Source organism: Panthera leo, chromosome A1 (assembly GCF_018350215.1).
Source record: "Panthera leo isolate Ple1 chromosome A1, P.leo_Ple1_pat1.1, whole genome shotgun sequence".
Taxonomy (NCBI): Eukaryota; Metazoa; Chordata; class Mammalia; order Carnivora; family Felidae; genus Panthera; species Panthera leo.
In genome coordinates this window covers 8,107,431-8,179,519 of record NC_056679.1, presented here as the reverse complement: position 1 = coordinate 8,179,519, position 72,089 = coordinate 8,107,431, and the positions used below count along the sequence as shown (strand labels likewise).

Sequence of the window (72,089 nt, the reverse complement as noted above, 5' to 3'; positions counted from 1 at the left end):
AAACGAGTGTTACTTTAAGCTGCTGAGTCTGTGGTAATTTGTTACACAGCATAGAAAACTAATATGTGCCTGATGGGACGAGATTTCCATTTTCTGGTAGAGGAGACGGGGAGCAGGTGATACCCATATGACTCCATGCTAGGAATGTTCATTGGAAATTCAGGAATCACGCTGAGCCTGAGAGGAGAAAGGGGAAAGAGAAATATAATGCAACTCGCTACCACCCCCGAAGTATGTTTTCCTCTCAAGGTGCGATGGGGTAAATAACAACTAGTATCGTGTAATTTGAGGAACACGAACAAGCGATTCGTCCAAAAATATTTGCCCCCCACCGACCTGTCCTGACATCTAAGATGTCCATCTGCAAGGGGAGGGGATCTTTATGTAATAAGAAGCTTTTGGAATCCTGGTTTAAAATGCACAAGGCTGAGCCCCAGCCCACCTCTAAATCTCTAAGTCTACATTTTTACCAAGAACATCATCCGACAGGACCTCTGGGAACTATCCTTTGAGGACACTGCTTTACACACCTTGAGGAGACACATCCTGGAATGATGCGGTCAGTCTCCTGGACACGTAATTTGCCTGAACAGTCTTGAGGAGAAAGCCACCCTCCCTCCTCTGTCTCAGGGCCCGTCCAGGAGCTGCATTTGGTTCTACGTCCCCTATCGGGACTTGTTCCCAGGTTTTCAGGCTGCTGCCCAGCCCGGGCACAGTGGACATGCTGCGTCCACCCGGAACTATTCTCAGCCATGGTCTTGGTCTCCGCACTGGACTCCTTATGCCTGGGAGCGCCCCGCCTGACACACACAGATCAGTCCCTCCAGCTCCAGGAGCAGAAGCTTTGAGCGACAGGCTGCAGTTCTCGGGGTTCTAGAACCAGAGACATTGCCCCAGAGAAGGCCTGGGTGTCTGAGCCAGTAAGGAGAGTCCGTGAATGCCAGGAACTGGGAAAAACTCTCTGACTGGTCAGTTTGCCTCGATAGGCCTGGCCCCCCACTGACCTGCTTTTATCACAGCCCCTCCTAGTGACTTACAATAACACACCCCCCGGGAGGTCCCATGCAGCTGGTGCTGCCCTGAGGGGACAACCCAGGATGCCGAGGACATCAGAGGAGTGTTAGTGACTTATCCCACCCAGACTCACCTCCTTCGTCCTCACCTTCCCTGTTGTACCTGTATTTCAGGGGTCTGTCCAGTGTTTTCTGGAGACAGAGGCGTTCCAACTGACAACTGTTTTTAGTATTTCAAACTAAACACAACGGAAATACCATCGATGCTGTCTGGCAAAGCAAACCAGACTGGGCTGAGGATTATATTTGGCACCTGCTCACGAGTCTGTTCTATTTTTCATCCAGAAAACTTGAAACTGCTTCCTCCAAATATCATGACTTGGGATTAATCAGCACTTTGGGGAGAGTCCAAAATTCTAACTGAAAGATATTTTTTTTTCTTGCTTTGAGTTATTTTGTGTAATAATAGGCATAGAGTCCTTAGGAAAATACCATTTGAAAACAGTGGTTGTGAGATGGGGGTATAGACTTAGCTTGATCTCCCCCTGGCCCCAAAGATGAAATTAACTGGGTGCTAAAGAGGAGACGAAATTTTTTGCTTCTGAAAATTAATTTACATTTTGGACAAGTGTTAATTTTGCTGATGATACGACCAAACCATATGGAAAACTTTGTGGTTCTGTTACTGATTTAAGAAAAAAATAATAGGGGCACCTGGGTGGCTGAGTCTATTGAGCGTCCAACTTTGGCTCAGGTCATGATCTCATGGTTCATGGGTTAGAGCCCCACGTGGGGCTTTGTGCTGACAGTGCAGAGCCTGCTTTGGATTCTCTGGCCCTCCCCTGCTTGAACTCTCTCCCTCTCAAAAATAAGTAAACATTAAAAATTTTTTAAAAGATAAATTTTTTAAAAGATATATATTTTTAAAAAGAAAAAAAACCCCAATAATTTAAACCTTTGCGTCTTATTACTAGACCCAGAGAGTCTTCTATAGAAAATCGTCACTCCAATCAAAAATTATATGTGACAGGTATAATTCTCATTTATCGCAAGATCCAAGTCTATGGAATATTCTGTACTAACAATAAAAGCAACGGTGTCTTACGTTTTTGTTCTACTTTACAGTTCACGGAACCATTTTATGTATCCTCATGGTAATCCAGTGAGGCAAATAGTATTTGACAAATAAGGAACCAAACAAGTGAAAAAAAACGCCTCCAATTTAGACCTCTCTCCTTGTCCCACATGCTTCCACTCTTTTATATCTATTCTTGGGCTCCTGGAAATGACCCTGAGGATAGTTTCATCTGGCCCTAACTTTATTTTGTTGCCAGGAAGAAATAACAATTTCGAGACAAAGCAACACATTTATCTTCAGAAGGAGAATTCTTTTCTTTCACGTCTTTTTCCAAAAAAAGTCATGTAATTTACGACTAAGTTACCCTGTTTGTGTTGTTGTTGCTTTGTTTTGCTTTGGTCTCTTTTCCTTCCTCCCGAGCCTCCTCAACCCCTACAGTCCACGGTACTCTGGAACAGAATGAACCATTGACACGTAAATGTCAGGCCACTAATGAGCAGTTCTAGTCAACAACTGCCCCGAAGTCATGAAACCTATTCACTAGAAAGGTTAACAGTATGTTTTATTGTCAAGTATCTAAAATATCACTGCCCATTCACTTCATGCCTGGTGGAGCTTACCTGGAGTGTGGTTAAGTTCTTCCAGATTGAGAAGAACAGCCTTTGGCCCCACAGGGCCTAGTGAAGTACCTGGCACACAGTAGACACTCAATAAATGTGTGGCAAATCTAACTGGGCTGGGTTGCAAAGTCCTAGGCCCTGCCAATCCAGGAATAACCAAGGAGACCAGATGAGGTATGACATATTGCCAAGTCAACCAGGCATCCCCAGCTGGTACTCCAACTTCGGCTGGTGCTCCTCACAGACCCCCAGTAAATTCTTTTGCCTAGGGTACCCCCCACAACTGCCCTGCCCTACCCACTTCCCTCTTCTCCTGACTAGACTACGAGAAGATGGGAGGCCAGAGAGGGGATGGGAGTACCCAAAGAGGTTTCCACCACCATTAAAGTGGCTCATCCTGGCCTGTCTGTGTCCAGAACTGGCCTTCTGGTATCCAGACCTGAATATTCTTGCAGTGATTGTCTATCATTTATAAATATCAACGTGCATACAACCACTTTATAGGAAAACAACATACTCAACTAAAATATTTCTATTTCTGGTCGATATTGAAACCTGAATTTTTATAGAGCTATAATCAATGGTTTATACTATAAACTAGGCAGGGACTCATTTTTTACTGACTGTAATCTACATACTTGCCACATAAGTCATCACAGAGAGTTTTATTATGTCGATGTACCATTGTTTGGTTAACATTTGCTATGCATTGGTTATTTTTTTAATATGAAATTTATTGTCAAATTGGTTTCCATAAAACACCCAGTGCTCATCCCAACAGGTGCCCTCCTTGCTATGCATTGGTTAATTAGGCTGCTTCAAGTTTTTACCACCATGAATTGTGCTATGATAGACATATTTGCATAAATTGCCTTTTTGTATTTTATTATTCCTTAGAATCTTTTTCTGCAGACTATATTCCTAGTAATAAGATTAACAGGACAAAGAACGAATGGGTACGCACACACACACATACAGCCATGTTGTTTTACAGAAGGATGAGAACAAGTTGTTGGTTTCTATTTGGCAACTTTTTTTAGGCAAGACTTTAAAATATCTTGCTTTAAAAAAGTTGAGGTCTTAGAATTTAGGGACTGAAATGGAAGACTTTTTAGAGGTCATTTAGACCAACTCCTCAAAGAGCACAAAGATGCCTTCTTCATCACAATTTTTTGTTGTCACAATCTGTTGTGATATTTAGTTTTGGTTGAGGTATATGAAGAAAATCCAGACTCATACAAATATGTAGTAATAAAATGATGAGTATTTTGATCATCTTTTCAGATAGTAATTGACATTTTCTTTGACACTACAGCAAAACATGACAAAGGATTAGTTACACTGTAGAGTTTGAAACTACTCAGTGAAATTTTCATACTGTTACATTAAAATCCATTAGTCTGTCTTACACTTTGAATGGCACTTTTACTCAGGCATGATTTTATAACATCATGCATTGGTCAGTGGAAATTTTGGGTTCACTAGTAATAGAGATCCTTCAAATGTAGACATATTTATTAAATAATTTAAAAAATCACACTGAGGGGCGCCTGGTGGCTTAGATAGTTGAGTGATTGACTCTTGATTCCGGCTCAGGTCATGATCCCAGGGTCTTGGGATTGAGACATCTCTGTGCTGACAGTGTGGAGCATGCTTGGGGATCTCTATCTCCCCCTCTCTCTGCCCCTCCCCTGCTCTCTCTCTCTCTCTCTGTCTCAAAATAAAATAAACTTTTAAAAAAATCTCTAAAATCACATTGGCCCAGGGCCAGATGGCTTCACTAGAGGATTCCATCAAACACTTAAAGAAAAATTAACACCAGTCCTTCTCAAAAAAAATAAATAAATAAAAAGGAGAGAATATTTCCAAACTAATTTTGTGAGGCCAGCATTACCATAACAAGATCCAACAAAGATACTACAATAAGGAAACTACAGATCAGTATCTATGACGAATATTGATGCAAAAATCCTCAACAAAATACTAGCAAAACAAATTCAACACACATTTAAAAGATAATATACCATGACCAAGTGGGATTTATTCCTGGAATGCAAAGATGGTAAAATCAATCACTGTAACACACCACATTATCAGAATGAAGAACAAAAACCACACAAACATCTCAATTGATACAGAAAAAGCATATGACAAAATCCAACAGCCTTTCATGATAAAAACACTCAACAAACTCTGAAGAGAGGAAGTTACCTCCACATAATAAATAACCTCCACATAATTCCGTTCCATATATGGAAATCCCACAGGTAATGTCATACTCATTGGCAAAAAACTAAAAGCTTTCTCTCTAAGATCATGAACGAGGCAAAGATGCTCATTCTTGCTGCTTCTATTCAACACAATACTAGATGTCCTTGCCAAAGCAATTAGACAAGAAAAAGAAGTAAAAATCATCCAAGGTAGAAAGGAAAAAGTAAAATCATCTGTGTTTGCAAATAATATGACCTTAACATAGGAAACCCACAATACACCTGTTAAAAGTAATAAACAGGGGCACCTGTGTGGCTCAGTCAGTTAAGCATCTGACTTTGGCTCAGGTCATGATCTCATGGCTCATGAGTTCGAGTCCTTCATCAGTCTCTGTGCTGACAGCTCAAAGCCTGGAGCCTGCTTCAGATTCTGTGTCTCCCTCTCTCTCTGACCCTCCCCCTCTCATGCTCTGACTCTCTCTGTGTCTCTCAAAAATAAACATTTTTAAAAAACTAATAAACAGATTCAGCAAAGTTGCAGGATACAAAATCAACACGCAAAAATTCCTTGGATTTCTATACACTAACATTTCTATACATTTGTACACACTAATGAACAACTCAAACAGAAATTAAGAAAACAATCCCATTTACAATAGCATCAAAAAGAATAAAACATTTATGAGTAAATTTAAACAAGGACATAAAAGACTCATATACTAAAAAGTGAAAACAATACTGGAAGAAATTTAAAAAGACATGAATAAATGGAAATACATTCTATGTTCCTGGATTAGATAACTTAATATTATTAAAATGTCTGTACTACCCAAAGCAATCTACAGTTCAATCCAATCCTTATCAAAATCTAAATGGTTTTTTTTTTTGCAGAAATAGGAAAAAAATTCCTAAAATTCATATGGAATCTCAAAGGATCCCAAATAACAAAAACAATCTTGAGGGTAAAAAATAAAAGCAGGAGGACTCATACTTCCTGATTTCAAAATATTACAAAGATACAGTAATCAAAATAGTATGGAGTTGACATAAAGACAGACATATAGACTAATAGAATAGAATAGAGAGCCCAGAAATCAGCCCACATATATCTGATCTTCAACAATGCAGAAAGGATAGTTTCTTCAACAAATGATGTTGAGGAAATTGGGACACTCACATGCCAAAAAATTAAAATAAATAAAGCTGGATCCTTAGCTTATATCATCCACAAAAATTAACTCAAGATTGATTAAGGAACTAAATATAAAATCTGAAACTAAAAAACTCCCAGAAGAAAACATAGGGTAAAGAAAACAAATTTAAAAAGACTCATGACATTGGACTTGGATATGAAACCAAAAGCATGAGCAATAAAAGCAAAAAAAAAAAAAAAAAACCAGAAACAAAAAAAAACCAAAGGTAAATGGAACTACATCAAACTTTAAAGCTTCTGTGTGTCAAAAGCAGCAATCAACAATCAACAGAGTGAAAAGACAACTTGTTGAATGGGAGAAAATATTTGCAAACCATGTATCTGACAAGGGGTTAACAACCAGAACACATAAAAGAACTCCTACAATTCAACAACATAAAAACAAGAGACCAAATTTTAAAATGTGCAAAGGACTTGAGTAGACATTTCTCCAAAGATAATATACAAATGGCCAACAAGCCTATGAAAAAGCACTCAACATCACTCATCATCAGGAAAATGCAAATCAAAACCACAATGAGATACCACCTCGCATCCATTAGGATGGTTACTATCAAAAACATAAATGGAAAATAAGTGTTGGCCAAGAATGTGAAGACACTGGAACCCTTGTTCATGCTGGCAGGAATGCAAAATGGTGCAACCACGATGTAAAATAGTATAGTGGCTCCTCAAGAAATTAAAAACAGAATTACCATGTCATCCAGCATTCCATTTCTGGGTATACCTCCAAAAAAATTGAAAATAAGATTTTGAAAAAATATATTCATTGCAGCACTATTCACACTACAAATACTGCCCGTTGTTTGCTTTGAGATGAAAGGCTCACTATCCCTTTTCAAGCATATGAAATATTCTGGGGCACCTGGGTGGCTCAGTCGGTTGAGCATCTGACTCTTAATTTCGGATCACGTCATGATCCCAGGGCTGTGGAATCAAGCCCATGCTCAGCATGGAGCCTCCTTAAGATTCTCTTTCTCTCTTCCTCTGTCCCTCCCCTTCTCTCTGTCTCTGTCTCTGTCTCTGTCTCTCTCAAAGAAAAAAAAAGAATACGAACTATTCTGGTATTCAATTAGACTGTTAAGCTTTCTTCAAATAACACTGGTATCCCCCAGGGAAAAAAAGTAGCTGGTTGAGCTCATATCTCAAACAACTGAAGCACTTCACCATCACACTTCAGCGCACAGTAGAAAGGCTTTACGTGTACTTCTGTTTCATCACAGGGAATATTAAAAAGACAGGTAGTCAAGGGCTGATGTTTAATAAATTTAACTTTTGCTGCTCCGCTGAGGACATCCTCAAGTGAAACGGGCATTTTTTGTGTCGGAAGTATATGGTAGTGAAGAAGACAATGGCTACTAGTAAGGTTGGATGCTACTGCCTCATTTCAGAGAGTGAGCTGCTTAACCATTGGTCAGTGTTCTACGAGATCATAACCATAGTCCTTTAGAATTTATAAAGTCAGTTTTTCCATGATTCCCATGTCATGCTGACCATAAGTAACACTCATCATCACCCATCATTGACAGATCAGAAACTAAGGGATACAGACCTTGAGAAACTTCCCCCAAAGCCTTCAAGGTTATCATCTGGCAGTGTCCGTTCTTCTGACATAAAATCCCACGCTTGTTTTCGCTGGGAAACATCACCTCTCACCGCCCCTGACTTGACCCCTCAGACCCATATACCGTGCAGAGTTGTGAAGTAAGCTAGTCTGCCTCGGGGTCTCCTCAGTTCTTTTCCCACCTTTCCTGACAGTGGGGGTGCTCACCCATCCAGACACTTGCCCCACCCCTCAGCCCACCTGCATCCTCCTCTCCTGCAGCCTCTTTTCCTCTGCCTCCGTCAAAACCGTAACAGTTCCATGCATGTGAGTTTTATAAAGCACGGTCTCATTAACCATCTCCTTTGAATTTTTTTAAAAAATGTTAAGTTTTTTAATTCCAGTAGAGTTAATTTGTTTCTCATCTCCTTTGGATTTTGATCTTCATACTACCGGCTGAAACAGTTTCTCCTTCCTACTTCCCACAAGGAAAACGATACCCTGAGGCCCGAGGTCACGTGCATTTGCCCAAGTTCACGTGGCTCAGCTGCCTTGCGTCTCCTTTCCTTAAGATCTTTCCTATCTCTAATAGACTGATTCATAAGGAGGTTTAAATGATGGATAACTCCTTTACATGTTCCTTCCAAGAACATGTATTAGCTTTATAAAAGAGAGTTTTGTTTTGTTTTTAAAAAGAAAGAAAACAACATCTGTGTCTAAGAAATAACACCCTGATCTTAACACTCTTACACGTCCTATCGTCTGCACCTCTCCGGGAGAGTAACTACACAGAGCACTTAAGCTGAGCCGTGGAGAAAGAGAACTAATGATAAGTTTGCACGCGAAGGTGAAGCGTTTTTGCAAATTTAAATAAATAAACCTAAATATTTACACTTAAAAGTGACAGCATCATCCACTGCATAGCTTTCACCTCATGATGACATCTGAACGAGGTGTGCGTCCTCCTAGGAGGCCCCAAGCCCCAAGAACAATATAAGGTGTATGTGTGGTCGGATACACGCAACCGCATTAACAGGAGCTGGTTGCACAGAATTTAACGATCACGTTCCCTTAATAACCACAGACCAATCTGTAGGATAACTAAATGCCCGATTCCTAGTAAACCACGAAGAGTTCAAAGAAAAAAAGCCTATGAGCCTAAACCTGGAAGGCCAGAGCCTTTGAAGTTCTTTTACAAGGCTATGGCCAGGGGAAGGAGTACTTTAAACTGAGGAAGCAGGAAGTACCTAGATAAAAAAGTTTGTGACATTTCCTAGGGGGGTGGTCTTTCTAGAAGCACTCTTCCAGGAAACCAGTCCTTTCCCACCTAGATGTTGAGGTTTCCTGAGAAAAAATAAATAACTTCTCCCTGTCGCAGCAAGGAGGGTCAGCCAGTCAGTAAAAAGCTAAAATAGAATTTGACCCACTAGATGTTATCAGCGCAAAGGAAGGGGAGGGGCGACTTTGAAGAAAGGGCATGGGGAGAGGAGGGAGTGCAGGCCAGCCATTTGGAGACCAAGAAGCAGATGGCAGGGATGAGGCAGGTGGCCAAGGGTATTCACTCATGCCTATGCGTGCTTCACCACTGGGCTCCGCTCTCCCGCGGAAAAGCACAGCTGGGCCCTGCAGACACTGCAGGAGACGCCTCCTCGGGGCACGGGAGAGGACTTCCAGTGAAGCCACTGAGCCCTGTGGCCCCAGCCCTTGAAGTCAAGCCACTCTCACACGATTCCATCCAGTTCAGAGCCGCACCGGAAGGACCGGGGCCAGAGTAGAGTGGTTTTGCGTGGACCACAGTGCCCCCTGGTGGAAGTGTGCTTGAACAGCAACCCTCTGGGCAGGCCCCTGTGGGCAGCAGGCTGGGCAAGGGGGGTTGGGGGTGGGGTACAGCTCCAACGCGGTTGCAAAGAGATGTGGCTTCCTTTCCAGGCACAATGTTTCCATCTTCCCAAACACCAAATTACTCAGTTAAAATACGCTAGCTGCAACTATATATACACTATGCTTCCTTTTTAAGATTACCTCCTCCTTCCCCTCGTGTTCAGCTAAAGCGGACTTCCCATGGCATTTAAGGGGTTCCACCCTTCCCCTGGATGTAGATCACTCGGACGTCTCTCTTTCTCCATGTTTTACCCGTATGCTCCTTACATAGATATCCGTTCCCCTTGAGTCCCCAGCATGCCCCGCCTATTCCGATCCCAATAAACCCGGCTTGTCTGGTACCTTCTCTTCCCCGGCCCCCTTCTGACGAATCCTGCCAGGCCTGCGACAGAGGCGATGTCTCGCCGGGAAACCATCAAGCTTTCTTCGTGATTTTTATATATTTGTCCGAAGCTTTGAATACGTTGCTGGTATTGCAAAGGGGCCCTGTCCAGTCACTAGCGAGGTCGCCCGTGGCCAGAGGGTCCATGCTGATCTTTTGCCAGCACGGGGCTTTCTTCTAAACTCTAGGCAAATGGGTGCAGCCAGGCAATGGCTCAGCTCTTCCCTGAAAGTGAGAAGAACGAGTAAACGCCTTCCCATGTAAGAGTGTTGGTTTCTGAATATACCTGAGATTCAGCATTCTTCCTGAATAGACTTAGCGCTAGTATTTTGAGAGAATTAAAATTAGTACTCACCTTAAACCAAGAAATTTGATTTTATGTTTGTGATAGTTAAGAGATAAAAAAAAAAAAGATGCTGTTTTCCTCCTAATAATTTTATTTCCATACCTGTAGATATTTTTAGAGACCTTTTCCATAGAAGAAGTGAGACAAAGGTGGAGTTTCTCCGAGGTGTGAAGGAATGGTTAATAATGCCTGCCAAATTCGGAAACATTTGGAGGTTTCACAAAAGAAACCTTGCAATGTGCTTTTGATAACTGTAAAATAAAGTAGGAAACAGACCTTTATAAATACATAGGATAGAAAAACAAGTCACTGTAGTCTAAATACAAGATACAAGATAATTTTTTTAAACTTCCAGTGTAAAATATACCTCGGAACAACAACAACAAAAAATGTACTGAATTAACCCAAACAATTCTCGTCTTAGATGTCAGAGCCATGCGACTTCTGGCAGAGGGTCAGGGCGTGCAGGAAAATGTTAGCATCTGCGAGATGGGTTATAAGGTCTGTGAAAGAACCAATGGCCGCCTCAAATGTATTTTGCCCCGAAAAATGTTTGTTTTTTGGAGAATTTCTGGAAACTACATTAGATCATTCTAAAAAATAATTCCTGGGCGTTGCCCTGTGGACAGCCAGCATAAACACTGCACCCCCTGGATCAAAGAAACTACCCCATCAAAGAAAAACTAGGCAATACCAGGAATTCAATCTTCTCAGGCTATTAAATAAATGCCACCAAAAGAAGAGGGAAGCATAGAATGTTTGGGAAGGAGGTGGCAAATTTGTTTTTAATGCTAAGAATTAAAAAGAATTTTTAAAAATAACAATAATAGTAGTGAACTAACTAGTATTTATTGAGCATTTTGGATGTCCCAGAACAATTGGCAAGGACCTTTACCTGTACTGTTTCATTTTAGTCTCACAAAAGTGCTCTATGGTAGGTACTACTTTTTTTTTATGTGTAATTTTTATTTCTTCTGAGAGAGAGAGAGAGAGAGCAAGCGGGAGAGGGGCAGAGAGAGAGGGAGAAAGAACCCCAAGCAGGCTCTGTGTGCTCACAGAGTCCTGATGCAGGGCTCGAACTCATGAACCATGAGAGCATGGCCTGAGCTGAAGTCAAGAGTCAGACACGTAACCAACTGAGCCACCCAGGTGCCCCTCCGGTCGGTCCTACGATAGCCCCACTTGACAGTTGAGAAAACTGAAGCACGGAGAGGTCACTACTTGTCTAAGACCACAGAGGTGGTCTCCATCACGGCCTGCAATCAGCTGGGCCACGTTACCTCCTTTCTGGGCCGTCGAGGGTGCTGGCGCTTGTAAGCACTTGCTAAGAAGCACTCTTAAGGTGTTAACTCATTTAATGCTCACAACACTAGCCAATGCGGCAAGGTTGTAATCCCATATTACAGATGGGACACTAGGGCACAGAGAGGCCCAGTAAGCTGCCCAAGGCCACCCAGCTAGTTGAGGGCCACAGTGGAATTGAGACCCAGGCAATCTGAGCTCAGAAGCCCAAATCGTAATCACTTCCTAACACTACCTCTCGTGTAGAAAAAGAAATTGTGTTCAAAGAATTGCGTTTCGGAATTGCACCCCGTAGAAATAAGTCAACGACTGAAAGCACAGGAAGAATGCTTTCTTCGTTCACATTCATTTCAAACTCAGGAAGGACTGAAGAAAAACGTGGCAGGGAATGCCCATAAGATGAGGTTTTGCATTATCAGCTACTGGTAATGCCAGCCCAAATGACGTGATGAAAGATTCGGGGCGGCGGGGGGGGGGGCGGTCATGAAGTCAAAGAAGTGCCAGGCCGTTGGTAAGAGAGAAGCAAACCGGGACCTGAGCTTCTGTGCCGACCAGGGCCCCCAAATTAATTACTGAGTGGAATAGAAACAGTAAAATAATCAGGTGGTAATACCTAATTCCTCCCACCACAAAAGAAAAAAAAAAGAAATTTACTCCAGGGCACTTGACTTCATCTTCCTTCGAGAGGAGTGTATCTGACCCTATGATTTACTACATGTGTCTGTCCTTCAACAGCTGCATCCATTACAGATGTGACCTTGAGAGAGGTGTTGGAAGAATGAACAGGAGTGCATTGTAGACAGTGAAAGCTAATTTTTTTGATAAACGCATATTCATGAAGTCCTTACAAGTCATCTCGGCTCTTGGCTGAACTGGGAGCCAGCTGTCGGTGCCAGCGATCGGAGCCAGTGGTTCCGGGTGGCGGTTGTGAGAACGGTTTCCTTCAGCTTGAAGGAACTGGCCCCTCCTTCCCACCTCCTATCTTACAACAGAAAATGAAGACCATCCCCGGAAGTTGCTTTGCTACAGTTGTGCACTTGTGGGTGATGTATTACACTATCAGCTGAATGCCAGTGGATCAATCAGGATAGAATGGGTTAGGCCTACTGGAGCAATCACGTTCCCCCCTCCCAAATACACACAGACAGACACACACACACACACACACACACACACACACACCCCCCTCAGTGGCTTAGCACAGCAAAGGTCTATTTGTAGCTCATACTACATGTGCAGTATGGATTACAGGATGTGGTGATGGGGGTGTTCTTCTTAGTGTAACCATCCAGGGGCCCAGCCTGCTGGGTTGCTGGAGGATCCCTCCAGGGAAATGCTTCCGTGATGCTAGCAGAATGGGAACAGAATTGTGCACAAACTCTTAACGTTGCCTCCTGGGAGTGGCATACAACCTCCACCCACATTTCGTTGGCCAGCACAGGTCCCGCGATGTGCCTAACTTTAAAAGAGATAACAAACTTACCACGGGCCCAGAAAGGGAGAGGACTGGACTGTTTATTTAGGTACAGCCCACCTGCCCACCAGGTCCAGGTCAGAATCAGCACCTCGTGACTACCAAAAAGGGTCCCCTTGAACTTTGAGACCTCAGACTAAAGGCCTGTGATAGGTTCAGTGGGTTGGTGTCTACACAGAACAGACTGGTAGTCGCCAATGAAGAGAGAGAGAGAGAGAGAGAGACAAGGACAACGGAAACATACTGTGCAGCTCTAGGTTGAAGAACTTGCAACTGAACCCCGGGGGTGCCGGAAGTTTGTGGGCCCTGAGGTCTCAGAGGGAGGGGACTTGAGGCTGAGGAGAAACTTGAATCTATTTTGCAAACAACGCTGTGACACTTAATAAAACATGATTCTTAATGATAATAGCAATAATAATAATAATAATAATAATAATAATAATAAAACGTGGTCCTTAATGAAAATAACCAGGTGAAAGGCAAAAACTCAGCCCTGGCAGAAGTTAGCATTTGGCTGACGAGGACTGAATGACTTCGGCCTCCATCTTTGACTCGCTGAATTTCCCACAGCCCTGGTGTTCTCTGTGCCAGAACGCTGGGGCAAAACGAACTTTCACTCCTGATAAAGTTTAACTAGCACTTTTTGTGAAATTCAACACCCGGCAGGCCCAGGAAGATGGGGAGAAAAATGAGAGCTCGTCACGACTGGGACAGACTCGTGACACCGTCCATCCCCGAAAGGAGGAAGTCGTCCGTCGGGCCTGGATTTCTGACCACTGGGAACACGGTTGTCTCCGATGAAACTCTTGAGTTATGCACTATCTATGCCGATCTCTTTTGCCTTCTATAACCCCACGAGAAAGGATAAAGCACACTTTTAGACCTCAAAACGAGGATTCAGTCTGACTGATGACAATGCTAAACAGGTTGACGGCTGAAAGGGTAAGGTGATCAGCTCAGGCCGACTTCCTGTGGCTCAGGGCTCTCTGCTCTGCGGCCAGGAGCCAATGTTTGCTTCTCTCCTCGCTCTAATCTCTCTCACCACTCCCGTGCTCCTCAGACCTCCACTATCAGCATCACCTCTGACCTTCTTCGAAATAGAGCCTCAGGCTCCGCCCAGACACCCTAAACCACAATCTGCATTTTAACAGTCCCCAGATGATACGTAGGCGCTTTGAAGTTTGAGAAGCTTTGTTCTCCAGAGTTTTAAACCGTTCCTGAAAGAAGCCTTTGCTACTTACTGTTCTCTGTAGAACAGAAGAAAGAGGAGGGGCCGACTTTCACCAGCCTGCCTTCTTTCCCATCTTGTTGTCAAATGGTCAAATTAACCCCAAACACTCAGTTAAGGATTCTCCTGCCTCAGAGCCTTTAAAAACCCGTGAAAGGCAAATAACCATGTGAATTCACTTCTATGCGGAGTCTTAAAAACAAAACAAGTGTATAAATAAGCAAACAAAAAGCAGAATCAGACCCATGAATACAGAGAACAGACGGATGGTTGCCAGAGGGAGACCGGGATGGGCAAAACCGCTGAAGTGGGGGGGGGGGGGGGTGGGTACAGGCTTCCACTTAGGGAGTGAATGAGTCACAAGGATAAAGGCACAGCATAGGGAATATAGTTACTGATATTGTAATAACGTTACATGGTGACGGATGGTAGCTACGTTTGCAAGCACGGCATAATGTATACAGTTGTTCAATCGCTATGTTGTACCACTGAAACCAATGTAACGTTGTGCATCAACTGTACTCAAATTAAAAGTATAGTTGTCTTTGCGTGAGTAGAACAGCATGAACAGAACTGCACTTAACTGTAGACAACTTCACCTCAGTATGCCCCCGTAGAAACGAATAGTAGGATTTTTCCCTTTAAATATGTTGCCTCCATAAACAGCGTGCTTACTTCTCCCATTAGGCGCACACATCTGGCCATCTTATTTGGAACTTTATTCTCTCCCTCCACCAACATTTGCCAAGTACAAACAAGCATAAGTGACAGTTTACATAACACGTATTTCTATCTACAGGGATTCAATGGAATGTTGTCTTTTTTTTTTTTTTAATTGCATTGTTTGTTTTGCTTGAGACTAGCTGGGCAGTCTGGACTATGTCCTGCTTCACTGTTATACCCATCTGGTCTGGTCTCGTATCCATGTCTGAAGGCTGAGAGACACCACCGGGAAAGAAAGCTCAAGTGGCCCATTCTCCATTTTTAAAAAGTTAGGAACTGTCACGCTTCACTTTAAAATATTAATGCTCGGTGCCAGCGCAGTTTAAATTGAAAATAAGGTTTTAGCGTGCTAAGGAAAGTGTTGGCATGCTGCGCGTGTCCGTTACATCTCCACCTGCTTTGGGACTTTAAATGAAGCAAGAAAATAGATGCTGTGCTCAAACTCAAGAAGCCTGCATTTAAAAAGGTGTTTTGCCTGTCTTTGCCATTTGCTTCCAAATGCAAGACTCCACTTTCTGCCCTCAAGAGATGAAGTTGGTCCGGTCGATGCACATGTGTATTTCAACATTACCGGTGGCGACCCAGAAACTGTGTTGCCTGGTGGATTTCCATGACATACTGTTCTCGAAAGCCTTTAAATAATCCCTAGTAAAACTGAGAGACTACTTGCAGGTGACAATAGGGCTGGAAGTGATATGACGTTTGTACGTGATGAGCCACTCATTTTTGTGAAATAAAGAATCTTGTGAAAAGAGGAATTATGACTCGTATTTACAACAACTTTTCGTAAACATCCCCAAATTCCAGGCACAAGACAAAAGGCATGACTCATATCACAGTAGGCATTACAGCCAGGGAAGTGGCCCTTGTGAAGATTGCTTCCCTAATGCCTGAGAATGGCTCTGAGGAGATCTGTAGGAAGCTGATAATAGGTACTTCGTCGAGCATCACCAGTCAAAATCTGCTTTTTGATCAAGAGCATTTCCTCAGCTAAAAATGTCCTGTTTCCAGACCTTAATGTGATTTTTTTTTTTAGTGGATTACCATTGAAGAGCCTGAAAACTGGAAAAAAAAAAAACCCAGTATGAATGATCATCATTCTTCCACTTGTGCTGTCACTGGAATCCTGGCGATGAGACGATCCCGATGGAGTTCTCCTGCATACTGTGGTTTTCAGGGGGCTGGAGGGTGCTCTCCCTCTAAATCTCTCCTCAAGGGCTTGTCAGCTGGCCAAGACCTCACCTGCCGGAGGCGTTCCTGTGAATAAAGGCGACAGGTGCACACAGCACTTGGCTTCAGAAGTCACGTTCAGAGGCCCTACTCGGTGGAGGGGATGAGGAATGTGCATTTTTACAAGTGTTCCAGATGGTTCTGGGGAGGTGATCCTCCTATAAGTTTAGAGAAACACTGGATAAAACCTAGATAATTCTTCATCTTAAAAAAAAATGTGTATCAAACCCCAGAATATAAGTGGTGATGAGAATGGGGAGAAACTGGAACCCTTGTTCACTGTGGGTGAAAACGTAAAATAGGACAATGGCTATGGAAAGTGGGAGGGTGGTTCCTCGAAAAGTTGAATGCCAAATTACCGTATGATCCAGCAATCCCACTTCTGGGTATAGACCCAAAGAATCGAAAGCAGGGTCTCAAAGAGATATTTGTATGCTCACGTTCATAGTGTTATTTGCAATAGCCAAGAGGTGGAATCAACCCAACTGTCCACTGACGGGATGAACGGATAAACAAAAGATCACACACACACACACACACACACACACACACACACACACCGGAATTTTATTCAGCTTTAAAAAGTTTGGAAATTCTGATTCATGTGACAACGTAGGGCATTGTGCTAAATGAAATAAGCCAGACACAAAAGGATAAATATTATAAGATGCTACTTTTACATAGGTACCTAGAGGAGTCACAATCAGAGACAGGAAGTAGAACGGTGGTTGCCAGGGGCTAGAGGGGAGGGGGAAATCGGGAATCACTGTTTTCAGTTCTGCAGAATGGATGGTGGTGATGATCGCACCACAATGTGGGTGTACTTATTACCACAACGGCACACTTACAAATGCTAAAGATGATAAGCTTCATGGTGTGTGTATTTTACCACAATTAAGTATTATAATTAAAAATATTCCAAGCCTCTGAGAGAGAAAGAACATTATGCAAATAATAAATTACTGGCTCTGTGAGTTTGTATTTCGGGTGGGTCAAAACGCACTTAAGGACTCCAGGATTTAGAGAGCATCAAGAAATTAGTACACGGCACAGCCAGGATCTGAATCCAGAGTCCCCTGGCCCCGAAACCCCCACGCCCATCCCCTCCGCCCCCTCTGGCTCATTTCTGTTTAGACGTAGGGGAGGATGAGAGTCATCTTTGGGGCCCATGTCTGAGGCCTATGTTCGGATCACTGAAACACAGGGCAGAGGTTGCAAAAGTGGGAAACTGGGAGGAGAATATTACGGAGAAGAGGATTTGTTGGAAATGTTGGCCTGGCACTGGAGAGGGTGGGTTTGGGAACTGTTGTTGGGCTAATTAAAAGTAGAAACAGAAAGTAAATGAGCTCAGCAGAGATGAGGGGGGAAAAAAGCAGCACTGGGGAGAGAGAAGCCAAGAGTCAGAGCCAGAACCTGCAGAAATGACAGCACTGTGTTTAGGAAGCAGACCAGGAAGCAGGGTCCAGTGATGGGGAGAGAAAAGAGGTAGGGGAACCTCACGGCCAGATTCTTCCACGGCAAACCACAACTCCAGGGGCTAGTTGTGCAAACTGGTATTTGTGTACAGATATCACAGGCTCCACATGTATGGAATCTTCACAACGGCTATGCAAGGTCACATAGAGAAGTGCTGTTATTTTAATGTTATTTATTTATTTATTTATTTATTAAATGTTTATTTTTGAAAGATAGTGAGAGAGACTGAGTGTGAGCGGGGGAGGGGCAGAGAGAGAGGGAGACCCAGAATCCAAAGCAGGCTCCAGGTTCTGAGCTGTCGGCACAGAGCCTGACGTGGGGCTCGAACTCACGGACCGCGAGATCGTGACCTGAGCCGAAGTCGGTCGCTCAATCGACCAAGCCGCCCAGGCGCACCTGTTCTTTTCATTGTATAGACAAGCAAAGGGAACCACAACAATATTGGCCAGTTTCTCAAGGTCATAGGCCAACACCCATGGCAAAATCTTCGAAGTTCAGAAGCCCTTTTCTTTGCATTATGAAGAGGCCGGGGCACAACAGCCAGGTGCTGGTAATAATGGGATGTGTCACTGGCAGGAACAAAAATGTTGATAAGGAAAACAAACTGGGGGCTCCTTGGTGGCTCAGTCGCTTAAACATCCGACTTTGGCTCAGGTCATGATCTCGCGGTCCGTGAGTTCGAGCCCCGCGTCGGGCTCTGTGCTGACAGCTCAGAGCCTGGAGCCTGCCTCGGATTCTGTGTCTCCCTCTGTCTCTGACCCTCCCCCATTCATGCTCTGTCTCTCTCTGTCTCTCAAAAATAAATAAACGTTAAAAAAATTTTTTTAAGAAGAAAAACTGTAAGTCAATCTGCTTTTCACATCAACACACACCAACAATTCGCATTATGCACCTCTGCAAAAAATCTTTTTGTACGACAGGCTATAAACAGCTGCCACCGGTGTTGGTGACTTTTACTAATTCAGGTGAGCTGCACATGAGCACACTTGAATTACTTATCTCTCCATAATCACTGTATTCTCTATGGAAGTTAATTGGGAGGATCCCCAGTTATTCCAACTTACGTGGACTCATCAACATGCAGCCATTCTGACGATAAACTGGTAACAGCATGGCCTCACTCAAGTTCGCTTTGGGCCAGTTTTTGTCTCCAGCCCTGTACCATGGCATGCGGCTGTGATTCAACAGCAGACTCAAAATAAACAACGACAGGACAATGACTGTGAAGACGAAAAGCCAGAACTTGAGTCCCTTCAGTTTCATTATTTTATATGACCACGCGGAATTTTTCTTTGTGCTTAAAACGTGGAAGAGTGAAAAAGTGCAGTGCAATATTTTTTGTCTGATACATGCACATTTTAGTTCAGAACCCAAAGAGTTTACTACAGTTGGGTATCTTTGAAATTAAAATATATTATTTTTAATAGAGAGAATAACGATTGCTACTTATTACTGACCAGTAGAGGAAGTAATTTTGTCCGGTAGAGAACACTATTGTTGGTGGCAAATGCTCCAAACCACCGCACTGCCCAAGCTAGACCACAGCACCACCCTCCCACCCTCCCCATGCCTCCATGCCCAGGCCCCGAGGTGGGGGGTGGTAGGGATGCCTGGCTGCACTAAAAGGTGGGGGCCGCGGTCAGGCTCCGCTCTTTTCCCCTCTGCTCCTCTAGTCAGTCTGCAGAGACCCCCAGCAAGGAGGCCCTCTAGCTGCCAGGGCTCCCAGGCATCTGCCCCTGATATGTCACCAGCCGCCTTTTACCAGAAGGACACAGTGCAGAAGGCTTTGGGAAGTGAAAAATAGCTGCTTCTCTCAAACAGCCCAGAGATCCATACTCTGGGATGGTTAAAAATAACCCCAAGGTCCAGGGGGAGACGTGGATCTCAGAGAAGCATTTGTCCCAGGGAGCACACACAGACAGCAGTCCATTTCCTCAGATGTAGCTTAAAATAGTAATGGAGCAAGCCAGCAGTTTTAAATTCATCACTGAAAATTTTCCATATGCGGGCCGCCTGGGTGGCTCAGCCAGTTAAGCATCCGACTTCAGCTCAGGTCATGATCTCGCAGTCCATGAGTTCAAGCCCTGCATCGGGCTCGTGCCCACAGCTCAGAGCCTGAAGCCTGCTTCGGATTCTGTGTCTCCTCCTCTCTCTGCCCCTCCCCCACTCATGCTCTCTCTCTCTCTCTCTCTCTCTCTCTCTTAAAAAATGAATAAATATTAAAAAAATTTTTTTCATATGCTGTCACAAACACCTTTTTTGGTCTTAGACAAAATTGACACTTATGTTCCCATACTATACTTTGCTTAAGTTCTATAATTACCTATAACACACACACACACACACACACACACACACACACAACGCACATACACAAATACCCTTATATATACCCACTGATGTACATACATATATCCACATACACAATATTAATACTACATTGTTCAGATGTATATAAACACATGTTTAATAACTATATATTTATATGTGCATATTAATCTGGTCTCATGTATATCTACATACATGTCTATTTATATCTATAAAATCAAGCAGATGATGGTTGGGAATAGTCTTTGGAAGAAAATCCGATATGTAAACGCAATGTATTTTTATTATACATCATTGGGCAAATTTGCAGAAATGCAGAAAAGGATCCACTTTCTCCTAGAAGTTAAAAATGTTGGGGCACCTGGGTGGCTCAGTCGGTTAAGCGTCCGACTTCAGCTCAGGTCAAGATCTCGCGGTCCGTGAGTCCGTGAGTTCGAGCCCCACGTGGGGCTCTGGGCTGATGGCTCAGAGCCTGGAGCCTGCCTCTGATTCTGTGTCTCCCTCTCTCTCTGCCCCTCCCCCGTTCATGCTCTGTCTCTCTCTGTCTCAAAAATAAATAAATGTTAAAAAAAAAAATTAAAAAAAAATGTTTTTTTAAAAGGTTCATTTTCAAAAAAAATTAGAAGAAAATAATTCCTAGTAACAGAGGACATACAGATGAATATAAGTCATGAAAAAGAATGTATTTTGATATTATCATCAACTGAGTAGTAAACTGTCAAAGGTATGGGGTAAGTATAGACCAAGTAAAGGTGCAAACACTGCCTAGTGACCACCGAGGGAATGTTCTAGTAGTGCACGTGGATCAAAAGTTTCTAGATAAGTTCCGCATCCCCAAGGACGGTCCTGAACCTGGTAATCCCTGACCAGTCAGCCAGTCCTGGGTTTGCAGGACAAATCTAGTTCAGACTTTGAATCCCAAAACAGGATTGGAGTTGCTTTAGGGAATCCTAGAGAGAGGGCAATTTAGTCTCTGTAGAATCTCTTCAGGTTTTTAAACTGATTTCATACCATAAATCCTAATTCAGCCCAAATCTGTGCTGGTTCCCATAAGATGCCCCCCAGTGGGCTTCTAGAACCTCCCCGATGCCCCAAAGCCTTGAACCTTGATCAAAGCCAGAGAAAACGGTAGTCGGTTCAGGCAGCCTGGTCTTGCCTAGTGAAAATTCCAGAGTGTTGGCTTCAGAGCTATCTCACAATTCATGTCAAGCCTCCCTGTGGTCTTTCACTGGACCTAGTACCAACCTCGGCAGGATGCTTAATTCCTTCATGGCATCTTATTGCAGATAATAGTCCCAGAGGGGGTAGGGAAAATGCACCCTGCTCTGCCAGCTCTCCACTGTGAGGCGACAGAAGCCAGGAGATGGATCTGACAGTGGAATTCTGCTGCTTTCTCCCTAACTCTGGAAAGGTTTTCTTCCAAATCTTTGAGAGTTTCCTGTGCCTGTTAGGTAGGTTACGTATTTGGCTCAATGTGACTTTTTTCTTAGGCACATATACAGGACTCCTAGAGGAAACGGTACAGACATAAATATACTAACTTCTTGTTGAGGCTATAGGTTCTGTGAACAATAACAGCTGCCAGTATGAACAGCACAACTGAGACAAGTTACCCTTTTTGTATTAATATTACAAACATAATCATTATGTTTACTCCGTATCTGCTTCCAAGGTGTTCAAAAGACTTTTCAGATGATTTGTAAGAGGTTCTCAACCCGCTGGCTGTACCAAGATTGTTTTGGGGGAACTTGGTCCAAGGCAGCTGGAGATTTAGCCTCCTTTCCACATCTTCCTCCAAAGTCGCCGTCTTGCAAAACCAGGACCAATAAGCGGAAATCTTTAACTGGTGCCTGTCAGAGGCCACATTGCCTTTAATGACAAGACAAAGAGAGAGAAAGAGATTCCCACAGCTGGGGTCGCCCTTGGTAGCTGGGCCTACATTTTGCTTTGATTTCCAGAAGCAAGGCTTCCATCATCCGGTCCTCCCTAATGTGACTGATGGTCTCCTTTCTGGATATATCTCCCACGATAATGACAAGTTTTAGTCTGAATATAACTCATCTCTCCATCTGCCTTGTCATGGCTTTAGACCCAGATTTTCTTCCCTTTTACTTCTTTCCTATTCCCCATGGTAGAGTGCTCTGCTGAGAACAGATGCTCAATAAAGAGTAAATTCTTAAATTCACCCCACTGTAATTTTTCATTTCTGTGATTTTGATGACCTGAAATCCTTTCTTGGTTTGTACAAGAAGGGTAGGCAGAGAGAAAGTGAAACCGTTTCAGGTCTCTGGGAGCTGGGGCAAAGAGCTAAGTTGGGCCTAAGAACAGCAAAATCAGGCACATGATGTGTAACTTTCACTTTTATTTGAGCCCCTGCACACTTTGACTATTTAAGGAAGAGCTGTCAGGTGACGATGAATTAGTACAGGCAAGTCCTATAAAAGGAACCTTAGAGACCACCTAGTCATGCCATTTACCTCCACTGAATATCCTCCAGTGGTAGTCACTGTTAATCGTAGAAATCTATGCATTTTGAGGAAGCTTTACTTAAAGACTACATGTTAGGCCACAAAATAGGTCTCGATCAATTCAAGATTAAAATCATACCAAGCATCTTTTCTGACCACAATGGCTAAAACTAGAAATTAATTATAAGAAGAAAACTGAAAAAAACACAAACATGCAGGGACAAACAACATGCTACTAAACAATCAACGAGTAAATGAAGAAATCAAAGAGGAAATCAAAATATAATTCAAGACAAATGAAAATGGAAACACAACTTTCCAAAATCTATGGGACATGACAAAGGCAGTTCTAAGAAGAAAGTTCAAAGTGGCACAGGCCTACCTCAAAAAAACAAGAAAAATCCAAATAAACAATTTAACCTTGCACCTAAAGGAACTACAAAAAGAACAAATAAAACCTAAAGTTAGTAGAAGGAAGGAAATAATAAAGATAAGAGCGGAAGTAAATGAAATAGAAACCAAAAACAAAACAAAACAAAAAAAAACAACAATAGAAAAGATCAATGAATCTAAAAGCTGGCTTTTTAAAAAGATAACCAAAATTGATAAACCTCTTGCCAGACTCATAAAGAGAGAGAGAGAGAGAAAGAGAGAACCCAAATAAATAAGATCAGAAATGAAAGGAAGAAGTTACCCACAGAAATACAAAGAATCTTAAGAGACTATGAATATTATGAATAATGTATGCTAAAAAATTAGAAAACATAGAAGAAAGGGATAAATTCCTAAAAAATACCTTCTAATACTGAATCACAAAGAAACAGAAAATCTGAATAGATTGATTATATGTAACAAAATTGAACCTATTTTAATTTTTAAACTCTCCAACAAGAAAAGTCCAGGACCAGAGAGCATCACAGGCAAGTTCTACCAAGTTTTTAAGAAGAGCTAACACCTATCTTTCTCACAATTTTTTGTTATTGCAAAAAATTGAAGAGGGAGGAACACTTTGAAACTCATTTTACAAGGCCAGCATTACCGTGATACTGAACCCAGACAGACACCGCACAGAAGAAAATTATAGGCCAATATCCTTAATGAACACAGATGCAAAAATCCTCAACAAAATATTAGTGAAACAAATTCAACAATATATTAAAAGTATCATACACTATGATCTAGTGGGATCTATTCCAGGGAGGCAAGAATCTTGGTTCAACATCTGCAAATCAATCAACATGATATACCACATTAACAAAATAAATAAAAATAATATGATCACTTCAATAGATGCAGAAAAAGCATTTGACAAAATTTAACATCCATTTATGATAAAAACTCTCATCAAGGTAAATATAGAAGCAACATACCTCAACATAAGAAAGGCCAGATGTGACAAGCCCACAGCTAACATTATACTCAACAGTGAAAAGTTGAAGTCTTTCCCTCTCAAATCAGTAACAACACAAGGATGTCCACTCTCACCACTTTCATTTAACATAGTATTGAAAGTCCTAGCCACAGCAATTAGGCAAGAAAAGGAAATACAAGTCATTGGAAAAGAAAAATTGGAAATTGGAAAAGAAAAAGTAAAATTGTCACTATTCGCAGATGGCATAATATTATATATAGAAAACCATAAGGACTTCACTTCAAAACTGTTAGAACTAATAAATAAATTCAATAAAATCACAAGATACAAAATTAATACCCAGAAAGAGTAATTTTTCTATATGCTTATAATGCACTATCAGAAAGAAAAATCAAGGCTATAATCCCATTTACAATTGCATCAAAAAGAATAAAACACCTAGGAATAAAGTTAATCAAGATGAAAGACCTGTATTCTAAAAACCATAAGACATTGATTAAAGAAATAGAAGATGACACAAATAAATGGAAAGACATTCCATGCTCATAGACTGGAAGAATTAATATTATTAGAATGTCCATACTATCCAAAGAAATATACAGATTCAATGCAATCCCAATCAAAATTCCACTGGCATTTTTCATAGAACTAGAACAAAGAGTCCTAAAGTTTATGTAGAAACACAAAAGATCCCAAAAAACCAAAGTAATCTTTTTTTTTTTTTTTTTTTAATGTTTATTTATTTCTGAGACAGAGAGAGACAGAGCATGAGTCGGGGAGGGGCAGAGAGAGAGGGAGACACAGAATCTGAAGCAGGCTCCAGGCTCTGAGCTGTCAGCCCAGAGCCCGACGCGGGGCTCGAACTCACGGACCGTGAGATCATGACCTGAGCCGAAGTCGGACGCTCAACCGACTGAGCCACCTGGGCGCCCCAAAACCAAAGTAATCTTGAGAAAGAAGAACAAAGCTGGAGGTATCATGCTCCCTGATTTCAAACTATACTTCAGAGCTATAGTCATCAAAACAGTATGGTACTGGCATGAAAATATACATATAGATCAATGGAACAGAATAGAGAGCCCGGACATAAACCCACATATATATATCAGTTAATCTATAACAAGCTGCAAGAATATACAATGGGGAAAAGACGGTCCCTTCAATAAATGATGTTGGGAAAATAGGACAGCTACATGCAAAAGAATGAACCTGGACCAATATCTTACACAATATACAAAAATAAATTCAATGTGGATTAAAGACTCGATGTAAAACCTGAAACCATAAAACTCCTAAAAGAAAACATAGGCAGTAAGCTCTTTGACATCAGTCTTAGCAATATTTTGAGGGGTCACTCTCCTCAGGCAAGGGCAACAAAAGCTAAAATAAACAAATAATATTACATCAAACTACAAAGTTTTGCACAGCGGAGGAAACCATCAACAAAGTGAAAAGGCACACTACTAAATGGAAGAAGATATTTGCAAATTATACATCCAACAAGGGGCTCATGTTTAGAATATATTTTAAAACTTACACAACTCTTATCACAATGAGCACTAAATAATCTACAGATTATTGCTGAATCACTAGATTCTACACCCGAAGCTAATATAACACTGTATGTTAACTACACTGGAATTAAAATTTAAAACTTAATAAAAAAAAAAAAAACTAAGCTGAGAAATCCATGGCCGAGTATTGTGACATTTCTCCTCAGCCAAGTAACCAAGTGAGTAATAACAGAATGATGAACACCTACGGGGAAAGATGTCTCATAATTAACAAGCCACTCTGCCATATTAAAATAACAAAAGTAAGGCAAACATATTTGGGATTTTCAAAATTGCCATAAAATAAACATAAATAATTCTCACCTCAAAAAAAAAAAAAAAAGGATACAACTTAATATCAAAAAAGCAAACAACCTGATTATTAGATGGGCAGCAGATATGAATAGACATGTTTTGCAAAGAAGATACAGATGGCCAACAGGCACATGGAAAGATGCTCAACATTACTAACGGTCAAGGAAATGCACATGGAAACCACAATGAGGTGTCACACCTGTCAGATTAGCTAGAATCAAAAGACAAAAAATAACAAATATTGGTGAGCATGAGGAGAAAAGGGAACTCTTATGCACAGTTGGTGGGAAAATAAATTGGTGCAGCTGCTGTGGAAAACAGTATGGAGGTTCCTCAAAAAATTAAAAATAGACTATCAGCAATTCCACTCCTGGGTATTTATCCAAAGAAAACATAAACACCAATTTGAAGAGATCTATACACACCTGAGTTCACTTAAGATTTATGGCCAAGATTTGGAAGCAACCTAAGTGTCTGTCAACAGATGAATGGATAGGGGCACCTGGGTGGCTCAGTCAGTTATGCATCTGACTCTTGATTTCTGCTCAGGTCATGATCTCACAGTTTATGGGATAGAGACCCACGTCAGGCCCTGTGTTGACAGCATGGAGACTGCTTAGGATTCTTTCTCCTTCTCTCTCTGCCCCACCCCCACTTTCTTTCTTTCTTCCTTTCTTTTTTTCTTTCTTGCTTCCTTTCTTTCTCTCTCTCTCTTTCTTTCTCTCTTTGTCTCTTTCTTTCTCAAAATAAATAAACTTTAAAAAATAGATGAATGAGGGGTGCCTGGGGGCTCAGTTGGTTGAGTGTCCAACTTCGGCTCAGGTCATGATCTCATGGCTGGTGAGTTCGAGTCCCACATAGGGCTCTGTGCTGACAGCTCAGGGTCTGGAGCCTGCTTCAGATTCTGTGTCTCCCTCTCTCTCTTCTCCTCCCCCACTCATGCTCTGTCTCTCTCTCTCTCTCTCTCTCTCTCTCTCAAAAACAAATAAACATTAAAAAAATTTTTAAATAGATGAATGGATATAGAAGATGTGATAGGAATATTATTCATCCATTAATATAAATGAAATCTTGCCATTTGCAATAACATGGATGGACCTAGAGGGTATTAGGCTAAGTGAAATAAGCCAGACAGAGAAAGACAAAAGACAAATACCATATGATTTCCCTTATATGTGGAATCTAAAAAACAAACAAACAAAAAAACAAATACATAAAACAGACATAGAGTCATAAATACAGGAAACAAACTGTTGAGTACAGAGTGGGTAATGGTTGGGGGGCAGGCAAAACAAGTGAAGCAGATTAAGAGATACAAACTTGCAGTTATAAAATAAATAAGTCGCTGGGATGTAATATACAGCACAAAGAACATGGTCAATAATATTGTAATAACTTTGATGGTGATAGATGGTAACTACACTTATTGTGGGTATCATTTTATAATGTATAAAATTATCAAGTCACTACGATACACAGCTGAAATTAATAGGATATTATACATCAATTATACTCCAATTAAAAAAAAAAATCTTGGGGCGCCTGGGTGGCTCAGTCGGTTGAGCGTCCGACTTCGGCTCAGGTCGTGAGTTCGAGCCCCGCGTCAGGCTCTGTGCTGACAGCTCAGAGCCTGGAGCCTGCTTCAGATTCTGTGTCTCCCTCTCTCTCTGACCCTCCCCCGTTCATGCTCTGTCTCTTCTCTGTCTCAAAAATAAACATTTAAAAAAAAATTAAAAAAAAATCTTGACAAAACTGGAAGAGGACTTCAACTCTCTCCATTTGACCTCCATCTGTACCTTCTTTATTTTTTTTAAGTTTATTTATTTATTTTGAGAGAGACAGAGACAGAGTGAGCGGGGTAGGGGCAGAGAGAGACTCCCAAGCAGGATCCATGCTGCCAGCCCAGAGCCCAACATGCGGCTCGAATACACAAAATCGTGAGATCATGACCTGAGCTAAAACCAAGAGTTGGATGTTTAACTGACTGAGCCACCCAGGCAACCCTGTACTTTGTAATTGATTAAGTTCTTTCCAGCTTCTCTCTTAACTCAGGCAATAGACCCTGGGAGCAAAGCATCCACGATGGGAACTGAAAATGCCCCCTCGAGCAATATGACTGCCCCCATGTGACTGACCCCAGGACAAGGACTAACCTGACCTTCACTGCCCACCTACATGTACACACTGTCCCACATTTTCCTTACATAAACCTGGAAGGACTTTCAGCACTTTGGAGACAGTCTTCGAGACGTCAACGCACTGTCTTCCTGGTGTTGGCCTCACTGAAATAAATTCCTTTCTTGTTTCACCACCGCTCATCTCTCTGCTTTTGGATTTTGTCAGCGGTGAGTGGCTGGACCTGGTCTGTTTGGGACCCCCCCAGAGCCAGGTGCTCTTCACCCCTGCACCCTGTTTGTAAGACAACAACAACTACAACAGAAGCTCTAGGAGAGCCGGGCCCTTGTCTGTCCATCCTCCACACTGCTGCGTCCCTAAGTCCTGGCACAGTGTTTGTGCCCACTATATAGTAGGAGCTCAATAAATGCTGGGGAGAAAAAAAAGAAAATAAAAAGGTAGATAGAGAAAGAGACGCCAGGGATGGGCAATTAGAAAGAAGGCCATGTGACGACACAGCAAGAAGGCATCCATCCATAAGCCATAGAAATGGGTCTCAGAAGAAACCAGTGACCCCACTGGCACCCTGATCTTGGACTCCCAGCCCCAGATAAGAAAAGAAATGTCCGTTGCTTAAGCCCCCCAGTTTGTGGTATTCTGTTAGGGCCACCTAGACCCACTAGGCCAGTGTTGGGACTTGAGTTGTCCCCTAGGAAGGAACATCCTGTTGGGTGAGGCAGCTCCCTTCACTTGAGGCACTTATTTCCCAGGCAGGGTGTGAGCAGGCAGCCCAGCGGCCGGGGCTGGGTCCTGCAGGGTCTGAGCTGTACCCCACGGCATCCTCCACAGCAAAGCCCCGTGACAGTGCAGTGACCCACGAGGACCGGGATGGCTATAAGGGAAATAGAGCAAGGAGGAGGACAGTATTAAATCAACTTGGTGACTTGCCATCAAATACAGGCTTTAAAATCTTAAATAAATCTGGATTGATAGAGCAGCGTGTCAGAAACTGAATCTTAAAGATCATCGTGTCGAACCCCTTATCTAAACGATAGGGGCCAAGAGGCTTAGAGAAGTCGAGATTCTCTCAAGATCTAGAGGCAACGTGAAAACCAAGGTGGACCCAAGATTCCGGCTTCCTGATGTTTTCTAAGATATCCTGTCTAGCTAAAATTGGTTTTATAGTCACTGCACCTACGTGGCTCTAAATATAATTTAAAGCTTCCAGCTTGAAAACAAAGCCAAACATAAACCATACTGTGTGTAAACTTGGCAGGGTCACGGCTATGACTGTGTCCCAGTGAGGAAGCCTCCCAAGACCTCAGGACTCATGGCACAGTATGATCTGACCGACCCAAAACAGCAGAAAACATGGGGGTGAACCATTTTTTTGCTTCCAGGTGGGAACAGGATAGAACACATCTCTCTCCCCTTATTTCCTTCCCTCCCTCCTCCTATTATTCCCCCTCCTCCGCTCCTCCTTCCCTTTGTTCTCCCTCTCAATTCTGTCACGTTATCTGCACATCTTGAGTAATAGAATCCCATTGTTTAATCTAAGGGACCAGAGTTTTAGTCCAGAGATGATAAAGCTCAAGAGTTGAATAGCTATCAGCCCTCCATAATAAATGTTACTTTTCTTTTTTGCTGTCGTATTTGTGCCACATCTCCTTTACAAGTCAATTTTTTTTCTCCTATACAGGTTTTCCCAGAACAACTAAGAAATCCTTATTGAGGCAGTGCATCCCAAATCCTACTATCAAAGGCTTTGGGCTTCTTTTAGACATCCTGACAGAATTTTCTCTAGAATGCCGTTAGGGTGTCCAGAGTGGACTCAGTTGCCTGAAAGCAACAGAAACTCCTGACCCAAGTGACTGAAACAGTAATGAATGAATCTTCTCACACAAAACTAATGACAGAGGGGGAGTAACTCTCTCAATGAAAAGGGTATGTTGCTAGATGAGATACGAAGAGCAATGCTGGAAAAAAATGAAAGAACTGATAAGTTGGGGGCAAATGCTTGGGCCAAAGTTGAGGCAAAGCCTGAATCCAGAGAAGGAATGCTCAGCCACTTTGCTCCAGGGCATAAGAACTCGGGTTCTGAGGCCTCCCCTAGGGAGAGGGAGAAATTAACGCCCAGGCAGGGGTCTTACTGGGGTGCTTCCTATGGCTGATACCCCCAAAAGTCCCCTGTCAAGGAAAGTGTGAACCAGAAACAAACCTTCCCATCCCCTACGATCCTAGGGGACCTTGGAGAAGGTTGCTGGGCTCTGACTACAGAAAAGGAAAGAAAAAGAAGAAAGAGAAAGAAACTGTCCTGGAGGGGTCTTGACTGCAGCCCCATCCTTGTTGCCTGGGGCAGATTTGCAGGCCTAGTTCCCTTCTGGAATCTCAAGCCAGGAATTGGGTTTAAGGTGTCACTGACCAGTAGAGCCCCCAGGTATCTGGCAGAAGCAAATATAAATCCTCTATGGAGGAAGTACCTCTATCCCGACCACCCAGAAGCCCTGGATACCATTTTTCTAAGGCCCACGGTCCCTGCAGAGATAAATGGCAAATCGGGAAACAAGGTTCTGGGAGAAAAGGCCAGCAGAAGCAAGGAAGAGCAGACACAGACCTGCACAAACTTTTAGAAATCTATCAGATACAAATTGTAAACCAACTATACTACTGAGTTTCAAGACATAAGCCAAGTCCACAGGAAAGGCTGTTCCACTGTTGCAGCTGAACTCCACAGTTCAGCACCTCAACAATTATGTCAGGCATCTTAATACTTCCTGTCTTTCTACCTTGGCCTCCAGCCTGAGCAACCTGTTTGTCCTCCACCAGCTCTCCTCATGATCACAAGATGGCTGCAGCTGCTCCCGGTTTCACAACCACACAACCTCCCAAGGCAAAAAAGAGAGGATATGTTTCCACGTACCTCTTTTTAAGACTGAATCTTTGCAGCTGGCTTCAAACACTTCATGGGCCGGGATTTCATCACACACGCATGACTAAGGGAATTACAGGGAAGGAGAATAACTGCATTAGATCAATAATGAGTCAGTTGCTGGGACGAGGGATGGTGGGCCCACCCTAGAGCTGCTGTGGAGGAGGATAAATCCATACACAAAACGCAAGCTTTAACAGCAAGGTTAAAAAAATGTGGTGGGGAGGGGTGTGGACAGAGGTAGGAACCTATCTTCAGCAGCCTCCCCTTCCCAGGTTTTCAAATGTGCAGTCTGCTGATAACATTTTCCAACTCTAGGACTTTTGGCCTCTAATCATCTGACAGTTGCTCAGCTGGAGATTATTACCTCTGCTCCCCACCCCCCCACCCCCACCAAAGAAGCTACTTTAGCACATGTAGGATGAGTGCATGGCTTTTGCCACCCTTGGGCTGATCGTTAACATTTAATATGAGGGGCGATTGGCTGGCTCAGTAAGTGAAGCACATGACTCTTGATCTCAGGGTCGTGAGTTCGAGACTCACACCGGATGCACAGATTACTTTAAAAAAAGCTGCGAAACATTTAATATGATACTCTACTAGTTCTGTTTTCCAGATTCTATGTTATGTTTTGTGAGGAAATGACACTTTGCATAATCTACTGCCAAGGCACGGAATTTGCTGACAGGTTTCAATTCTGTATGAATCCACAGTAAGAAGGTATTGTCGGGTATTGAGTTTTGACGATTGAAAGGTTAAAATATACATCTGAAAGCTGAGAAAGAGTTAAAAATCAACGTGCGGAAGTTAAAGAAAGGGAAGGGGTACTTCGTGGCCTTTCTGGAGTTGCCAGTGTAGTACAGAGATTGACGTTTCAGAGGTGTAGCTCGTTAACCTTCTTGGGCCCCAGCTTGGCCAAAGGGAACAGTTACGGAGTTTCATGCAGAATGCCACTTCTCAGAGGTCCGGGAGGATCACACGTCCCCAGGGCCCACATCCACACTGATCCACTGAGCCTCCCCTGGCGACAGTCCTGTAAATATTAGAGTGACCACACATCCCGGTTCTTGCTGTGCACCTGTCGTCTGGCATCCCTGTCACTCTAAGCAATGCCCGTGTTTGGAAGAGAAAATATATGGTCATCTTCCCCAGAATCGTGACATTTTCTACATCCTATAACTCTGTTTGCACATTATTCCTGATCCCCATCTCCACTACTGACCTACCCCACACAACTTCCTGCGGGCGGTGGGCACCTCCGTGGGGAAGCCAGGGTATGGAGATTAGACAGCCCCCGGGATCCTTGCCCCAAACTCAGGGCTACACTTACTTTTCTGGGCCCTGCTTTTAAAGTGTTATCATTTCTACTTGCGTTATCATTGCTTCCTCCGACAGACCCCTTTTATTACTACGGATAGATTTGCCTTGGAATTCAAAATGCCTGCCTGCACACCTCCCCCACACTCCTCTCCCTTTACGTTTATCTGCTATACATTATTAACCCTATATATCAGACTTGCCAACCAGAAAAGTTCAGCTCCCCGGTGAAATAATAACTATTTTCCAGGGATTCTGACTTTGCGGGAAAGTTAAATTTGAACACTTCTAGTAACCCTTTCAACTCCAAAATGTTCTGGCCCTAAATGCCTAAAAGAACACAGGGCACTACCCCACAAGGTACCATATACAGCTACGGACTGAAGTGTGTTCCCCTCAGATTCGTACGTGAAGCCCTAACCCCCAATGTCACAAGTTGAGGATAGGGTCTTTAAGGGAGTAATTACAGTTAAAGTCATAGGGATGAGACCCTAATCCAATATGACCGGTGTCCTTGTAAAAAGAGGAAGAAACACGAGCAATGTTGCCACTCAGGGGAAAGACCATGTGAGGACAGGGTGAGAACAGGGTGTCTACAAGCCACGCACAGGGGTCTCAGCAGAAACCAAACCTGCTGATACTTTGACCTTGACCTTGCAGCCTTCAGAACTGTGAGAAAACAGATGTCTGCCGTGCAAGCCTTCCAGTCTGTGGGATTTTGTTACAGCAGCCTGAGCAGACTGATATACACACAAAAGAAGGGTGAGATCTACTTCTTTCTTACTTACAGCTTACTATCCAGTCACGGTGCTCAGACATAGAAAGAAACAAAGTACAGCAAACACTTCAAGTGTTTTGTAATTTCCCTGGTGGATGACTTTCATCTTCTTTAAAGTATTCTTTAGCCCCTATCTTGGTCTGATCTATGCAAAACTGCTGTATGTCAATTTTGTGTCTTTGAATGCTGTCACTGTCAGTCAACTAAGTGCCTTGGGATTGCATGGATAGCTCCCAATATGCTAACCTCGGATTCCCCCTGACTTTGGTTGTTTTTAACCCAAGTTAGTTAAAATATAGTGTAATATTAGTTTCAGGAGTAGAATTTAGTGATTCATCACTTACATATAACACCCAGTGCTCGGCAATCAAAAAGAATGAAATCTTGCCATTTGCAACTACGTGGATGGAATGAGAAGGTATTATGCTAAGCAAAATTGGTCAGTCAGAGAAAGACAAATATATGACTTCACTCATATGAGGACTTTAAGACACAGAACAGAGGAACACAAGGGAAGGGAAGCAAAAATCATGTAAAAACAGGAAGGGGCACAAAACCTAAGAGACTCTTAAACATGGAGAACAAACAGAGGGTCACTGGAGGGGTTGTGGGAGGGGGGATGGGCTCAATGGGTAAGGGGCACTAAGGAATCTATTCCTGAAATCATTGTTGCACTATATGCTAATTTGGATGTAAATTAAAAAAATAAAATTAAAATTAAAAAAATAACACCCAGTGCTCATCACAACAAATGCCCTCCTTAATGCCCATCATACATTTAGCCCATCCCCACTATCACCTCCCCTCTAGAAACTCTCAATTTGTTCTCTGTATTTAAGAGTCTCTTATGGCTTGTCTTCCTCTGTTTTTTTTAATCTTATTTTTCCTTCCCTTCCCTATTTTCATCTGTTTTGTTTCTTAAATTCCACATAATAAGTGAAATCCTATGATATTTGTCTTTCTCTAACTTATTTTGCTTAGCATCATATTTAGATCACATCTTCTTTCTCCATTCATCAGTTGATGGGCATTTGGGCTCTTTCCATACTTTGGCTATTGTTGATATTGCTGCTATAAACATTGGGGTACATGTGCCCCTTCAAATCAGCATTTTTTTTATCCTTTGGAAAAACGCCTAGTAATGCAATTGCTGGGCCATAGGGTAGTTCTATTTTTTTTATTTTTTGAGGACCCTGCATACTGTTTCCCAGAGTGGCTATACCAGTTTGCATTACCACCAAGAGTGCAAAAGTGTTCCCCTTTCTCTGCATTCTTGCCAACATCTGTTGTTGCCTGAGTTGTTAATTTTAGCCATTCTGACTGGTGTGAGGTGGTATCTCATTGTGGTTTTGATTTCTATTTCCCTGATGATGAGTGATGTTGAGCATCTTTTCATGTGTCTGTTAGCCATATGGATGTCTTCTTTGGAAAAGTGGGTCCATTCATGTCTTCTTCCCATTTCTTCACTGTATTATTTGTTTTTTGGGTGTTGGGTTTGGTAAGTTTTGTATAGATTTTGGATACTAGCCTTTTATCTGATATGTCATTTGCAAATATCTTTTCCCATTCCGTTGGTGGCCTTTTAGTTTTGTTGATTGTTTCCTTCGTCATGCAGAAGTTTTTATCTTAATGAGGTCCCAATAGTTCATTTTTGCTTTTGTTTCCATTGCCTCTGGAGACATGTCTAGTAAGAAGTTGCTGCAGCCAAGGTCAAAGAAGTTGCTGCCTGTTTTCACCTCTCAGATTTTGATGGCTTCCTGTCTTACATTTAAGTCTTTCCTCCATTTTGAATCTATTTTGTGTATGTTGCTGTCCAGTTCCCCCAGCACCATTTGCTGAAGAGATGGTCTTTTTTCCATTGCATACTCTTTCCTGCTTTGTTGAAGATTGGTTGGCCATATATTTGTAGGTCCATTTCTTGGTTCTGTTCCATTGATCTATGTGTCTTTTTTTGTGTTGGTACCATACTGTCTTGATGACTACAGCTTTGTAATACAGCTTAAAGTCTGGGATTGTGATGCCTCCAGCTTTGGTTTTCTTTTTCAAGAATGCTTTGGCTCTTTGGGGTCTTTTCTGGTTCCATACAAATTTTAGAATTATTTGTTCTAGCTTGTGAAGAATACTGGTGTTATTTTGATAGGAACTGCATCAAATGTGTAGGTTGTTTGGGGTAGTATATTTATTTTAACAATATTTGTCCTTCCAATCCATGAACATGAAATGTGTTCCCATATCTTTGTGTCTTCTTCAATTTCTTTCACAAGCTTCCTATAGTTTTCAGTGTACAGACCTTTTGCTTCTTTGGTTAGGTTTATTCTGAGGTTTCTTATGGTTTTGGGTACGATTGCAAATGGGATCAATTCCTTAAGTTCTCTTTCTGCTGCCTCATTATTGGTGTATAGAAATGCAACTGATTTCTGTACATTGATCTTATATCCTGCAACTTTGCTGAATTCATGTATCAGTTCAAGCAGTGTTTCAGTGGAGTCTCTTGGGTTTTCCACATAGAATATACGATTCCCCCTTAAAACCCTGTCCACATGAAATGACTCAATCCCTGTAGATCCTGCTCTGTGGGGGCTGCTAGGAGTCCTGCCCAGACCTCCTTCAAGTGTGAAGCCCTTGTTCCCCAGCTGCTGGCATGTTGGCAGTTCAGGCTTTCTCCTTCAGAAGGGAGCTTCCTCACTCAAGGTACATCCCACCTCAGGGGCAGCCTCAGCTCCCTTCCCCTTCTACTCCCATGGCCTTCCAATAGGCTAGGTACACATCCACGCAGGCCCTTGCCTTAGATGGTCCCTTTGTGGGAATGTTCTCCAGCTACCCACATGCCAAACTTCCTCCCTTCCTCCAAGTCTCTGGTCCTATGTCTCTTCTCAGTGAGGCCTGCCCCCATCCACCTGCACAATCCTACAATCTGCCCCACTCCACTCCACCCCAGTAGGCCCAGCTCTCCTTCCTGCCCTATTGTTTCCCCCCACTTCTAACCTACTATATACATTTCATGTTTGCTGTTCCCTCCAGTCACAAGGCAAGGGTCTATTTTGTTCACAGATGTATTCCAAGCACATAGTGGGTACACAGGAAACCTTTGTCAAATTTGTTTGATAAACTTTTCATCAGCTTAAGTAGGGATATGACTTCACTCTTCATAGGATCCAACTCCCTGACATCAAAAAAAGCCTTAATGAAGAAAATGCAGTCTTCTTTACACAATGGAGAACTTATGCTGCCTCAAACAATTCTGAGTCTCAGGGTCAAATGCCATAAAAGCAGCACCATAATACCTAGCATATTTGACAACTATGACAAGTCATTTTTTCATATTTTCTTAACTGTAAACAAAATTATTTTCAGTAATTACCAAAACTAATTTTATTTTTATACTTAATTATATATTTTTTGCTTGATTCCTTTAGTTTTACAACAACTAGCTAAAGGTTTTTAAAGGAGTCAACATGGCAGAGAAGTAGGGGGGCCCAAAGTTCCCTTACCCCTCAAACACAGCAGTACTGAGGCCAGAAGACTTGGAATTCCAGAAATCCGGGCTACAGAGTGACAGAAATGTCTCCAGGGGCCCACAGGGACAATGTGGCAAAGCCATAGGTGCATGATTGCAAACTGTGAGAGATAAAACAGTGTAAGAATGGAGACGAGGGATCCCCTTCTTTGAAGAGACAAAAGGAAGAGAAAGAGAGGTTGTGGAAGTGAGGATTGTATTTGGACAAGAGAAAAACCACAGACCAGGGATCGAAAAAAAATGGAAGAAGATCCAATCTCTCTCTAACTGCGAGGCTTTCTCCGGACTGGGGCCACTACACTGTTCACGCACCTGGGGAGGAGGGGAGCCAGCACCTGGCTTGGCAGTTAGCTTCCAGGTGCAGTCGGAGAGAGCAATTCTCTCCCTTGAGTGCTGTGGGAAGAAGGCAAATTTCCTTAGTGGGACAAAGACCCCACTAAAAAGGAGAACTATAGACCAATTTCCCTGATGAACATGGATGCAAAAATTCTCAATGAGATACTAGCAAATCGAATTCAACAGTATATCAAAAGAATTATTCACCACGATCAAGTGGGATTCATTCCTGGGCTGCACAGCTGATTCAATATTCACAAACCAGTCGATGTGATACATCACATTAATAGAAGAAAGGATAAATACCATATTTATCTATTGACCATCCTGTCAATAGATGCAGAAAAAGCATTTAACAAAATACGGAATCCTTTCTTAATAAAAACCCTCAAGAAAGTCGGGATAGAAGGATCATACTTAAACATCATAAAAGCCATTTATGAAAAGCCCACAGCTAATATCATTCTCAATGGGGAAAAACTGAGAACCTTCCCCTGAGATCAGGAACACGACAGGGATTTCCACTCTCACCACTGTTGTTTAACATAGTGTTGGAAGTCCTAGCCTCAGCAATCAGACAACAAAATGAAATGAAAGGCATCCAAATTGACAAAGAAGAAATCAAACTTTCACTTTTCGCAGATGACGTGATACTCTACATGGAAAACCCAAAAGATTCCTCCAAAAAACTGCTAGAACTGATACATGAATTCAGCAAAGTTGCAGGATACAAAATCAACGTACAGAAATCAGTTGCATTTCCATATACCAATAATGAAGCAGCAGAAAGAGAAACCAAGAAATCAATCCCATTTATAGTTGCACCAAGAACCATAAAATACCTAGGAATAAGCTTAGCCAAAGATGTAAGAGATCTGTATGCTGAAAACTATGGAAAACTTATGAAGGAAATTGAAGAAGACACAAAGAAATGGAAAAACATTCCATGCTCATGGATTGGAAGAAGAAACATTGTTAAAATGTCAATATTACCCAAAGCAATCCCAATCAAAATTTCACCATCATTCTTCTCAAATCTAGAATAAACAATCCTAAAATTTGTATAGAACCACAAAAGACCCCGAATAGCCAAATTTATGTTGAAAAAGAAAACCAAAGCAGGCAGCATCACAATCCTGGACTTCAGCCTCTACTACAAAGCTATAATCATTAAGACAGTATGGTACCTGCACAAGAACAGACATATAGACCAATGGAATAGAATAGAGAACCGGAACTGGACCCACAAATGTACAGCCAACTAATCTTTGACAAAGCAGGAAAGAGCATCCAATGGATAAAAAGACAGTCTCTTTAGTAAATGGTGCTGGGAGAACTGGATGGCAACATGCAGAAGAATGAAACTGGACCACTTTCTTACACCATTCACAAAAATAAACTCAAAATAAAAGACTGAAGATAAAAGACTGAAATGTGAGACAGGAAACCATCAAAACCCTAGAGGAGAAAACAGGCAACAACCTCTTTGACCTCAGCCGCAGCAATTTCTTGCTCAACACATCTCTGAAGGCAAGAGAAATAAAAGCAAAAATGAACTATTGGGAACCTCATCAAGATAAAAAGCTTCTGCACTGCAAAGGAAAAAAATCAACAAAACTAAAAGGCAACGGATGGAATGGGAGAAGATATTTGCAAATGACATATCGGATAAAGGATTAGCATCCAAAATCTATAAAGAACTTACCAAACCCAACTCCCAAAAAACAAATAATCCAGTGAAGAAATGGGCAGAAAACATGAATAGACACTTTTCCAAAGAAAACATCCAGATGGCCAACAGACACATGAAAAGATGCTCAACGTCCCTCATCATCAGGGAAATACAAATCAAAACCACATTGAGATACCACCTCACACTGGTAAGAGAGGCTAAAATCAACAACTCAGGAAAGAACAGATGCTGGCATGGATGTGGAGAAACAGGAACCCTCTTGCACTGTTGGGGGGAATGCAAACTGGTGCAGCCGCTCTGGAAAACAGTGTTGAGGTTCCTCAAAAAATTAAAAATAGAACTACCCTATGACCCAGAAATTGCACTGCTGGGGATTTATCCAAAGGATACAGGAGTGCTGATTCATAGGGGCACATGTACCCCAATGTTTATAGCAGTGCTTTCAACAATAGCCAAATTATGGAAAGAGCCTAAATGTCCATCAACTGATGAATGGATAAGCAAGATGTGGTTTATATATACAATGGAATACTACTTGACAATGAGAAAGAATGAAATCCTGCCATTTGCAACAACATGGATGGAACTGGAGGGTATTATGCTAAGTGAAATAAGTCAGTCAGAGAAAGACAGACATCATATGTTTTCACTCATATATGGAACTTGAGAAACTTAACAGAAGACCATGGGGAAAGGGAAGGGGGAAAAATAGTTTCAAACATAGAGGGAGGCAAACCATAAGAGACTCTTAAATATTGAGAACAAACTGAGGGTTGATGGGGAAGAGGGTCAAGGGAGAGAGGAGATGGGTGTTGGGCATTGAGGAGGGCATTTGTTGGGATGACACTGGGTGTTGTGTGTGAGTGATCAATCATGGGAATCTACCCCCAAAACCAAGAGCACACTGTATACACTGTATGTTAGCTAACTTGACAATAAATTATATATAAAAAAATTTAAAAAATAAAATATAAAACTAGCAAAAAAAAAAGAATAAATTTCCATTTAAAGATAGATTTCAAACTCTGTAAATACACCATGGATGAACCAAACAAAAATATTAAGTCCAGCCCACATTCAGGAGAGAAGAAGTGGGCTCCACAGGTCAAAGGGAGGCATATTGAAGAATTTGTGGACATAGTTTTACCACATACTGAAATTATTTAGAACCAACACACAGATGTGGGAGAGAAAAGTATTTTATCACTGATGTTGTTTAGAACCCCTGACCCAAGTCGAGAACAAAAAGTAACCATCTTTTAGTCATTTTTATTATATCTTTACATCCTTCACATTGTACCCCCCGTCTACACTTGGGGCAGAAGACTCCCCCTTCACTGCTCTTGGGAAACCATGGGATAGAGGAAAACATTGATGTAGAAGGTGTAGGACGTTATGGTTGAACCGCGTCCTCCAAAAAGGCATGTTGAAGTCCTAACTCCCAGTACCTCAGAATGTAACCTTATTTGGAAATAGGGTCACTGCGGAGGTCATGGTGGAGTAGGTGCCCCCCTAATCCAATACGGCTGGTGTCCTTATAAGAAGAAGAGGCACAGAAACACAGACACACAGGGGAAACACCACTTGATGTTCTTGTAGTGATACGTCTGGAAGCCACAATGCCAAGGATTTCCAGTAAGCACCAGAAGCTAAGACAAAGGCACTCTCTGGAAGGAATCAACCCTGCTGACACCTTGATTTCAGATTTCTAGCTTCTAGAATTGTGAGGAAATAAATTTTTGTTGTTGTAAGTCATCCAGTTTGTAGTCCTTTGTTATGACAGCCCTAGGAAATTGACACATAGCTCTTCGGGAAAATCTGCACGGTCGCCATTTTGTCCCTTTGGCTACTTAGCATGTGAACACCATTCCTTTGAAACTGAAGAGAAGCTATTCCCTTTTCCCACCCCCAGCAATTACATCACAGACACCTCACCCAAGCACGGCAAGTCAGAGTCTCCCTGTGGAGATTTTGAATCTTGAAAGAGGGACTAAGCAACCAAATTGTGACTCTCGGCAGTGGCTCTGGCAGGTAGAGAAGTCCTGCAGCAAATGTGCCAAGACAGCTACACCAGCCTCAGTTCTCAGCAGGCCATTCCTATGCCAAGTTCTTGGTTATGTCTTTTCCATGACTCTCCAGCCTTTCTATTGATTCCATGAGCTACCTAATACCCCTCTAGAAAATTCCAACTCTGCTTAAGTGAACCCAGAGTCAACTTTGTAACCACAAACCCTAACTATTACACCCTAGAAGTTGGCTTTTAAGCCAGATGCCTGTTGTAGTTTCGTTTCTTATATTTACCTATTTCTCGCCTACTGTAAACCTTCTGCATTCATCTATACATGCATTTATCCATCAAACATGTACTGGTTGCCTTTAATTGTCAAAGTACTAGGTGTCTGGAAAACATTGCCTATTAAGAATGACACATACCCTTAAAGAACCACAGCCTAGTCCAGGGCAGAACAGTCAAGAAAACAGATGGTTATGACACAGAGTGGTGACTGCTATGATAAACAGAAAATGTACCTAACTGATATGCTATGGGAGAAGGGAAGGAAGGCTTCCTGTGGCCAACTGATTCCAAAACTGTGTCCTGAAGGATACATTACATGCCTAGGCAAGGTAGAACAGGGAAGGGGACAGACATTCCACTAGTGGAAGAAATTTAGCAGGTCAGAATATTAAGTTACTGAACCAGAGTTCGGTGTGTCTGTGCATAAAATTCTAGGTAGGGGTTGGCAAAAGTTGAAGCTATAAAAGAAGTAGGTTGAAGTCAATGCTGCATGTCTCGCTTAGGGATTCAGACTTTATCCGGACAGCAACCTATGACCACCAAAGCAGGGAGAAAGCAGCCCGTTTTATATCTGAGATTGATTTTTCCAGCAACAGTGCCAAGAATTAATTGGAATGGGGCAGGTACTGGAAGGTAAGAAGACCAGATGTGAAAGTGTTAAGAGTCATCTGGGAGGTTTCAAAGAGGCAAAGGTCAGGACGGGGATGGTAGTAGATAGCAAAGATGGGAAGGACAGGACAGACTGGAGATGAATGGATGTATTCTGAATTCTCTGCTTGCAGGAAGGCACTTCTAGAAGGACACAGGCCATCCACCTTGTTCACTATGGCCCAACACAGTGTCTGGCACACAGAGGCACTGAGGACATTTTTATCTGTCTTCGAGCGTAATGGTTCTTTTCTTGGTCATGTCCAGTCTACTGTGGGGCCCATCAGAGGCACTCTTTGTTTCTGTTTTTTACCTCTGGCATTTCCTTTTACTGCTTTCTTAAAGTTTCCATCTTGCTGCTTACCTGACTCAACTGTTCTTGCAAGTTGTCCACTTTTCCCAAAATAGCTCTTAAAATATTTATCATAGCTATTTTAGCTGCTTGCCCCATAATTCCCAAATCTCTGCCATACCGCCACCTGGTGCTGATGCTACTCGGATTGTGGTTTTGCTTGCCTGTTACCTTGCGTTGCAATTTTTTGCTGGAAGCCAGACATGACATGTCAGGTAATAGGACCTGAGGTATGTGGCCCCTTAGTCTCAGCTTCTGTTCTAATGTAACCAGGGTGCTGAGCCGTCTTTAATCTCTGAAGCTGCAGGTGCCAGAGGCCTCAAGTAACTAGGGCCTGTGCCTTTCAGTTACAACCCGCTGCTATTTCACCGAGGTTTGCAGGTACTGCTAAAGTGTGGGCATGTGATCTTATAATTAAATATGTCTTTAAGTGGGCTTGTCTTCCTGGGCTATGACTTTCACAAGTATTTATTAGCTCTTTTCCCCCCCTTCCCTCAGGTGAGACAGGAAGGCTGGAGGGGGCTGGAGGCAGGGAAATGCCCTTCCCCAGGTAGGACAGTCCTTTCCCTTAGCAAGTAGGCCTTTGTTACAAGAATGCTCCAGGCATATTTTTGAATGTAAATATTCCCCTTCCTGTGCCAGAGCCACATGGGGATCACTCTGGGCTCTTCATCGTGAAAACCCTGGTGAGGTTCCTGGAGGTAAGACCCCAAAAAAGAAGGCAGACTCCAGGAGTTTCTTACCCCCAGGCTGGTCCACACTCAGCCTCCAGCGGTTTATCAAAACTGTCATCTAAGTGTTCCCACCAGCGTGGGGCTGCAGCACCTTCTGGACAGGTAAGGAGATCTTGGCCGTGACTCTGGTTTGGCCTCTCTCTCCAGACCATGGGATGCAGCTCTGCCCTGGGACCTCAGTCTCTGATGGGTTCAAGGGAATGTATTGATTTTCAGCTTGTTCAGCTTTTTTTGCTCTGAGAACGGGATTAATGACCTGCAAGTTCTTTACACAGTGGAACCGAGATCAGAACTGCCTCAGTACATGCTGTTGAATGAATAAAGCACAGTAAGCAGGTCTGAATGAACACTTCTGGAGAGAAGGTATCAGAGAGGAGTCAGGGAGGACACCAGGGTCTGGCTGGGGTGAGAAGTAAGATAGGGAACACAGTGGGATAGCAGATATTTGGGGAAGGACAATTAAAAAGAAAAAAAAAAAAAACATTAATGGAGAGTTCTGCTTAGTTATGTTTTGCATACTTGCAAATCTTGCTCTGATGACCTGAAGGTTTTCTTTATGGAGGGGCGGGGGGCAGGGGGAGGGGGATAGAAATAAAATAAACCATAATCCAATGGTTCAGGATTGGTGTGAACGTGGCGACACAAGTTATGTCTCCTTTCATTTAAAGATACGCAGGGGTGTGGCTCCCATCAGTGTCAGCCACGGTGGTGTGAGTGCCCTGTTTTCATAACCTCAGAGAGTGCAAGGGCCTGGAGGTCACAGTAGCAGCGACTGAGTGACATGGGAGCCACGTAGGAGTGGCAAGATAAGAGAGTACGCTTTACCTTCCTGGGGCACCGGGATGGGTAAGAGACTCCTGCTTAAAACCCCTTCTTAAACCTCTTAACTGCCTTCTTACACTTCTCCTTAAAAACTCCATTCATTTTTTGTTACAAATAGTAATAATAATAATAATAATAATAATAATAATGGAAGAATTGGCAGCCGGCATTCCAAGGAGGATCCTTTCCCTATCTTTGTGAGCACAGTGCTATCAAAGAGCAAACAAACACAGAAAGTGAAGAATAACACAATGATTCCTTCCTGCTTCTTTCGAAACTAGAGGGTTTGTATGTTCTTTGAGCCTCCACTGTTGTGTGACCCTGGTTTTAAAGAGGCTGGGCCACACAATCCAAAAGTTCACACTGGCTCCTCTGTTCATTTCAGAACAGTCATTTCTCCGTTGTCAAGGCACCTGTCTAGAGAAAGAACTCTTGCTTGTCAGGAGTTGGCTTCCGTCCTGTCTTATCTTGGGCCACCTGGGACAGGCCACGGATGTCAGTTTGTCATGTGGTTGCTGACTAAACTTTGAAGCTTGTAGTGCCACTTGGAAAAGAATCAACCTTTGAGAAGTTCCAAGGGTTTCTTTCTTTCTTTTTTTTTTTTTTACTCAAGCTTTGTAACAAATATAGATGATTTTGCATGTATTTTTTTTTATCATTTCCCTCTCTCATTTCTTTTTAGATAAGCACTTTTTCTGATTATAAATTAACATATGTTCATTGCTACAAATATGGAGAATACAGAAAATTATACTGTCTATGGTATTCAATACTCAATAAAAATTGTTAGTAATCCCATCACTCAAAGATAATTGCTATCAACATTTGTTATTTTGGGGGGGGGGCTTTTTTCTCTGCATTCATACGTATACTCATACTTTTTTAAGAAAATTGCAATATACTTTTCATTCGCTCTTTGTCTCACTTAATGCCACAGTATGAAAAATTTTCCATGTAACTATTCTGTGAAAACACAGTATAATAGCCTTTTATGTAATTAAATATTCTGTGAAAACACAGTACAATAGCCTTTCTCAATATGCAATTATATATGCACTATTCCTCTATTATTTTACTCATACAACAGTTATAGTTACATAGTGTTGTATATTGAGGACTTTTCAAATTATAAACAACCTTGTAAAAAATCCAAGTAGCTAAAGTTTTCTATTATTACTTTACTAATAGGACTTGTTGGGAAGACAATGTGGATCGAAAACATTAATGACTTTAGTGCATATTGTTAAATTACTTTTCTGAAAAAACTTTTGCCGGCTGACTTTTCACCGGCAGTATACTACAGCGTGTTCATTCCAAATAAATTTTATCTTAAAAACAAAACCTTTGCCTATTTTGAATGTGGAAGATGACACCTAAATCATTATCTGAATGCACGTTTATTTGATTACTAGTGAGACTGAACATTTTCCCCTCTTTTTCTGGTAAAGAGTAACATTTCAGATAAAATTATAATTAGTTTTGAAGTTACACATTTTAGACTGGTGTTATGAATACAACCTTTTCATTTCTGCCATTATCACATAGTATGTTAGAATACTGTTGGTAACCACTGTTTGCTAAACACTCTGGTACGTACATCTTTTAAGGGATTCAGCGAGAATGCACGTAGTCATAAACTTAGTCCCTTATAGGGACTATATATATATATATATATATATATATATATATATATATATAGTTATTCTCTGTGGTTCACAAGGGCAGATTTTGTATACAATTCTATAACTTGGGAGCACTGGACAAAATCATCTCCTTTCATCCATTTAACAAAGATTTATTGAGTTCCAACCACTACTGTAGATATGGACAGTCTTGCTCGAGTCAGCCATGGTTTTGTGCTTACAATTCTAGTGCAGGGAAAAGACCAAAAAAAAGAGGGGAGGAAACATACAAATAAATAAAATAATATAGAATGTGAAGTCTTAAACAAGAAGCCGTTGAGCTAGAGAACAGCAGAAGAGAACACATTTGCTAGGTTGGCAAGATGCTCAGAAAAGACTTCTCTAAGGTGACGTTCAAGTTGACACCTAAAGGAGAAGTGTGGCAACCCTGATGGTGGGAGGGAGTTCAGGAGTGAGTGGTGGATAGTAGCCGGGTTGTTTAGGGTCTTTCAGGCCACAGCAAGGAGGTTGACCTTTATTCAGAATACAATGGGGAAGCCACGGAAGGGTTTCAGGCAAGAGAATGATGTGATCCTACATCTATATGAAGATGATCATGCTTTGCTGTTGTTGGAGAATAAAGAGTAGAAGCAGAGCACCCAAGTAAGAAACTGTGGCAGGACTGCAGACAAGAGACTATGGTGGCCTGGGGTAAGGAACTGCACACGGAAGGAGGGGGACCAATCCTATAAACATGGTCTATATTGTGGAATCACATGTGCATGCATTTAACTGACTCAGCTGACTCCAAATCCTTCCGCTAACCAACCTCACTGTAAATGGGACGGAATCCTCTTAAGAAAGGAAGATGACTATTGTTCTGCAGAGTCACAAAAGGAAATGCCAACTTGAAGCCATGACCAGGTTCTTCTCTGTAATTTCTCAAACACAGTAGTATGTATGTCTTATTAAACAAGATTTCGACTCAAATCCAAACATCACTGAATACCCACCAAGTGTCAGACCCTGTTCTGGGAGCTTTCACATACATCCTATCTCACTTGCTGTGGTCGAAAATAAAGCCATACTTAAGTTACCACACAAATAGAGCAAATTTATGCTTCTATCCTGATTATGAGAGGTCCATTCACCATTCCCTGAGCCCTCCCTTCCTCGGAAAGTAAGACCCCTTCAGTGCTCACCTTATCCAATGAGTCAATCTTGTTTATTTCTGTTATTCAGAAAAGAAATTGAGAAGTCTGATCTGACTGCCTAAGGTTCTCACTTCTGCTTTTGTGAGACTGGTTCAGAAAACAGGAAGTCCAGCTCCCATGTCTAAAGGTTGGAGGCTTAACCCACTGCAGATAGTGCTGCACAGACTGGAGGGAGAGAGGTTACTGATGGTTACTCCACACTATAGGAGACTGGGTTCCCAATTACAACTCTAGTGACAAATATTTTCATGTACAGATAATCAACTATTTCTCTTAAGGAACCCCAAGGTCCAAGATGGTGGGTCAGGACAGGATATAACATCATCACTTTGTGAGCAACTGACCTTCCCCTTAAGACCAGACAGGCCCTGGTGTTGACCTGGCTTACCAGCCCAGCCCTTTCACTCCACCACCATTATCACCACCACTGCCGTCATGAGGGTGGATTTCTTCTTGAGGGCCATTATTGTATATTTCCGGCCACTTAACTTAGGTAGGACCATCCCAGCACATCAGAAGGGTTATAACCCATCGGAAGGGTTATAACCTTCCCTTTGGTTTGAAACCCTAAAGGGAAAGAGCCAGGATTTCTGATTTGCTAGGGAAATCCTTGGTCCCTTTGCAAGATTTACAAGAAGAGAATATCTGTTTGGGACATTTAAAACTATGCAGTGGTTTTTTTAAATACTCAGGTGGAAGTTCTGGGTGTCAAGTTCAAGAGTAGCAGGTGAGCTTGAGATTTGGAAGTGATGGCTGCATTGGTAGTTGAATCACAGTGAGGTTGTGATTGACTCCAGAGAGGAAGACAGCTGAGAAGGAACCTGAGGAATAGTACCATTTGGGAAGCAAGCCCAGCGAGGAAGCAAAGGAGCTCTTCAAGTAGGAGAAAAATAGAGACGTGTCATGGACCCCAAAGAGAGAAAACATTTCAAGGAGAAAGAATTTGTTCAACAGCGTTCAAGGTAACAGAGATCAAGAAAGCCAGGGACTGAAGTCAGGTTATGAATTTCTCACACAGATAAAGGTCTGTTTTGGCATATTATTGATTAAGGTCATATGATCAGATTAACATTCCCTTTCAACAATTTGTGCTTGGAGTTGTATAATTAGACTCTTATCAGCACACTATTGACCATCACTTGCTAAGTAGTAATTGGTATAACTAAGGTCTTTTCATCACATCTTACTCTGCTGATTTTATCAGAAGCAAAAAAGCTTCTTTCCTCTTGACATCAATGAAATCTAGTAACTACTATATGGTGTTTTGTCTTTGCCACTTGACTATGGCACTGCCCCTGTATAGCATGGGTTCTTTTGAGTTCGGTATGTCTATTCACATGTGAGGTAATGATTCAATTCCCCTACACTTTTTCCTGGAATGCTCTGGAAACATTTTGAACACCATGATAGGACACTGTCTTCACTTAGCTTGGGCATCTCATTTATATATCTAGTCCACTTCTTTTCTTTTTAGTCTGAAATATTAAAGTATTTCTACTCAGCACCAATGTACCATAAACAGAAATACAAATACAGGGGAAATCAAGTGGCAATACAATTTCAGGATATGCTTACATGAGAATTTCTGGATCCTGAACTGAAACCATGAAAATTCAAAGTCCTCCTGGGGACCTGTTGACTCATGTTTCAGAAACACTGCCAGGGAGACTATGCCCAGTGGATGGGCACTCCTCTCTCATGCCTACCCTTTACTTTTGATTTCTGTCTTTAAGGGAAGAGGGTTTGAATTAGAACCTGTGAGGAGTAACAATAGCAGTGGGTGAATGACAATCTCTGGTCTGTGATGACATCCAGAGACTTCGGTTTAGAATCATTTTTACTCCTTTCATATATTTTTATCTTTTCCTAAAAAAAATAAATGGATGTTTCTTTGATAATTAACTGTGGTGTGTTAACTTTCTTTGTTGCATCGACAGCCCCTAGTACAGTGACAGATTCCAATTGATAGTTGGTTAAGGCCTCTTTAATACATACTCAAGCATTTAATATTATTTGGCAAGGGGAAGGTTGCATAATGATTATCATCACATAGAGATACACAGCAGAGAGTAAATTAAAAAGCCTGGCTTTCTCCAAGTGGAAGAGTAGGAACACCAAAGCATGCAAGTATATTGGATACTAACTGTTCCTGCCCATAAGAAAGAGCATCTCTTAAATGCCTTTTCCTTTCTCTTGATCTTTGTGAGAAACCATGGCCTTGGCGACACGGAGGTCATTAGAGCTATTTGCTGATATTTCTTCCTCTTTCTGAGCACATGAAATTTTTCATTTTCAATTTTTCCAATTTTTCATGTGGCCCTGTGGCTTGTTTTGGCCCGTCAAATGTGAGCAGAAGTGGTATGTATCATTTCTATGGGGGAACCTTTAAAAGCTGGTGTCAGATTCACCACATTCTGTTTTCTCTGCTTTGATGCCAGTGATAGTATTCAGATGATGGCTCCATTCGTCTGTGTCTGTGAGTGAAAATGATAAGAGAGTAAAGCTCTCCAGTGACGCAATGGACAGGTAGATCAAGAGGTAAATAAACCTTTGCTGTTTTAAGATACTGAGATTTGGGGCATGACCTTGGCCTTCTTGATTTTACAGGGGCCAAGCACCTGAAGTGATCATTTGACTCCTATCTCAACAAGAGGGTCTAAGCCGGCTAAAACATTTAGAAAGTGGATGTACCTAGCACAAAAATAAATGTTATTGCGGCCCCTGGGTGGCTCAGTCAGTTGAGCGTCCAACTCTTGATTTTGACTCAGGTCATGATCTCGCCACTTGTGGGAATGAGCCCTGCATCGGGTTCGGTGCTGACAGTGAGGAGGCTGCTTGGGATTCTCTGTCTTCCTCTCTCTATCTGCCCTTCCCCCATGCACATGCACACATTCTCTGTCTCAAAATAAATAAACTTAAAAAAATAGATGTTATTTTAGTGAGAATAAGATTATGCCATGCTTTACAATTCTCAAAAGCATTCTTCATTAATTATTTCATTTCTTTTCCCTTGTGGTCTTGGGAAGTGGTCAGATCTCTCTACCTCTCCCTTCCAGACCAACACTCGTTGGTCAGTCGACTGCTCTCACTGCCCATCCCACTTCTAATGTGCCCCTAATTCAGCACTTGGTACAGTGTCCTGCCGTTTTAAAATAAGATCCGTCTTCCTAGGAAACTGTGTCCTGTTCATTTTTGTATACCTTCTTTCCAACCGACAGCCAAGCTCTACTGTTTCAGACGCATAACAAGTGCTTTAAAAACGCTCATTTGAAGAAGTTGAGAAGTAAGGTAAGTGGCAAGTCCAAAGTTATAAGCAGCACTTCAGTAGCAAAGTTACAAGTTGGATTCTAAGACTTCTGACTCAACCTTCCATGATTTCACTATCATTTATTGAGCACTGAGGAAGAGAAAGCAGCTCAGACATCGAGGTACTGACCTTGATGTTGCTATGAGCTCGTCTGGACCATGTTCTGTGGAATAAAAACAATTTCACAGGATAACATCAGACAAGGCCATTCTTTGACCATGGTCGAGACAAAAACCAGACCGCTCCACAGTCTTGTTGGAACACAGAACGTGAACATGGTCTAAACCACAAAAATGACAAAAAAATGTCTACCGTAAGCTACTTCTTTATCAGTTATGGCTTTAACCTCCACTTATGTTCACTCCTTCTTACTAAGAATTAAGACACCCAATCATAGAATTACCCCTACTTCCTGACAGCATCCAATACGGGGGGGGGGGGGGGGGGGGGGAAGGGGGGGCTTGCTTTCTTGAACCCTTCCCACACATCACTTATGCCCAAATCCCATGACAAATTCTAACACTTCTACTGAAATACCCCATTGCTCCCCATTTATGTGTTCCTCCTCCTTACAAGAAGTCATAAACCTAACTTCAGGTGTGGTCCTGGCGGGCTTGTTGGAAGGCACTGGTACAGTCCCTCCTTTGTCCCAAGGCTACGCTGTATATACATGCTGAGGGTTCATTAGAACAATCCTGTAGGGCTGTTATGCCCACTTGACAAAGAAAGGTTCATAGAGATTAAATAATTTGCCCAAGGTCACACCGCCAGGAAGAGCCAGAGACCACATTTCAGACCCTTTGCCAGGAGCACTCTCTTTCCCTGCACGGGCGCCCCCTACCCCGTCCCCCTTTTCTGCGTTTCTTAGGGCACTTGCCCTGCCGACCCGGACGCTACAGGGAACTGCATCCCACACACGTTACTTTTGCAACAGATCTCCGTGTGCTTCTGCGAAAAACGATGCTCAGACCCAGAAATGTTCTTCCACTGCAGAGCCCTAAAGCGAGACCTCCGCGCTGCCCTACAAACAGCTCGGGCTGGCGGACGGCTGCGCGGCGCCAGGTTTAGCCTGGGGCCTCTGGGGGCGGGTTCACGGGAGCGACGTCGAGCGGACCAATCCCCGCGAGGGAGCCAGACACCGGGCCCAATCGCAGAAGAGCCAGGCAGGACAGGGACAGCCACGCCGGCGGCGACCCCGGCAGCCCGCGGCCCCGCCCTCTCGGCCGGCTGCGGTGCTCCGCGGGCGGGGGCTAAGCCTCTGTCTGGAGCCGACCGGCAGCGGGCCCACAGGCCCACCCACCGACCCGCGGACAGGCTGCCCACCGCGCAGGGAGCAGCCGCCCGTGCTCCCTGGGGCCGAGTCCGCAGGGCCACCGAGGAGCCGAGCGGGGGCTGCGCAGTGACCTGTCGCCGTCGTCACTCTGGACGCCGGAGTGCGCTCGGTTGGTTTGCTTTAAAATGAGAGCTTGAGTTTCCCCGACAGGTGCATTTGGTCGAATTCAACGGAAATTCCCCTCCCCGTCCGAGCGCGGCGGCCGGCGCAGACCCGGCCCCCGACCCAGGCGGCGGTCAGTGTCCCCGGCGCGTCCCGGGCCGCCCCAGCCTCGGGAGCACTTGCTGCTCGGCAGGCGCCCGGAGAGCGCAGGGCACCCCCTCCCCCCCAAAGAAGACAGCCCCCGGGGATTCCGGCCCCGAAAATGATCAGACCTGCGCCTAGCCTGGCAGGAAGACTGTAACCGTGGGGTGAGTTTAAACGAGAAAAAAATCCCTTTATGATCGGCAGCTGCTTTTTAAAGGCCCCCTTCCTGTCCTTGTTAACGAGCAGCAAAATAACAATAACAAACAGTTGCGCAATTATCGCGTTCCCGGAGGAACCTCATTGTTTGCCTTTTGAAAACCGGTTGGCAGTATATACAATGTGGGGACTGTGGTGAGATGATTCTAAACGAAAATGGGTGACAACTTACTAAGATTATTTTAAGGCGGTTTGAGCCCTGAAAGGTCATACTTACTCTTAAAAATAGTTAAGTAAGATAGTCACCGGTTTACTGCGTACCCTATTCCAAAGTGAAAATTAATCTCTTACGAACTGCTTACTGCTTTCTGTTCCCCAGTTACTCCACAAAACTCCTCTAACTTCCCCGTTCTTTTTAACAGAATTCAACTACCTACCCAGGCAACATGAAGATTTTCTTTGTAGAACCTGCCATTTGCCTGAGTGCATTTGCTCTGACTTTGACTGCCCCACTGACAACACAGTATGTGTATAGGAGAATATGGGAAGAAACCAGCAACTACAGTTTTGTGTCGGATAGCAATATTTCTGAGTGTGGAAAAAATACAAGCAGCCCAATTTTTGCATTCCAGGAGGTAAGACATTAAAATATCCCTAAAATGTCATAAAAGGGGAATGTGTAAAGGCGTTTTTGATGAAAGAGGGCATTGCACTCATCATACGTTGATCTCTCAAGGGTCACCTTAAATGCTCCGAAATCCCAGGTCAAGAGCCTTTATTCAGTTCTCCTGTTTGAAGTTTCCTAACACCTTTAATCTGCCTCTTCTTTTTTTTATTTTTTTTATTTTTTAATGTTTATTTTTGAGAGAGAGACACAGAGTATGAGCAGGGAAGGGCAGAAATACAGGGAGACACAGAATCCCAAGCAGGCCCCAGGCTCTGAACTGTCAGCACAGAGCTTGACCCCGGGCTGGAACCCATGATCTGTGAGATCATGACCTGAGCTGAAGTCAGTTACCCCAACCGACTGAGCCACCCAGGTGTCCCTAATCTGCCTCTTCTAAGTAAAAGCCCCTTCTTCTGTGACATTGGTGCTTCTCCTTTCTTAGAAAATTTCCGCCTAGTCTCACCTCCCCAGGGGCTCTTTCCTCCTCCTCCCCCACCCCCATCCCAAAGCCTGAAAGTTGGACCACAGCCAACTGGAATGAGTACTCGATGGTCCCAGCGGCCGGGGGAAACAGTGTTTCTGCCTTTCCCCGGCTTGCTTCCTTCCACCACCCCTCCTTCTGCCTGTACATGACCCAGTTTTCAGTGACCCCATAAGTAGCCCATCACTGAAGACTGTGGACCTTGGGGCCCGTGTCCTTCATGGACTTGTAGGGGGCAGGGGGCAGCATTTGTCATTCATCATTCGGTGTTAGCAGATCAGCTTTGACTCCCAAGTGCCCAGGGGCAGCCGTGGGAGGCTGTCTGCGGAGGGGAGCACTCACTTTGGTTCTGAGGACACTGAAAGTGTTGAGCCAGATATTACAGAGCCTTACCTTCTCCCTCTCTGGCCTCCTCCCCCAATTTTTGATTTGTTTCAAACAGGAGGTACATCACCATCCGCAGGCTCCCTCAGACAGTTTTTAGCAAAGTCTACCAACGTCCAGATGCGAAGGAGATAGCATTTAGATGTGGAATTGTTTCCCCAGACGGCGGTTCTACACCTTGAACTCTTCCCCTAGGGGATACTTTGTGATGGCAAAGAGTGGCACCGCCTCACCTCTCAAAGGACCAGAAGAGTTTGGAGGAATGCAAGTCACTTGCCTAGCCGGCTCTCAGATTTTCTCCTCAGGAGAAGGGGATTCAGATGTGACTGGGCGAGGAGTCTGAGGCCTAGAAGAAATGGCCAAGGGCCCAGAAGGAAGGCTGTGGCGCTTCTGGAGGTGGCTCCCCAGGTGTCAGGTAGAACCTTGCTGGGCTGAGGCCTGGCCTTTGGACACAGCTTCTGCCGTTCCTCATTTCCATGGGAGAAATTTTCTTGGAACTGATAATTGCTGGGAAGCCATGCAGACATCAGGGTTCTGGCCTAGAGTGGGGTCGTAAAAATAGAAGGGCCAAGGGTCTCACCTGGTGGTTTTGTCTCCTGACTTTAAGAATGTTCCTTGGGGCGCCTGGGTGGCTCGGTCGGTTGAGCGTCCGACTTCGGCTCAGGTCATGATCTCACGGTCCGTGAGTTCGAGCCCCGCGTCGGGCTCTGTGCCGACAGCTGGGAGCCTGGAGCGTGCTTCGGATTCTGTGTCTCCCTCTCTCTCTGCCCCTCCCCTGTTCATGCTCTGTCTCTCTCTGTCTCAAAAATAAATAAACGTTAAAAAAAAATTTTTTTTAAATAAAAAAAAAGAATGTTCCTATATATATATTATATATCTTATATATAATAAATATATAAATAAATATATATAAATATTTTATAAATATTATATATCTATATTAATAAATATATGAATATATAATTCTATATATTTATATATTATATATATAAACTCCCAGGGAGTGAAAAGGTTCAGTAGGCTCATCAGTTTCTATATTGGATTCCATGCTTTCCTACAGCAGACACCTGGGAGCAGTGGGAGGGACAGAGGGGGAGAGGACTTGAATGTGTGGAAAAGTCTGCTGCCCTTGCCCTCCCAGAGTGAGGGGAGACAGGCCGTGGTTCAGTCACCTTGGTGGCCTCTGTGACTGTGCAGGTGATGAGTACTGGCCGCCTCTGGCCTTACCCAGCTGCTGAGAGGCCCCCACTGCCCAGAGCAGTGGTCTCATTTTGAAAATTTCTGCCCAGTGTTTAATTGTTGTTTCATTAATTGTTTTTTAATGAGATTAATATTCAAGAAAACATAGTGCCCTAGATCCCTTCTCTTAAAGTTGGTACTCTAGAGCTACAGATCCTTTTTCTCAGATTGGGGAACTAGAAAGCATGACTGTCCCCACCCACAATTGGGACAGGGCGGGCAGGCCACTCGCTTTTTGCTCCTTAGGTCACAGGAGCATTTTTGCTTCCCAGGAGGCACCCCCATCTCCTTCAGCATTTCCCTCTGGCCCCTTTTCTGGATACTGTTCCTGCTCAATATAAGAATATTCTCTTACCTTTATTTTTATTTTTTTAATGTTTCTTTATTTTTGAGAGAGAGACACACGCAAAGTGCAAGTGAGGGGGGGGCAGAGAGAGGGAAACAGAGAATCCGAAGCAGGCTCCAGGCTCCGAGCTGTTGGCCCAGAGCCTGACGTGGGGCTCGAATTCACAAACGGTGAGATGGTGATCTGAGCTGAAGGCGGACACTTCACTGACTGAGCCACCCAGGCGCCCCTCTCTTACCTTGAAATCCAAGGACAAATGTTCCCTGTTTCAGGACCTTCCTTCTCAATTCCCAGCTCTGCTGGGGGTGGGTGCTGGGCACTTGCTGACTTAAAGAAATTGAGGGGTTTGAGAATTGTTCTTGTAACCCTAAAAATAAAATGTCATAGGACACACAGAGTCAGTCCTGAATAAAACAAAGGATTTTTTTCAGTTCAAATTTTTCTTTGCCACCCCCCCAAAAGACCAATTATTTGTAAGAAGAGTGCATAATACAATAGTGTATTGAACTTCTTACTGTGATACCATATTTATTTATCCTTCTATATAACAAATACACAGACACAGACACATGTATTGGAATGCAAGATAATAATACGAATTTCAGGGTATAGATAGAAGAATAAACTAAGCTATTTCACTTATACTTAACATTTTGAAACTCTATATGAATGAAAAGTCTTATTTTTCAACCTAGTAGGGTCAAATATATATAGACATATAAATACATATAAATATTCATCTAACCTACTTTCCAAATCTTTGAGTTTTCTGAGTCTTGTGACTATAAGATGCACCTACATACTTCTCTTGAGCAAGATTAATCTCTAAAGGGCCTCTTAACAAAATGGCAAGGCTGTGGGAAGGACACTCTTGGCTAAAGCAGAAGAGGTAGGGAATTCTAAGCATGTTTGTTGACTTGTGTGGAGGAAGGAATTTTGAAGCCCCTTGCCATCCTCTCCTTCCCAGGTGAAACGACTGGTTTTGAGGTGCTAAACTGGCCACTTTGGTCTCTTCTCTTCAAGTGCTATCAAGACAGGGACCCTGCTAGTTGAGGGGGCAAGTTGGTGGCAACCAGATGGTGAAATTGTTCTTATTCAGTAATTTACTTATAACCCTTTTAATAACTAACACAGTCCCTTATTACCAGCAGATAGAGAATGTCTTCTACTCAATTGTAATTACTATATATACTACAGCCTATGGAATTGTGACTTTTTGAAAATTGATATTCCTTTCCTTAATGTAATTTACACTTGTCTCAGTACATTGTCCTTCTGTTCGGTCTTTTTTTTTTTTTTTTTTTTTTTAGTTTTATTTCAAAGTTTATTCTGAGAGAGAGTGTGCGAGTGTGTGTGCACGAGTGAACGGGTGGGAGAGAGAGAGGACCCCAAGCAGGCTCCCCGCTGTCGGTGCAGAGTCAGGCGCAGGGCTCGAACTCATGAACTGAACCGTGAGATCATAACCTGAGCTGAAGAGTCGGATGCTTGAGCCACCCTGTTCAGTCTTGTAGAAGACATAGCCCTTTTTATTCTGATTTCTTCCATTTGCCCTTATCTAATTATGATTCTCCAGAGTTTAAAAGGAACAGATTGCAGATGAGGAGAGAAGTCTGCGTAAGAGGTTGGGTTAGAAAGAAGACCAGATATGGGGGAGGGGTGGGAATGGGAAGAGGAATCCCAAACTGGAATAGCTTGTTGAGAAGCGGATTAGAAAATGATTGTTTGATTTACTTCTTTATTCGGTAAATATTTACTTGATGGCTTTTATAACCGTGGAGCTACAACGGTGTGCACAAGAAGCCTGCCCTAGGGGCGCCTGGGTGGCTCAGTCGGTTAAGCGTCCGAGTTCGACTCAGGTCACGATCTCGCGGTCCATGAGTTCGAGCCCCGCGTCGGGCTCTGGGCTGATGGCTCAGAGCCTGGAGCCTGCTTCCGATTCTGTGTCTCCCTCTCTCTCTGCCCCTCCCCCATTCATGCTGTGTCTCTCTCTGTCTCAAAAATAATAAAATAAACATTTAAAAAAAATTTTTTTTAAAAAGAAGCCTGCCCTAGTAAAAATGAAACTACCAGAGTTGATTAAGCATGAACTTATAGTAGGGTCTCTGCGGTGTGCCTTATGTTGCCATGCTGACTTTAAATCTCACACTCACAACAGCCTGCAAGACAGGGACTCTTCATACCCCCCTCTTGTCAGATGAAGCTATAGGGATAAATAATTCGGTCGGCATCACACGCAGCTAGCGCGTCGCCTATTTTATTTGCTTATTCACTGGTACAACCAGTATCTGTGGGGGACCCTGTGAAGCACTTGGCTGGAATCCGTGACGATGTGGCAAAGAAGACCGCGTGCCCGCCCTCCCAGAGCTTAGTGGTAGTGGACAGGGCACACGGTGAGCAGCTCCATTAAAGTAACCCACCCTGTGGGGGTGGGGCAAGTCTCTAAAGAAAACTATAGCCAGATAAGGGCATGGAGCCCTGGGTGGGGGTTGATGGGGTTGCTCTGGATGGCTCACAGAAGGCTTCTGAGGAAGTGACTTTCGAATTGAGGAAGTGAGCCGTGTGGTCATCGCAAAAGGAACAGCACGTACAAAACAAGCGAATGAGCGTGGAGTGTCTGAGGAATGCATGTGGCTGAGGGGAGCCGAGAGGCAGACCTGAAATCAGAGAAGTCATGATATCGCCGCCCACACTGTGGCAAGGAATTCGGATTTATTCCACTGTCAGGAAAGCCACCGAGGGATTTTGGGTGGAGGAGTAACATGAGCTGGTTGGTGTGTGTTTTTAAAAATCACTCTAATTGCTACGTAAAGAACGGGCTCCTTCTGAATCTAGATCCATCTGACTCCAGAGCTCTTAGTCGCTACACAAAAAAGTGCAACTGAAGAATGATAATGGCCAGATGAGAAGGTTCAACGGGAGAGATTACATCTGTTTGGGCATTTCAGGCAAATCCAAGTTGGACTTGACTAAGGCCTGTGCCTGTAACACGGCGTATTTGGGGAGGGAGTGGAGATCATGCTGAAGAGTGGGGTCGGACCGCCTCTGGGTGGCCTAACATAACGGACACGGAAAGCGTGAGCTTTCTCTGGCAGGCAGAGGGCTAATAAGCAGGTGCGAGACGTGCCACTAGTGTGTTTTGGCAAGCCGCTCCCACCATTAGGGTGTGTGATCCACAAAGTGACGAGGCTGGGTCATAGACCGAGTTGAAGAGAGGGAAAGCAAGGTGCCCGGGGAGTCCTGGTGAGCGCTAGGAGCCCTGTGCTTCCGGTGGCAGTGATGGGACCGGAAAGAGGCAGAGGTCACGAGAAGCACCGGGTGCTGGCAGGCATGGGTGAAGGGAAAGGCCAGAAACAGAGATGACTGGAGCTTTGAGCCTTAGTGACGACAACACTTCCTGGTAACGGGAAGTTACTTGCGTTATATGGATATATAAAAATCAACACGGGCTCACTCTTTTAAAACATCATTAATTTCAGTACTTGATTTTTCTGTGTGGTTCATCAGTTGTTCTAGGGTGCTTTCTAAATATTACATGAATCCGTCTGTTTTTAAAAATGAGTTTAGTAATCCCTGTTACAAAAATGGCACATACTCTGTATAAAACTTGGAAAATACAGAGAGAGGTGGCAAACAGAAATCACCCCAAATGCTCTCCCCCAAACAACCAGTGCAGCGACTGTAACATCTTCCAGCCTGTGTGTGCCCCCGGGTGTGTTGGCTTGGAGAAGCTGGATTTACCTTCCTCCTCAGTTCATGGCGTGCCACCATCCGTCTTCGTCAGTGCAAAGCTTCTCTTGGGGTTTTATCTTCTTTTTTAGTAAGGAAAGAAAGAAACTGGAAGAAACGTATTTGTGGAGACACATGTGAAAAAAGCAACTGAGTGCCTCCTAAATAAAGGTCTATCGAGTATGACATTTACACGTGATATTCATTGCCTTTTAAGTAGACAGAAGGATCTGTCATGGGAAAGGGTGTTGCTCTTGCTTGACAACAGTGGTCATGATCTCCGTGCTAGCTGTTCACAGAAGAAAGAAATATCCTTATATGGCCAGTCCCAGATGTCTTGGGGTCTGTGGATCCTGTATATAAGACAGACACACCGTGATTCCCAATTTTCTTTTTATGAGTGAAAGTCCCCACCACGGTACTTGAATATTATGACTGAGCTTTGATTCCTGTGTCACCTCTTGTTATTTGCTTTGTGAACTGGATGAAGATTCAGGCTGTATCAAACCCATGCTGCAGAGATTCCTTGTTGGCGACGTACTGGAAAAAAGAAAAGCACGCACTGTGATATTTTCATGCATGTTGTCTATATCTCTGTGAACACATCGTCTTCTTTTTGTTTCTTTGCAGGAAGTTCAGAAGAAGGTGTCTCTTTTTAATCTGCAGATGGACATAAGTGGGCTAATTCCTGGTCTAGTGTCTACGTTCATACTTCTGTCTCATAGTGATCATCGAGGACGGAAATTCCCTTTGATTTTGTCTTCCGTTGGTGCTCTTGCAACCAGTGTTTGGCTCTGTGTGCTCTCCTACTTTGCTTTTCCAGTCCAGCTTCTGATTGCATCTACCTTTATCGGTGCACTGTGTGGCAATTATACCACATTTTTAGGGGCCTGTTTTGCCTACGTAGTTGATCAATGTGTAGAACAGAAACAAAGAACAATTCGAATAGCCATAATTGACTTCATACTTGGACTTGTCACTGGATTAACGGGACTGTCTTCTGGCTATTTTATCAGAGAACTAGGTTTTGTGTGGTCCTTTTTCATTATTAGTATGGCTCTTGCTGTTAACTTGATTTATATTTTATTTTTTCTTGGCGATTCATTGAAAGAATCTTCGTCTCCGAATGTTGCCATATCATGTAGTGAAGGCTTTAAAAACCTATTTTACCGAACTTACATGCTTTTTAAAAATGCTTCCGGTAAGCGACGGTATTTTCTCTGTTTGTTACTTTTTACAATGATCACTTATTTTTTCGTGACAATTGGCATTTCCCCCATTTTTATCCTTTATGAATTGGATTCCCCACTCTGCTGGAATGAAGTCTTTATAGGTTATGGATCGGCTCTGGGTAGCATTACCTTTTTCAGTAGTTTCCTAGGAATATGGCTTTTTTCTTACTGTATGGAAGACATTCACATGGCCTTCATTGGAATCTTTACCACCATGGCAGGAATGGTTATGACTGCTTTTGCCAGAACGACATTAATGATGTTTTTAGGTAAGATACAAAATGTAGCCTTAGAACTAACCGTGTATTTGATGTTTATATAAAATGAATTTAGTCTGCTGGGTGAGAAACTTTTAGTTTAACATTCTCTATTTAACGCATTCTAGTTCAATTAAGGCACTTTGCCAGGAAGTGAAAGCCAATTGGTTTAAAAAACACTAATGATTAACCACAATTTTCTAAATTTGCATACTTGCCAAAAAATTGTTTTGAGAAGCATTCTTCTTGTGAGTCAATTCCTCAATAGAGCTTTTTGCCAACTTGAATATTTCTTAAAGTGCTGCTAAGAAGACTACTTTCCATAAAACTTTTTAAAAATTATTTTTTAAGATTTTATTTTTAAGTAATCTCCACATCCAACGTGGGGCTCACTCACAACCCCAAGATCAAGAGTCATACGCTCCACTGGCTGAGCCACCAGGCGTCCCATAAGAATTAAAGATCATTACATAAAATAAACTCAAAAGATTTATAAAATTCACATTTGTTGAATATATTCAAGAAGAAAATTCTTTAAGACAGGGTTTTGCAAATTGGTCATTCCGTCAATTGGCTTTTGATAAATCATTTTTTGGCAAACTGGACTACCTCCTCAACTACCTACCCCACAGGTGGTTTCTGTAGGGCTTGAGTGAGATGCTGCCTTTGAAAGAGCTAAGGGATCTGTCAAGTGGGACCTTAGGAAAGGTCTGATTTCATCTTTTTCTACAAAGCCACTGCCAACCTCTTGCTACCTTGCAGGGAAGCAGGGTGACCAAAGAGAATCAGGTTTAATGTCCATCTATATGGCACCAGGTGATCTTAAGCAAATTACTTAAGTACTCAGGGCCTTCATTTATTCAAATGTAAAATGGGCACAGTAGTACCTAATTCAGAGGGTTACAAGAATATTAGAAGAGATCACTGTAAAGCACTTAGCACAAGGCCTTGTGTTCAGTAAATGTCGGTTCTCCCTGTCTCCCTTAGAATTGCCAAGGTCAAGTAAGTTGATATATGTGTGAAAACTTTAACATCATCTGCAAAAATAATCTATTACTGTTTTGTCAAAGAACTAGAAATGCTACTATTAGGGGTCATAATTTAAGAGGAGAGGTGATCTGGGCTCATAAAATGATTCAGCACAAAGATGAACAAGCAGAAAGATAACCACTTTCTCGATAAGTGAGTCAATATACTAAAAGCATGCTAACACTAAGAATGTCAAGTCTAAGGAAGCAAAACCAGAAAATACATGAAGAAAGCTAAGTCACAACTTGCTGAACGAGAGGTCACTGTAATAATCAGGGAAATAGCACATCAGTCCCAATCGCAGTTCTAATCCCAAGGACCTAAAACCTCCATGAACTCTTATTCTTACTCCCGTAATAACAAAGTAAAGTAACCTTTAGCTGACCCATCTATAGTGTATCTTAAGTCATGAGACAGAAGTCTACAATTAATTAATTCAGTCCTTGGATGCAATGGGGTAGGATGCTTATAGAAAAGGACATAGTCAGAAAGAAAGAATTTCACATTTAAAATTGGCCATTCGTTTTCTGACTTGGCCAGTGATTTCCCACCATTTCTCTTACAGTCAGGTTGCCATTCCTTTTCACGATCGTGCCGCTCTCTGTTCTACGGTCCATGATATCAAAAGTGGTTCGTTCTACTGAACAAGGTGAGTTTAATTTGCTTAATGAATATAATGAGCTTACAATCTGTTTCAACTGAAATCTATGGACAACCAATGTTTGATTCTTCTGAATATTCTACAACACTTTTTTTTGTTCAGAACGCCTTTTGAATTAAGTGGTAAGCAAATTCTGTGTTCGGTAGAGGCTTATGTTCAGGCAGGGGTGCCCTGCCCAGGGTCTCCCGCTTTAGAAGGCTTGCATCTAGCCAGGCCTTGCCTCAAGAGGAGAGGAGTGTTCAGGGCCCAGGCAGATGCCCGCCCGGGAGCTCACAACACCTCCCCCTTCTAGACTATATTCTGGGTATCCGGGACCCATAATTCCCAGCCAAACAGTTTTGGGTTCGTGTCTTTGAGTGCCTGGGTGGTCTTCTTCCTCAGACCCTTTCTCCTGAGGGTAGACCGTGTGTTCCCCTCTAGACCAAAGGGGTAGCCAAGCCATCACTCTTCATAGAACTAGCCCAACCTTGGCATTGCAGAGTGGGGTGTGTACAGCCATGTGTAAATGATCCTTTCTGAGCAGGATGGAGCGAGAGATAGAACACAGCGTGGGCGGACTGCACCCTGCAGCTGGGGACTGAGGGCCAAGGGCCAGCTAGCTCGGCCAGTGCTGCCATGTTCCTCCACAGAACTCCAAAGAGTCTGAGAATTCGGAGTCTGTGTCTGACCTTCCAAATCATCGTGAAGGTACAGAAGGCATATTTCTCAGAGCGGGGAGTTGAAACATAGCTTACTGAACAGTTTGTTCATTAGAACTGTAACTCACAAATACTTACAATATAATATATAGGCTTCTAAGTGTATTCTTACACTGGACCCCACAAATGTTAGGGCTGGGCCTGAATTAGAATCCTAGCAAAAACAGGATCCCACTCAGCTGGTTCCATAGCGACTTTCATGAAGTCCAAGCAGTATGGCGGAGTGGGCAGTGGAGAAGGCACCCAGAGAAGGTGGCCCAAAGAGGGAGCAGAGACAACACACTACAAGCTTTCTCTCCACCTTCATCTCGTTGACCAAGTGCAACAGAAAGTCAGATTAGCAAGGAAATCCACGTCATTCGATAGGAGCAAATCTATCAGCCTCCCAAGCACAGAGCAGGACACAGGAGATCAAACAGCTGAAGTGGGAGGGCAGAGAATCACCAATACAAAAGGACAACAAAATTAAATTCCTAGTTAGAACTAGTTACTAGTTAGATATTAGGCATATCTGTACCATGTGAATATTGTTAGATTTTGGAGCTTTCTTTTGTTTCATGCCTCAGCCTGGTGCAGACATTCATATTAATTGTTGATGGACCATTCATATCTAGGCTGCTGTATTTATGGCAGTTTAGTCAACACTAAACTGCTAATTCAGTGCCTTTAAAAATATATTTCTTGATTCTCTTCCACCCATGTCACTGTATATGCACACAGCTGCTTATAGATTATGTAATGATGATTGACTGGAAAACCACTTAGGAATATAAAAATTTGTAACTGTAATATGTAAAAATATACCTGCTTCTTTGGGTTACAATGGTTTCTTAGGTATGACACCAAAAGCACAACAACAAAAGAAAAATAGATAAATTAGACTTTATCCAAATTAAGAGCTTTTGCACTTTAAAGGACACCATCCAGAGAGTGAAAAGACAAGCTACAGAGTGTGAGAACATATGAGTAAATCACATGTCTAATAAGGAACTTGGGAGGTGGGGGAGGGGAATGGATGAAATAGGTAAGGAGGATTAAGAATACACTTATCTGGATGGGCACTGAGTAGTATATGGAACCTACTGGATCACTGTATTGTACACCTGGGACTATTATAACACTGTGTGTTAACTACACTGGAATTAAAAAAAAAAAAAAAAAAAACCAAAAGACAACCCAACTATATAGGCAACAGATTTGAACAGACATCTCTCCAAAAAGCTGTACAAATGGCCAAGAATTATATGAATAAATGCTCAACATCATTAGCCTTCAGGGAAATGCAAACCAAACCCACAGTGAGACCCACCGGGATGGCTGAAATGGAAAGACCACAACAAGAGATGGTCAGGATGTGGAGAACCTGGAACCCTTCTACACCGCTGGTGGGAACATAAAATGATGCACCCGTTTTGCCAAAACAGTTTGGTAGCTCCTCAGAAAGTTAAATAAAATTCCCTTAGGACTCGGCAATTCCATTCCTAGAAATAGAATGGAATTGAAATCCCAAAAGAAATGAAAACATATGCCCACAAAAAACCCTGCACACAAATGTTCACAGCAGCATTATTTATAGTAGCCAAAAAGTAAAGACAAATGTAAACGTCCATGAACTGATGAATGGATCGATGCCATGTGGTATATCGGCCCAATGAAATATTATTTGGCAATAAAAATAAAGTACTGATGATACCCAACTACCCCATGGATGAACCTTGAAATCATTGTGGAAAATGAAGAAGCCCGACACAAAAGGCCACACATTGTCGTATAAATACTCCATTTATATGAAACGTTCAGAAAAGGCAAACCCGTGGAGACAGAAATCAGGTAAGTGCTGTCCAGGGCTGGAGAGAGAGGGAGCACTTGCTAATGGGTACGGTTTCTTCTGGGGCGAGGCTGCGCAGCTCCGTTAACTGTGCAGTTTAAAGGGGTGAGTTCTAGGGCGTGTGAATTATACCTCGGTAGAGCTGTTCAGGAGAAAAAGAAACATCTACCTGCTTCACAACTTGGAGCTAAAAGAGACTTCTCAGAGTGTCTGGTTTGTTTTGGTTTTTATTTGGTGTAGTCTCCTTTACAAAGGCTATTTAAAGTGACACTTTAAAATGTTTTGTTTTTTGGATTTTCACTGAGGATGCCTTTTGCTGATGTCAGAGTTTCCCTAGTGAGTATATTCTGGTCCTGCATTACTTTTTTAAAAACGGGATATCTTCGTGAAAATGTTATGTGCTTTAAGGTGATCGGAGGAGAAAGGAAGTGCCACAGAGGTTTTCATGAGTCTCTCAGTATCCCCATCATCTTGAATGAGAAAGGAGAGGAAACTGGATTGTTTCGGAATCTCTGTGCTCCATACGGCCGTGAAACTCCCAGCTAAAGCCACCCTGGACTACCTCTTGCCTCGCTGCTCCCTGCGCACTCTTTGTGATTACTTGGAACACTGGAAAAACACACTCGACTTTTGAAACCTACCGGATTAAGAAAAGTATAGATACGAAACAATGGGCTGATGACTTAATCCAGTTTATCTCTGGTGACTGTGACACAAGTTGAACTGCTCGAGAAAGTTGAGCGACAAGTGAACCCTACTGTGTCGCAGGATGGCTGTTTACGCCAGACACACGTACCACCTGGCCAGCTTTCTGTCAAGAATCGAGTTAGGTCATTGCAAAACAGGACTACCTCTGTCCAGTCTGTCCTCCATGGCACTGCGCCTGGCTGTAGCAAGGGATCAGAAATATAAGAAGATAATCGCATAGACAGGTAGGAGAACTTCCTCCCAAGTGAACTGACTTCATGTTTTATCATAAATCATGGAGGCAGCAGGTCTGTGTACTACTTGCTGATTGGTAACTGGGCTGTTGAATGAAGCTTTTTTTCATTCATTCGACAAATACGGGTTAAACATCTTCCATGTGCCAGGACAGACAGGCCCTGGGACACAGCAGTAAACAGAGTAGATGTGCACTTGGCATGAACAGAGCTTTCGTTTTAGTCAAAAGAAGACATGTACGTGAAAACACAGTATTCTTCAGAGATATGTTTATGTTTTATGAACACGTGACCTGTCATTCAGTGAAGAATTAGAAGCCACGTACGAGAAGATGTATACCGGGGTAAAAAGTCTCAGTAGATAAAAACCCATACGCCACACGGTCTACAAGACTAAGACCACGGGGAAAATTAAAACACGGACAGCGTAAGCCATAATCTGGTTACGAAAGGTGACCCTCGTGCTTGCCTTTTCCTTCTCACCAGTCCATCAAATACAGTTATTTACATGATTTGCATTGTTTGTAGAAAAAATACATCACAACTTCTCATGGAAAAGTAAACTTGGCAAAGCAGGGAACAAGCACAACGGCTTAATGATAGAGTCCGCCAAAGCCACGTAGGGACTTCTACCGGGGACATCAAGAAGAGCGGGAAAACCAGGACAAAGTTTTTCATCTGGTGATGCCAAATAGGGCAAAGAGGAAGACAAGTACATCAAGATGACCCGCCTGTCCTTTAGAGGTTTAACTGCTCAGTCAGCGTGGTCTTGGATTGCAGACAGAACGAAACATTGGCAGAATTTGTGCCCCCTTTTCTCGGATTATGAACTTGGACTGACCACGCAGCCACCCTACGCTCCTCAAACGATGCTCCAGGGCCTGCCCTCGACCAACCGTGGTAGGCGGGCAGGGGTGCCGGGCAGTGACGGGATCCCCGCTCACTCAGTCTTGTGAGCCACCTCAGCGTGGAAGCCGTTTCAGGCAGGGAAGGCAGAAAAGACTCACTTCGCATCAAACCATGGCATAACTAGAGCACAGACAGTTACTTGAGGAGTCACACAAAGGAACCTTGTGGCTGCTCAATTTGCTGACACTTTGGAGGGAGGGATCCAGTCCACGCTGCAGAAAGTGTATGCCATCCTCTGTCTTTGTCTGCAGCTGTCACTTTTGCCAGATGTGAGAAGCAGATGAAGAGGATTGCTTTAACTCAAAAGGCTCCTCGGGTGGGACCTTTGCTGGTAGGAGCCACCTGCACATAGGAGGTGTGTCACAGATGTCCCCAGCTTGGGGACTGAGAGTGGGAAATAAGCTTGAACGTCAGGGCTATGTAGTTGTGGCTATGCCTGCGGCTGTTCAGGGACAGGAGACTGTGGGTTTCAAATGTGTCAGCTGTCGTTGCCTTTTACCTTTGCCCTACCGACATCGGAACTATTGTGTTTTCACCTTCCGTCACATCAAGTCCAGGCGGACCTCATGATCTCAGTTTCTCCACCTGCAAAAATGGGTTACTGACTTCTCAGGGATTTGGAGGAAATAGCTTTCACTCACCAAGCAGTGCCCCATGTTTGTTTTTTCCAGGGAGTAAGTTTTCTCCCTTTGTTCTGTTCGGTGTTTTGTCACGAAGTCATTTCTTTTTCTCCTTCCACACCCTGACCCCAAACAGGTACCCTGTTTGCTTGCATCGCCTTCTTAGAAACGCTTGGTGGTGTCACTGCAGTTTCTACTTTTAATGGAATTTATTCAGCCACTGTCGCCTGGTACCCAGGCTTCACCTTTCTGCTGTCTGCCGTTCTCTTACTAATTCCAGCCATCAGTCTATGGTAGGTAATTATTTTCAACCGTTTTGTCAGAGGATAGCTGGATTAAATGAATTCCCTAACCTCACTAGTAAAATTACATAGATCTGTTAAAGTTGTTTAAAAAAAAAAAATTCAACTGGGTAGCTTTTAAAGATCTAATTGGCTCCACTGGTTGATTCACGAACCAGGCGGCCTCCCCTCTAAGTAGAGCGGGGCTCTGGGGAGCTGTGCCAACTGGAAGGTTTTCATAGGAAAGAGGGTGGGTCGGGAAGTTATTAGCAGAGGAGAAGAAATAATTATTTCAGGCAGAGTCACCTTCCCTTAGGGAGAAGGGCAGGGGTCTTATTAGGGCGGATGACCTCATCGTTCTCTGGGGGATGGAAAGGGCCCAAGTAGCAGGCTCACCGGTGCTGATCAGAGAACTCCTGGCTTGACTGGTGAAGACGAGCCTCTGGGGGAGGCTGGGAGTGCAGGTAAGTTACATGTGAAGTCCAGGTTTGATGAGGTGGCCTAATGGAAACCACGTGGGGCCTGTGGTTTTCTTTTGAACGAAGTTTTGTCCCAGAATGTACTTTTCTCAGTAACTTTTAGACATGAGGACATCTATTGATAATGTTGAAGACTTAAGAAGAAAGAGACAATGACGAGGCTCACCATTACTAAGAGAAAGAAAGATTGGGTCAGACTCTGAATAGCCACCCCCTGTCTCTTTAGATATGAACCGATTAAATCAGCATCCAAGAATATGCATGTGTATGCGAATGTGTGTGTATGTATATATATTCATATTCAACTATGATTTCCTAGAGTATAATATCCCCTGGGGGGTCAAAGATTCCTATAAGAAGACAGACTTTAATATGGAGTCTTGGGCTGATGACAAGAGCAAATAGTGTGCACTGAACATCAAGAATTTTCTTTGAAGAATGTTGGCTTATTTAGTGACTCCCTTTTTTAAAAAAGCGTTTTTTTTAACGTTTATTTATTATTGAGAGACAGAGAGACACAGAGCGTGAGCAGGGGAGGGGTTGGGAGAGGGGGAGACACAGAATCCGAAGCAGGCTGCAGACTCCATGCTGTCAGCACAGAGCCCGACGCGGGGCTCGAACCCACGGACTGTGAGATCATGACCTGAGCCGAAGTCAGTTGCCCAACCAGCTGAGCCACCCAGGTGCCCCCAATGACTCCCTTTTTAAATGTAAATATCCAAATAAATACAAAGTACCAAATTCTATTTATGAATAGTACATAGAATAAAAAGACCAGAGTCATACACATAACAAGTGTTTCTTTCTTCCTTTGCCTTTCAGTTAACAAAAAGTGTAATCTAACTAGACAAGCGGTTGCCAAAATGGCCAAGCAAAGAGAGTGAACACGTTCTATGGGGCCAGCGCACTGGGCCGAGAGCTCTTTGCCCTTTCCTTGCTGGGCTTTGCCCAGTCTACACGGCTGAGAGCACAGTGCAGTGACAGTGCAGTGACAGTGCAGTGACAGGGGTCAGTAGGACGTGGAGCACAACACAGCTCTGCTTTCTCCTGAGCACTGGGCGGGGGGGAGGGGGGGTTCGGGGTGAGTAAGGAAAGTACCTACGTGCACAGGCCTTACCCGTTCTACCAAGACTGTGACCTCCTTGAAGGGCTGCCCTACGTCTTAATCATAGTAGGACCTCATTACATAATGTCTCTCTATGTAATTTTCATACCTAGATCTGTGTAAGACAGACTACAGTACTATTTACAGTTCCTCTGTGATTCTGATGAAAAGTGATTTTTACTAGATGTCTTTTTAAAAAGAGACTCCACCTGTTGAACCAGCAAAATTAAAAATACATGCTGTGCTATATAGTAAATGATGAGACAGTCTTCCGCATTGCTTGCAGGAGTGTCATTTGGCAGGATCATCTTTGGAAAGCAATTCATAAACATGTATCAAAAGCTTTTTTAAGAAGTTCGTAGTATTTGACCCAGTGATTCCTTTTAGAAGCACATCCTAAGGAAATGATCGGTAATATCAAAAATTTATGTACAGTTAACTCTGAACAGCACAGGTCTGAACTGCATGGATTCACTTACATGCAGATTTTTTTTCTATATATGCAGTACTATAATATACTTTCTCTTATGACTTTAATGCCATTTTCTTTTCTCTGGCTTTATTATAAAAATACAGCATATAATCCTTATGACATGCCAAATATGTGTTGATAGACTGTTTTATGTTACTGGTAAAGCTTCTGGTCAATGGTAGACTATTAGTAGTTAAGTTTTTAGGGAGTCAAAAGTTATATGCGCATTTCCAACTACATGGGGAGTTCAAAGGTCAACTGATACAAAGTTTATAAAGACAAAAACATTTTTTAAATGACCAAAAGAGAATGATTAAATAAATGATCGTGCATCCATACCATATCACGAAAAATAAAAAGAATTAGGGAGTAGAAAATGGGTAATTTGTATTCTTCATATATTCATACATATCTGTTAATGAACATATACACAGCTAGATAAAAGATAGTTTTGCTTTCAATAATGCTTCTAATGTAAATGTAGATGGTCTCCTGAGATTTTTTAACCCTATACCGTTCAATATTTTTAAAAAGTTAAATGCTTATTTTTTATTAAAGTTTATTTATTTGAGAGAGGCAGAGACAGTGCGAGTGGGGGAGAGGCAGAGAGAGAGGGAGAGAATCCCAAGCAGGCTCTGCACTGCCAGCACCTGAGCCGAAACCAAGAGTCGGACTGAGCTACCCCAAGCACCCCCAAATTAACATGTTTTTTAAGTTCCAGGTGTCTTCTTGTCCCAGCTTCAGTTATAGGTATTGGACATGAACTTCAGCCACACCTACAGTTATAACTACTTTTTTGTGGACTATAGAAACTAAACAGTGGGATGGATGGACATTTCAGGGATCCGGAAGAGAAAAGAACTGTAGATTGTTTATTATTTTCAGAATGCTCTGCCTAGCAAGTCAGCTGGACTCGAAGTGCCAGTATGTTCCTTCTGTGTATAATTTGCACAATTTATTGCAAGCCATGTAACCAGGGGGAAGTTGGAATATAGATTATTTATTTATGTATTGCTTTGGTCACAATTGCAGAATGTCTTGTTTGCTTTTGCAGCATCATCAAGTGCACCAGCTGGAACGAGGGAAGCTATGTACTTCTTACACAAGAGGAACCCAGTGAAGACACTTCAGACAGCTGATCGTGATTTAAAAAAAATAATTGGACACACACATTATACACTCGGACTTCCGAGGACTGTAAACTAGTTCCGTAATCAATAGTTCATAAATAATCAATGCTACATGCCCTTTCTTCTCAACTGAACAGTGAGAGAAACGGCCCCTGGCTCTAGCTTCTTACAGTACCATGCACTTTGAGCACTTTATGAATATTCTGCGATGGAGTCCCATAGATAGAACAAATCTCAAAACACTTCCCACTTCTGGATTTGGGAAAGAAACGGAAACGTCACAGTCTAAAGGGATTAAGAAACTTAACACAATCAAAAGCAATAATCTCCCTGACATACTCCAGCCTCTCACCCTGGGACCAAGGAGAACTCTATACCTCAGTTTCTTCATCTGCAAAATGGGTTTCTGACCTCTCAAAGATTTTGAAGGCATCACTGTTCAAAATTATGATGAATCATTCTCTGATAGGAAAATAACGGTAGAAGCTTCAAACAATTCTAGTACAGTCACACCTCTGCTTGGATAATGCTTTGTTTTACAGAGCCCATCAAGGTGCTAGGGACCGTGAAAGTTTCTAAGAGATGCAAAAACCTTAAAACGGAAGCACTTTAGAGGAGACATATTTTCACTTTTCCTAATACGTGTCATCAGTGACAGGTATGTTAGTGTTTATATAAGTGACACAGGGGTGACTGGAAAAACACTGTAAATAAAATTTTTTATAAAGAAACGTAAACACTGAGCAAGCAGCCAATCATGAGGTAATGTTACAGAGCCAATATTCATTCCTTATTTTTATCCAGGGATATCCATATCTTACTGCCTTAAACTTATCCTGAGACCCACCCTGGTCCCTGAGAACACATTCTCTCATGCCTCCTATCTTTCTATACACTGTTCCATTTGCCTTTCCTCCTTTGAGACATTGGACCTTTCAACTGTCAGCCAAATCCTGCTTCCTCTGTGTAGCCTTCTTGGCATTTCTTCCCTACTCCTATGCTCCCCCCGCCCCTGCAGGGCACCCACAGCCACTGGGTGCATACTTCCTCGCATTTTCCACCGTCTCCTAATGTTTGTTTTCCTTACTTGACAATGGGCACCTTGAGGACAGGGACAGTCTTGGATTCCTCATTATATCCTCAATAAATGTTTGTGGAACTAAATACAAAATTTTGCTTTTCCTTGTAAAAATAATTTAAAGTTACATATTTAAGTAGCCACATGCCACAGCCATTAAGCCAACCTTGCAAATCAACTGAAAAAATACGCCAGCACTTTTTAAATTGGTTTATGGTATTTTCACTGGTCCTTCAATATCTCTGTTTTTTTTTTCATTGTTTTAAATGTTTATTTATTATTGAGAGAGAGAGAGAGACAGAGCTCAAGCAGGGGAGGGGCAGAATCCGAAGCAGGCTCCAGGCTCCAAGCTGTCAGCACAGAGCCCGACACAAGGATCAAACCCACGAACCGTGAGATCATGACCCAAGCCGAAGTCGGATGCCTAACCAACTCAGACACCCAGATGCCCCAGTATCTCTGATTTTCTAAGTTACGATACGTAATATCGCAAATGCCTTCAAGTACAACTAGATGATTGACTTCTCTGTGATCTCTTGAACACAGACAGTTTTCCATTTGACAGCACTGCTTACAGCTTCTCCCTGTAGGGTAATCAACGACCGCTGGACTAGCGAACAGCACTCGGTGTAAAATATTAGAAATTTTTATTTCCAAGACCATTCGTTTTAAGTCTACCGAATGCCTTCTGGGCCAGAAGCCCACATAAGAACCGGGTGATTTCCATAGTTACTTAGTTTTGTTTTTCTTCCTGTTCAATAATTTTCCCAAACCAAAAAGGACTTCATGGTTTACAGAGGGATCTTCTATATCAACTTACTGTATACTCCCTTAATAACCCTGCAAAGTAGATACTCATTTTCCTCAGTACACTCAAGGAGGGTAAGTCTCGGAGAGACCTGACCCTGGTTATTCGGCTCCCTCCAGGCATCAGCATCACACACAGATGGACTTGGCGTGGTTCAGATTCTTCATGGCTAAGGTGCCCATGTTACAGGCTGTAAACCCAGTATCAACACTTGTACAAGGCAGAGTATGAAGTACCCCCCAACTGTACCCGCCTAGACTGCCTACAGTACTGCCCTTTTTAATGGTAGACATAATGGCCTCTAAAGACCCTTTCAGCTCAGCTTTCCATGCTTTTACAATTTTCATCCCAAGTGAAGAGAGCACAAATGGTATTGTTTCATACAGTTAAGACACGAAAAGATGGGTTTCATCTTTGAGCAAAAACTATTGGGAGATCCAGTAAGTACATCAGGGCACTGGATTGAGATGGCTCAGGGTAGAAACAGAGCATGAAGGAGTTTAGCCATCTTTAAAGTATCTATCCTAAGATACAATCAGTAAATGTGA

The 72,089-nt window shown here is 42.8% G+C and overlaps 1 protein-coding gene and 1 long non-coding RNA gene across 8 annotated transcripts; one reads left to right on the top strand and one right to left on the bottom strand.

The window, feature by feature from the left end:
- Window positions 1-14,659: 14,659 nt before the first annotated feature.
- On the bottom strand, window positions 14,660-48,840 carry LOC122221906. Of its 2 annotated transcripts, none has more exons than XR_006203519.1 (3): window positions 46,117-48,840; window positions 30,791-30,863; window positions 14,660-16,270 (listed from the first exon to the last, which is right to left on the bottom strand). It is a non-coding gene; the product is annotated as an uncharacterized LOC122221906 (long non-coding RNA). The 2 variants fall into 2 exon arrangements; XR_006203511.1 differs by lacking the exon at window positions 14,660-16,270 and adding an exon at window positions 20,739-21,916.
- A 1,846-nt stretch (window positions 48,841-50,686) lies between these two features.
- On the top strand, window positions 50,687-69,949 carry SLC46A3 (solute carrier family 46 member 3). 6 transcript variants are annotated; one of them, XM_042941195.1, is made up of 6 exons: window positions 50,693-51,178; window positions 51,593-51,805; window positions 58,644-59,514; window positions 61,097-61,180; window positions 66,325-66,481; window positions 69,580-69,949. In XM_042941195.1, exons 2-6 carry the CDS (start codon window positions 51,617-51,619, stop codon window positions 69,662-69,664), a joined length of 1,386 nt encoding a protein of 461 aa, XP_042797129.1. In that variant the 5' UTR covers window positions 50,693-51,178; window positions 51,593-51,616; the 3' UTR covers window positions 69,665-69,949. The 6 variants fall into 6 exon arrangements, with proteins under 6 accessions (XP_042797533.1, XP_042797129.1, XP_042797209.1 ...); XM_042941275.1 differs by having other exon boundaries at window positions 50,790-50,877; XM_042941438.1 differs by lacking the exon at window positions 50,693-51,178 and adding an exon at window positions 52,898-53,117 and having other exon boundaries at window positions 51,718-51,805.
- The last annotated feature ends 2,140 nt before the right edge of the window (window positions 69,950-72,089 follow it).

Bases quoted from the DNA above. Each gene is read 5' to 3' on its own strand.
- SLC46A3 (XM_042941195.1), top strand. From the start codon at position 51,617: ATGAAGATTTTCTTTGTAGAACCTGCCATTTGCCTGAGTGCATTTGCT. The intron at 51,806-58,643 runs GTAAGACATTAA...GTTTCTTTGCAG, and splicing joins CAATTTTTGCATTCCAGGAG to GAAGTTCAGAAGAAGGTGTC. The intron at 66,482-69,579 runs GTAGGTAATTAT...TTGCTTTTGCAG, and splicing joins ATTCCAGCCATCAGTCTATG to CATCATCAAGTGCACCAGCT.